Source organism: Callionymus lyra, chromosome 3 (assembly GCF_982586985.1).
Source record: "Callionymus lyra chromosome 3, fCalLyr1.hap1.1, whole genome shotgun sequence".
Lineage (NCBI taxonomy): Eukaryota > Metazoa > Chordata > Actinopteri > Syngnathiformes > Callionymidae > Callionymus > Callionymus lyra.
Window position 1 is genome coordinate 8664927 of NC_141820.1, and position 72089 is coordinate 8737015.

Consider the following 72089-nt stretch of genomic DNA (forward strand, 5'->3'; position numbering starts at 1 on the left):
CACTAGACCATCGGAACACTAGAACATCGGAACACTAGAACATCGGAACACTAGACCATCAGAACACTAGACCATCAGAACACTAGAACATCAGAACACTAGAACATCAGAACACTAGAACATCAGAACACTAGAATATCAGAACACTAGACCATCAGAACACTAGACCATCAGAACACTAGACCATCAGAACACTAGACCATCAGAACACTAGACCATCAGAACACTAGAACATCAGAACACTAGAACATCAGAACACTAGAACATCAGAACACTAGACCATCAGAACACTAGACCATCAGAACACTAGAACATCAGAACACTAGACCATCAGAACACTAGAACATCAGAACACTAGAACATCAGAACACTAGAACATCAGAACACTCGTCCAGACGTGGAGAGACAAGAGAATCATGTTATTAAACTCAATATTGAGACACAGATGGAGAAAATGTATTTGTGAAGACGTAAGAACAACAAATAAATACTGACCTTTATTGCGAGTTTTACGATGATGAAAGTTAGTACTTGAGTACTTTAGTCACTTCATGACTTGTATTTCTGTAAATCTGATCACAGTTTATGTTCATGACATACAGCTTTTTCACTATTTTTATTTTTGAAAACAAACATTTATTTCAACTATAATCAAACAATTTTCAACTATAATCAAACAATTTTTATCATGATGTGAAACGGAGAAACAGGCAGGAATGGAGTCTTGGTCGGGACAAGGTAAAGAGACAGGGTAGGAAGCAGGAATACTCAACGGCAGGATACAGGAACTGGAATACGGTGATGACAAGACAAAGGATGTGACAGAGAGTGGAGGCTTAAGAACACAGGGGAGCAATCAGCAGCAGCCGGGGGCGTAAGACCAGCACAGACACAGAAGGGAGCGGATTTCACAATAAAACCAGAAACACAAGGAGGAACATGTAGACTCTTGACAATTTTCAACTATAATCAAACAATTTTCAACTATAATCAAACAATTTTCATCTGTAATCAAACAATTTTCAACTATAATCAAACAATTTTCAACTATAATCAAATAATTTTCAACTATAATCAAACAATTTTCAACTATAATCAAACAATTTTTAACTATAATCAAACAATTTTAAACTATAATCAAACATTTTTTAACGTTAATCAAACAATTTTCCTTATACAAGTGATCAATATATAATTCATATCATGGACGCAGGTCATTCATAATAACATCGCAGGTCATTCATAATAGCATCGCCAGCTTCAAACATAAAACAGTAAATGTTCTTGCAAACGTTGTGATCCATGTGTTCACAGGTTCATGGTTTCAGGCACAAACATCTCGACTGTAATAATTCCATATGTGAGGTTCAATGATTGAAGCTCCACAGAGAGAGTATATATTGGATCCTGCTGTCACTCAAGGCTCCGCCTGCAGTTCTTCCTTCATTGAAACAGATGAAGCGACTGAACCATGTCGTTGATGTTTAGTCGTGTAAGCACTGTGTTATTGTTTTCTTACATTCGATACATTTTATTATGCCTTATACATTGATACATGTCTTTATAGTAAAGGCATGTATCAACACTTTGACCTCTATTATACATGTATTAATAATGAGTTATGATGAGGTCATAGCACAGTATTGATGCAGTTGTAAAGACTCAAAAGTACTGAGAAAAATTAGATACATTGACACAAGGGATACCACAAACACATTTGTTTTCAGGCCGTCGGGTCACATTGACCCAGAGACAACACAAGGGATACCACAAATACATTTGTTTTCAGATCTTCGGGTCCCGTTGACTCTGAGACAACACAAGGGATACCACAAATACATTTGTTTTCAGGCCTTCGGGTCACCTTGACCCTGAGATAACACAATGGATACCACAAACACATTTGTTTTCAGGCCTTCGGGTCACATTGACCCAGAGACAACACAAGGGATACCACAAATACATTTGTTTTCATGCCTTCGGGTCACCTTGACCCTGAGATAACACAATGGATACCACAAACACGTTTGTTTTCAGGCCTTCGGGTCACATTGACCTAGAGACAACACAAGGGATACCACAAACACATTTGTTTTCAGGCCTTCGGGTCACATTGACCCAGAGACAACACAAGGGATACCACAAACACATTTGTTTTCAGGCCTTCGGGTCACATTGACCCAGAGACAACACAAGGGATACCACAAATACATTTGTTTTCATGCCTTCGGGTCACCTTGACCCTGAGATAACACAATGGATACCACAAACATGTTTGTTTTCAGGCCTTCGGGTCACATTGACCTAGAGACAACACAAGGGATACCACAAACACATTTGTTTTCAGGCCTTTGGGTCACATTGACCCAGAGACAACACAAGGGATACCACAAATACATTTGTTTTCAGGCCTTCGGGTCACATTGACCCAAAGACAACAGAAGGGATACCACAAATACAATGGTTTTTCAGGCCTTCGGGTCACCTTGACCCTGAGATAACACAAGGGATACCACAAACACATTTGTTTTTAGGACCTTCGGGTCACATTGATCCTGAGATAACAAGGGATAAATAAAAACAAATTTAATATTTTCAAAAACGTTAATTAAATCTTATCGTGGCTTCAGTATCTGGTGACATTTTTATATTGAATTAAAAAGGCTAAGAATTAGAATTACGTTTATTTTTATATTTGAATTACTAGCATTAGAATATGAAACGTAATGTAAAAAAAAATACTTTTCAATTATTTGAATATTTTATCTTAATTAAAAAGGAAAATTCTATTTTTGAAAAGATATTGAATTCAATTATAGCGGAAAACATTGGATCGAGTGGCTCAGGGCTCGATTGGATTACTATGGTATTATAGCACTTTTTAACCAACTACTGTATATTGAGTTTAAAAGGTAGAGTAAAAATATAATAAAACGATTTTGGTTTATTTATGTTTAGTTAAGTCTGAATTAAAATGATTCGATTTAAAAAATATATATAGATTTAACATCCAATTATTCACAGGGTTTTTGTGTTGCATTTAAACTTCCGGCCACTAGATGTCAGCAGTCACCACGTCCTACGCAGCTCAAGGAACAGTGACATCCAGCGAGATCCGGGCGATGACTGAGTACGAGAGGATACAGTCGACTCCAGCAGCTTTTAAAGCTGATGTTTGGAGATGTATCAGCTTTCAGTTCTATCACAATAGAGAGAAACATTAGGATATTTTACCAGTGTATATAACTGCAGTTGTACATGTGTATTACCTCATTATAAACATGTATCACCGCACACGTGTGAAGATAAGATATATATATTTTTTTTTTTAAAGAAACAACACTTTTTTTGGATTTTACAACAAAAAAATGAGCAAATTCTTTCTCTAATCAAATGTGAAAGTGTTTGTAGTAAAGTACTTCTCAAAATCGTAACAACAAACTAAAACTAATATTAACAATGAAGTACATAATCACGAAAAACCTGGATCAAAATTTGTTTTAAAGACAAAATGAGTCTAAACATCAGCTTTAAAAGCTGCTGGACTCTGGTGTTTACTTTGTTTTTACCTCATTGCTGCCATTTCACCGTTTTTGTTCTTACTTTGACACGGAGGAAATGGCGAATGTTGCCAACTAGTGGCCGGAGGTATAATTGCAGCACACAAATAAATGAAATTTGTGAATATTTGAGTGTTAATTGTAAAATAAAACATCAAATGATTGTATTTTATACACACACTGTTGAACTATAAACCATAAAATAACTTTGAATTAAAATAAAATGTTACTTTAAAGGTTTATATATATATATATAAATTATTACAGCCCTAGTTATTAACTCATCTCTCGTCACTTCTTGAAAGCTTAATTTTCTGTTTCGCGTTTTAAAAAATTGGCTTTAATTACATGTATAATGGTATAAAGTTTGTGCAGGTAAGTTTTCTTAGGTTATTTAAGTGAATTGCAATTATTATTAAATACAATTTTAATTATAATTTTTACTCCCAACTAACTTCAAAAACTTACCATTACAAATTCAATTAAACGCAACTTTTCCAAACTCTAAATTGTTGCAGTATTGAAAATGAAATATATATTTAGACGGAGACATTAAATGCATCTATTCATTAAATCTATACGTTAAATGCATGTGTGTGGAATCTTTTATCAGTCGGATCTTGGTACAAAACAAACATTGCAAAAGTGACATTAAACACCAGATGCACATTCAAAGTATAAACAAACAAGAAGTGAGAGAAGTCAATGTTCCAGAGACAAATCAAACTAGAAATTACATTTAAAAATATCTGGAACGATTTTAATATCCAGGTTGACTTTGTTTCAAACTATTAAAATTGATGATGTGGTTTATATTTCATCTGCAACAGTCGACAAATATTCTCGTTTCACTTCGTTATATTGAGGATGAAAGTTTCTCCAGCATTCATCGATGAGGTTCATATCTATGCAAGTATTTCAACATTTCTGTTGAAACTTTGCAGTTTTTTACTGAAACTTTGCATTTTTTACTGAAACTTTACATTTTTTTAATGAAACTTTGCATTTTTTTTACTGAAACTTTGGATTTTTTATTGAAATGTTTCTTTTTAGACATTTCCTATTTTTTTAAATCATTTAATTCAATATATATTCATTAAAATCGTTGAAATGCTTTTTGTTGTATAGTTTAATTTAATAATTTATAAACTAAAAAAAAATAATTTTATTTTACTCTTGTGTGGTCTCTGGGTCAAGGTGACCCATAGGCCTGAAAACAAATGTGTTTGTGGTATCCCTTGTGTTGCCTCTGGGTGAAGATGAACGACCTCCCTGGTAACCATAAATACATATGCAGTGGTGGAGGTCATTTACCTTGACCCAGAGACAACACAAGGGATACCACAGACACTTTTGTTTGCAGGGTTTAATAGAAACAAAAAAAATGTTTTACATATTTTATATATTATACGAATTTTATTCCAATAATTCAAAAATAAAGTTTCTAAATTCAATATTTTTTAATTCACAGCCTTTTGAATTCAATATAAAATGTTGGTATAATAGCGCCACCTGGCCAGACTCATCCAATCGAGCACTGAGCCAATAAATCAATGAACATTTTTTATATTGAATTTAAAAGGATATGAATTAAAATGAATGAATTTAGAACATTTATTTAAAAAGGAAAATGCTGTCTTTCAAAATACATTGAATTAAATTATACAGAATAAAAATATTCAATGCCCTGGATTGAGAAACTCAGGGCTCGATTGGATTGGTCTGGTGAAATGACACTGTTTAACCCAATATTTCATATTGAATTGAAAAGGCTATGAACCAAAAAATATAGAATAAAAAAAATGTATTTTGAATATTTAGATTTAAAATGTCAAAATGTATGTGTACATTTTTTGATTATTTTATTTAAATGAAAAAAAAGAAGAATGCTATCTTTCAAAATATATTGAATTAAACTATACAGAAAAAGACATTTAATGTCCTGGATTTAGTAGCTCAGGGCTCGATTGGATTGGTCTGGAAAAATGACACTGTTTAACCAAAGATTTGATATTGAATTTAAAGGCGATGAACCAAAAAATATAGAATAAAGAACATTTATTTTTTAATAATTAACATTTTATTATCAAAATCTATGTGTAAAAAAATACATAATTAATTTGTAAAATAAGAAAATATTTTTACTCAATTTAAAAAAAATATTTCCACCTTTCAATAATCAAATCTCATCTGATTATTCAATGAAAAATTTCGATCAAATTCAACATTTAAAGTGTTAAATTCAAGCATTGATTGTTCTGATGGCACTGATATACTTTCATGTATTTCATATTTTCAATCAGGCATTTGCTCGGACTGCACATTCTAATATCAAACATTATTGGAGGCTGTGAACTGACGGGACGAATCCAGATACTTACGATCTTTGAATTCTCTCTTTGTCACGCGCTTTGTTTGTTTCTATTTCCCTGTCGTTAGACTCATGGCTGTGGAAGATGAGCTGAGAGTTGGTGCCGTTCCTGATATTAAGCCTCGAATCCTCACAGACCAGGTTTGTGCCTGAGTCTTTTTTTTATCGATCTATCTATTTGCTAAAACACCACAAAAACACATGTTCTAACATCACATCCAGAGTCAGAGCAGGGCTGCCATTCACCTATTACCCATAATTCAGTGCACATTTATGTCACGCAAACATTTCACCGTGTCCTTGCAGTGTCGTGAATTATATTATATTATATTATATTATATTATATTATATTATATTATCAGAATCAGAACATTTTATTGCCAATGTTGTAAACACAACATGTGATTTTTTTTTAAATGTCAGTACAGAAGAGTAAAATAACACACAAAATAAATAAAAGAAAAACCAAATCAAGTACCAGGGCGGCCTATTTAATTTAATTTTAATTTTAATTTTAATTTTTGTATTATTATTTTTATTTAATTGTATTTAATTTATATGTATTTCATTTAATTGTAATTTAATTTATTTTATTTTAATTTAATTTAATTTAATTTGATTTAATTTAATTTCATTTAATTTATTATTTTTCAATGTATTTAATTTATATGTATTTAATTCAATTGTATTAATTGTAATTGATAGATTGTATTACATTTTATTTTTCCTTATTTATTTTGTTTCTTATTTTATTATATTGTTGTTTTTTTTTATTCTATTATTATATATTTAAATTTAATTTTCACTTACAAAGTTGTATATTCTCATCTACTCATTTATTCCAATTTATTCTAAATTTAAGAATTTTTTTAACCTTTTCAATTAAATAAAACAATTGGTATATTTCAATATATACATATATATACAGTATATTTAGTATGTGAGCTATTCCACACTATAATTATTTAATAATTGACCAACATTTAAATCCTCGTGTAAGTAAAATAAAAACACTTATTTACATGACTAATATATGCATGAAATTTTTTATAATTGTCGTATCTTTTAAAAATCGTTCATAAAAGCTTGTGAGTCGTCGCCGTCAACGTCTCAATTTTTTTTATTTAAACCACAGTCTCTGGTCACATGACCAAAAACGCACGCGCCTCATTGGTCGACAGCAGCTCGTCACTCGCATGAATATAAGATGATTTCTCCGCTCGAGCTTCGCTTCAAACTTCCAATCGTTAACAAGCATTAAAGTAAGTTGTCGTCGACACAAACCAGAGATTTTCTGGCTAAAAAAAAAAGAATCTGACTCTGAGTCTAGAAGAGCTTTTCATCGGAGCTTGTCCACATCGCTGTGTCCACCATCGTAGCAGAACATCTGTCAACAAATTTGAACCTTCAACTCCAGCTTTTCCTCCAGCAAGTCTTGTCCGTTGCATCTTGTTGCTTCACGTGTGTTCGTGTCCATCACGTATGAACCATCGAAGATCTTCCACGTACCTCCATGTTCTCCTCAATGTCGGTTCCACGGTTGACGTTTACGTCTTCTCTGTGCCTTCAGTCTATCAACCAGGGCTATGGGGGCCTCCCAGGATCCTGACCAGAGTCCTTGATGGTGACTCGGGTGTAAGAAGACAGTTCCACCATCGAAAAAACTACCCGAAGAGAAGCTGGAGCAGAGCGACAGGAGGCTTCCTGTCACTTTAATCTCCTAAAAAACAAGTCTTTTTTCTTCTTTTTTTTTGTACAAACAGAGGTTGACAATCAACGGAGCGCGAGGACCAGCGTCACAGAGTCTCCATCACGGCAATATATGATCTTTATTTTCAACCTGAGCGTGTCCACGTGTAAAAAGAACTATAATCTGGATTCAAAGAAGCACAAAGATCGACTGATCCTCTGGAAAATGGGACGACGGCCACGATCGGTTCTGCTCGGCACTGACGACACAAACACCAAATATCTTTTCACTCGAGCGTCATCGTGACGTGGATTTTCATCATTTATCGTTTCAGGATGTTTTCTGCGGCAGTGCAGCGTTTACATGGAGCATAGAGTTTGAAACAAGAGCGAGTTTCATGTTTGTGTTTCATGTTTAGCTTTTATAAAAGGAATCAACGTCAAAGACATGTCCAGTGTATAAACATTTATAAAAGATATATATATTATACATATATAAACAAATGTTGAATAAAGAATATATTTTTGCTTTAGTCTAAACAATAATTTGGTTGATATATTAAATATGTTTGACTATAATCAAACCATTTTCAAATAATTTTCAACTAAAACCCGAACAATTTTCAACTATAATCCAACAATTTTCCATTATAATCAAACCATTTTCAACTTTAATCAAACAATTTTCAACTATAATCAAACAATTTTTTAAACTATAATCCAACAATTTTCAACTATAATCAAACAATTTTCAACTGTAATAAAAAAATTAAACCATAATCCAACAATTTTCAACTATAAACCAACAATTTTCAATGATAATCGAACAATTTTCATCTATAATCCAACAATTTTCATCTATAATCCAACAATTTTCAACTGTTATCAAACAATTTTCAACTATAATCCAACAATTTTTAATGATAATCGAACAATTTTCATCTATAATCCAACAATTTTCAACTGTTATCAAACCATTTTCAACTATAATCCAACAATTTTCAATGATAATCGAACAATTTTCATCTATAATCCAACAATTTTCATCTATAATCCAACCATTTTCAACTATAATCCAACAATTTTCAACTATAATCCAAAAATGTTCATCTATAATCAAACAATTTTCATCTATAATCAAACCATTTTCAACTTTAATCAAACAATTTTCAACTATAATCCAACAATTTTCAACTATAATCCAAAAATGTTCATCTATAATCAAACAATTTTCATCTATAATCAAACCATTTTCAACTTTAATCAAACAATTTTCAACTATAATCCAACAATTTTCAACTATAATCAAACAATTTTCAACGATAATCCAACCATTTTCAAAATTCCAAAACTTCGAAAATGTATATTTTTCTAGGAACATGACAGACGTCCATGTAAACGTTGCATCTGTTGAGGAAACGACATCAAGCGTTTGATAATCAATGTGACGAAGACGCAGCTACGATCACTCGGTCAAAGAAGCTCAAGAAATAACAAACAGCACTTACATAACGATGGACGTACAGGCCTCGCCATCCTTCGTGTCCAGGAACGAATCACAGCTCATAGTCACGACAAGACCACCATCGAAGGATTCCTGTCGGCCATCTTTAACCAAACTCACAAACGTCAACTCGACGACACACTCGCTTCGTCTCTGAGGCGCAAAAGCACAAAAAAAACACAAGAGACGCTGACAACACGACATCGTTTACTTTCGTGTCTCACTCTTTACATCGTCTCTTAAAGTGCAATAATGAAGACGACGGTGAAGATTGAAGACGTAGATTCGAGCGACGACACCAACGACGAGATTTTCTTACAGCACTTTGCGACGTGAAGCGAAAAAAGAGCGTTACGGGGGGAAAATGCTAGGAAACGACTCATCTGTTGTGTGTTTTTTTGTGGATGTGCATCGGGGTTTTTTTGCATGTGCTTTTTTTGGAAAAAAAAAAACGTGCGGATGAGTCGGCGCTCGAAGAAACCTTCGCTTATATCAGGACGAGTCTTTTCTAATTTTTTGTAAAAAAAAAAAAAGAGGGTTTATCGTAGGACCCGGAGCGGCTAGAGATCGGGAAACGACCCCGTAGACACGGAAACGACCCCGTAGACACGGAAAACGACCCCGTAGACACGGAAAACGACGCCGTAGACACGAAAAACGACGCCGTAGACACGAAAAACGACGCCGTAGACACGAAAAACGACCCCGTAGACACGAAAAACGACGCCGTAGACACGGAAATGTTGTGTCGTACACGACGGACTCGACTGCCTTACGGTCCGCGAGCAACACATTGTACACTTTGTATATTCACGTTTTTTTTTTTGTAGTCCGGTGACGAGTCGAAGAAAAAACAAAAAGACGTGTGGTGGTAACTTAGTATTTACAGATGTATGATCTTTAACCTCTTGCCTTCTAAAAAAAACACTTTCTTTCGGTATCAGTTCGAACGAAGCTCTATGTTTACCAGAAATGTATAGAATTCATGTATATTTATTCTTCTATGTATACGATGTATATCCAGGGTCGGCCGTCAGGCATGAATTGTGGTAAAAACTCATACTCGTATAATCTCTTGATGCTGCAACCCAGAGACCATATACAGAGAGAGTATGTCTATATATATATATCTATATATATATATACTTTATATCAGCAGTGGTGCTCTTAACAATACTGGACTGCAGTTTTTAAGGTTTCAAACGTTTCAGTTATCGGTTGAGATGAAGCACTGGCGACCTCTAGCGGCGGAAAACTCGTATATACTCGAAAGACTAAAGAGTTTCGACAACATTTTTTCTTTGCTCGTCGGCGTAGATCAGCACTTTCAAAGTGAGCCGAACAAGATTCGGAACTTCATTCCTCGTAAAAAAAAATGTCGGATTAAGTGTGTTTTTGGGGAATTAATAAGTATTTTAAACTGTTATTATACAGTTGGGGTAAAATAAATTTAGCGAAGTTTCGACACACTAGAGAAAAACCTGACATACCTTTTAAAAGCCTCAAATTGTGATAAAAAATAAATTTCGAACTTGATATTATTCCCCTAATATGTAGTTAAATATATGATTTGCGACATTTTTAAGCATTTGAAATGACAGCAATGAGCTCAGTGGCACAGTAGGTGGCACTAGCACTCGACAGTAAGGATGGGCGTCGTTACAAATTAAAACAATTTTTATTTTCCCTGTTTTAATTATTCATCCAACGTACGGAAATTTGACATGTATTCAAATAAAAACAACCTTTAAATAATACACACAAAGGTAAGTATAAATATTGCTTACATTTTGACAAAATAAAGTTAAAATAATCAAAAATAAATCAATTATTTTGGACAAAGTTCGCTTTTTTTCTTTTTCTTAAGGCAAATTCATCCGCATCACATTCCTCAGAAGGTTTGTGGATCCAGATGGTAATCTAGAACTGAGAATTTAATCACAAAGTCCTTGTAACTGTTCTTGCAAACTTCATCTAAAACCCATCACTCCATTAGAAAGTTACTTTTAACGCTGGCGTTAACGCCATCGATCCCATGACCTCCTTGGCAGGGGGAAGTCGACCCAAGTGCACAATCCTCATTTGTTCTTTAAAGTTAAAAATTGGAGAAACCACTTGAATCATCGTTTTAATTCACTCTCGGAACGATAGCGGAGTCATCGCGATGTTTGGAAATAGTCGTACTTTGGCTAATTCAAACGTATTGACTTCCGATGCTGAAAACGATTGTGTTTCCATTAAAATAACGACACAACTGTGCGTTTACCTTTTCAAGAAGCTGCTACCTACACACCGAGGGTGTGTGTGGTCATAATCTTTAAGCCTGTGTTTTCCGTTGAGAATATGATCCACTGTGATGTTGTTGAAGAATCTAGTGTTAGCAAACATGCTAGCGCAACGTGTTAGCATCGAGAAAGCAAAACGACGTCGAACTCTCAGAGGTCGGAGAAAGATGGGAAAAACAAAAAACGATAGTGACAACGTTAGTTATTTAGTTTTCATTTAGCAGCATCAGATGTTTAGCTTGACAAATAAACCCGGCGGTTCAGAAGGTGCATTTATTTTTATTTTTAATTCAAGTTTTATTTGCATGTTTGCTCAACTCTAGCTCAACATTTCCCTCCGACTGCTCCGTCTAAGTGTCGTCCCAACAGATTAGTACTTGATAGAAGTTTAAGATCCGTCTCAGGTGTCTCACGGAATTATTCTATAGCTGAAGATCAAATGTATGTTTACACTATATACCAGATGATTTATGAACCTTTGAATGAAGCTGAACAGGACCTAACGCTACATTTTGTTTTGACCACACCGTTGGTACAAGTGGATGTACAACAACCGAATGACTGAGTTCCTCTCGGCAGCTGTTTTCTCTGCGACGTTCATTTGGTGTCACTGACTTGAATCAGGCCTCCTGGATGTAAAACCATCATTTACTTGACGTTTGAAAGAAGCCATGTTCCATCGATAAGCCATACACTCCCGTCCCCCCCGTCCCCCCCGGTGTCGTCTGGTGGGTGTTTTCAACGTGGGTACTTTCATTTATGATATGGTGATACAGTGGGTACGGTTGCGCTTGTACTATATTATTATCTGTGTTGATATATTTAAGGATATTTAAGTTGTTTTGAGCAAAAGGAATGTATTCATTTGAAGGTGATTTTCTTTTCTTCCCTGAAGTGATTCCAATAAATGATTAAATACACGTTGATTGATTCTTTGTAAGTTACTGGAAATACTTTCTTTCATTTTCTACCACTTTTTCCCTTATCAAGGTCGCGGGGAGACTGGAGTCTATCCCAGTTTCTAGGGCGAGAGGGGGGGACACCCTGGACAGGACGCCACTCTGTCACAGGACACACAAAACAGACAATCATTCACACACACACCAATACCTGTGGACAATTTCCCACAAGTTCTCGATAAACCTCTGTAAGTTTTTGGACTGTGGGAGTAAACCGGAGTACTACCCGGAGTAAACCCATGCACAAAAGATCACAAGTTGGCTCGGCCTGGAAGCGAACCAGCAACCTTCTTGCTGTGAGGCGTTGATTTTAATTCCTTTTTAAAAAAAGCCTTGAGTTAGTCTCATGTTGTTTAACTTGTCTTGCAACACAGTAAAATACACAACATTGTTTTTGAATAACAAATTATTTATATGACTTCTGTGTAAAATAAATAGTGTTTTGTTCTATTTTCATTCTTTAATCCATTCTCTACAGGTACTTCTTTTTCTTTAAATTATTCTGTCAAAAAATAAAATAAAAACATGTATATCATATAAACATAAATGAAAACTTATGAACAAGAAGGATCGTCTCGCCTGCAGTTCATACAAAGATCTGCAGCCAGAATTCTGAGCCGCTCTAGTAGAAGAACTCACATTTCTCTGATCCTTAAAACTCTTCACTGGCTGCCAGTTTCTTTCAGGATCGTTTTAAAATTCTGGTTCTTACTTTCAGATCTATTCATGGTCAGACCTTCCATCAGTGATCTGATCCAGACTTACACCCCAGCTCGGGCTCTGAGGTCTGTGGATCAGAATCTACTGATGGTTCCTGAACTTCAGGACCAGAGGAGAGAAATCCTTCCAGACTATTGCTCCTAAGCTTTGGAACCATCTTCCTTAATTTAGCATTTGATCGTAAATGGGTAGAGAAAGTTCCTCCACTGACCTTTAAATGAAACTTAAATATATATACTTATAAAACGTTTTAATTTTGTCAATTGAAAATGTTTCTGGAGAGTATAACGTTTACCTTGAGAAGTCCCTCCTTGTACTCTTTTATAAACTTTTTCAAAACTGTCATTTTCTTCGTCCTCACACAGTATATACACTGTCAAAAACCTACATAATTTAAACAATATGAAATGTTTAATGATTACGCACCGAATATTTTACAGCTCCTCAGATCGCGCTGCCTCCCCGCCCTCATTTGTAACGTTGTTTTCCTCATTCTTTATATACAACGAACTGAAGATCCAGTTATTTTCTATTAACGTCCTACAACATAGCATGCAATTCAACTTTTTGAGCTACAGTTAGCATTCTTCTGTTAGTGCGGCAGCAGGTTCCGAAGGCGCGTAACGTTAAAGTGGAAATAAATCCAACTTTTAGAATATAAAAAAAGAATCACCTAAACACACACACAGTGTAGCTGTAACACTACCTTACGATATCGAAAGCGACTAGGACAAGGGTGGGCAAATCCGGTCCTCAAAAGGCCGGGGTCGGTGCAGGTATGACACGTCTTCTGTGCTGATACCAGCTTATTTTTTCTTTATTTCTTTTGCCAAACTTGCAGAACGTGCTGCCAACAGGTGGCGATAGCGTTCAAACAACTGGTTGCAACCATCGTTAAATAGTAGTAGAAGAAGAAGCTGTTGCGTCATTTCCTGTTAGTGTGTAGCAGCAGAGTTTGATTTGAGACATACTATCTGTGGAGAATTAGTTACTAGTTAGTACGTACACTATCCTGATGCATACTAACTTCTAGTATACTAAGAGAAGTATGTGATTTGAGACACTGCAACGGGTCTCTTTTGGATCCTCAACCAATGTCTTATAGGAACTACATCCTTCAGAATGGAATAAACTCTCCAAGTTACACTTTGGATAATCGGTTACCGTGAACCGAGCCGGTTTTATAAAGTAGATAGTTCCTGCAAGAAATTGGGTTTGCAAAGATGCAAAGAGACCCGGGCTGTGTCTCAAATCGCATACTTCTCTTAGTATACTAGAAGTTAGTATGCATCAGGATAGTGAACATACTAACTAGTACGCAAATTCTCAACAGATAGTATGTCTCAAATCAAACTCTGCTGCTACTAAGTAAACAGAAATGACGCGACAGCTTCTTCTTCTACTACTATTTAACGATGGTTGCAACCAGCTGTAGGAACACTAGCGACACCTGCTGGCAGCACGTTTTGCATGTTCGGAAAAAGAAATAAAGAAAAAATATGAGAATCTAAATATTCGCGAGATATTTAAGCGGGTATCAGCAGCGAAGACGTGTTTATCCTTCTACTGCTGCGGAAAATAAACCTGTTAGTATATGAATATATATATATATATATATATATATATATATATGACGTAACTTCCGTTTACAACGTCACTAAGATGGAGCCGTTTAGGGTAGATATTGTCCATCGATCCATACTCAGTTTTGTGGGCGTTTTAGTGACAATTTAGTGTGTATGGAGCACTACATTTCGCATACTAAGAATTGAGACGCACTTACGCACTAAAAATACTAACTTTGAGTACGCAAGTATGCGATTTCAGACAAAGCACCGGAGTGTAGCTCGTGTTAGTTATCGCTAGATAATACTCTGTGGCTTCAGAGTGAACCTGTCACGACAAGTGAACAAAAAAACAGCCAAAGTCAGGATTGGAGTTGTGTTTATTCAGCAAACAAAATAATCACAAGCACCGTTGTGTTTGTACGTACAGTAGGACTTAACCAGTGACCGTCATCAGGAGTCATTACAACATAAGGATTCAAACGAAGACGAAGGGAACCGGACGGTTATTTTTACATCGTCGAGATAACTGTCGGGAGCGTGAGCTGCGGTTCGTAGCGCTTGGTGTCGCTCTGCGTGGTCTGGCTGTACATGTTGTTGAGGGGAATGGGAACTTCGGCGGCTCGACGCGAGGAATGGAGGCCGCACGGCACCTTGGACATGACGGCCATGCTGAGCTTCAGGAAGATGTTGTTGAGGGCGACGCGGTACTCTTTACGGATCAGGCAGTAGATGACGGGGTTGAAGCAGCTGCTGCTGAACGCCAGGCAGTTGGCCAGCGGGAAGAAGTACGCCTGAGCCAAGTAGAAGGAGCTGCTGATGTCTAGAACGTCGAGCTGGATCAGAGCGCCCCAGAGGCTCAGGATGTTGTAGGGGAACCAGCAGGCGCAGAACGAGAGAACCACGACCGCTACTGACTTTGAAATGTCGACCTTTCTCTGAGCATTTCTGCCTTTTATTTTGTGGCGACAGAGGAAGCGCAGCAGCAGCAGGTAGGACACGATGATCACAGAGTAGGGCAGGAAGAAGGTCAGGAAGACTCGCAGAAGCTGGTTAATCCCGAGCCAGGAGGTTCCCTCGGGGAATCTGAACAGACAGGTGGTGTCGTTCTCTACGCCGACGACCATTATGTCGGCGAAGACGGCTCGAGGCGTGGCGGCTACGAGGGCCGTCACCCAGATGCAGGCGGTGACCACGGGGAAGGTGCAGGACTTGCTGCACAGCGTGCCGCCCGGTTTGAGGGCCGTCGCCACCAAGCAGTACCGGGTCAAGCTCATCGCCGTCAGGAAGAAGCAGCTGGCGTAAACGTTCAGTCCGGTGAGCAGCGAGACAGCCTTGCACATGACCAGACCAAAGGGCCAAGTGTCGTCCAGCAACGTGTCGACCGCCCAGAAGGGTAACGCCAACGATAACAGCAGGTGCGCTAAAGCCAGGTTGAAGACGAAAAAGTTAATGGTGCCGGTCGTGATGGTGCGGGTGGAATACAGCAGGAACATCACCAACACGTTCCCCAACACCCCCGCGGTCGCCACCACAAAGTACACCACCGAGATCAGAATCCGTGTCCAAGGAGGGACGTCGGTGGCGAGATCCTTCCAGTTGAAGATACTCCCCGTGTTGAAAAACGAGTGGTTGCAGCTACGGTCCAGGCTGCAGATGTTCAGGATGTTCCGAAAGAGCTCGAGTCTGTCGAAGTCGGGGTCGGACATTTTAACGATCCTTTTTTTTAATATTTATGAGAGTTTCCCCCGTCGGCTTGTTATGGTTCTGAAGCTGAAGGATGTCGTGCTCATCAATCCCTGGAAGGAGAGGAAATTATTATGACATTATGGTTGCTGAGGCTGGTGATCCGATTACTCCTGACAGATAAACACATTAGAGCGCGGTCTCACCCACAGAGGCGGGTAATCAACTAGCAACCCTGCAGATACATGAAAACAACAGCCGGGCCAGGAATGGACGGATACCCATGACGGTCTTGTCCTTTTGTTTAATGGTCTCAACCAGAGGGGTGTCAACCTCAACCACTCAAGGGGCCGAAAAATCCATTAAGTGTCTTAAGTCACGAACAAAACGTTTGTCCGTAACGTTACGTTTGAGTCGGATTGAGATTTTATTTTTTATTCTTGGTGGTTTAATATATTTGAATTATCTCGGTGTTTGTCCTTCTTTATCAAAAATTCTGCGAACAAATTCCTTCACTTTGACTTTGACCAGTATCTGTATTAAGTTGACACCAATTCACTGATTCGATATATCGCGATCCACTTGCATAGGTTTACGATTTAAGTAAGTAAGTAAGTCATTTTTATTTATATAGCGCTTTTCCAGACGAGGGTCACAAAGCGCTTAATCAATCAACACAATATTCAATAAAGTATATACTTTAAAGATCAAGATAAAACTGATAACACTACAGGAGTTCCAGAAAATCATGGAAAAGCCTGAACAAATAAAAACGTCTTAAGATGTTTCTTAAAGGAGTCAGTAGATCCATCAAGCGCAAAGAGAGAGGAAGGTGAATTTTAACTGACATTTCCTACTTATTCAAATCTCTTTTGGGTGGATCAATAGAATTGAAAGCTAAAACATATCCAAACATCAGCTTTAAAAGCAGCTGGAGTGGACTGTATCCTCTCGTCCTCAGTCACACTTGTGAATATTTGAATGTTAATAGTAAATTTCCCAAAAGGAATCTAATTATATTAATTTAAACCCACTTAATTGAATATAAATGAACCAAAATATATGATAAAAATAAAGTATACTTTGGAAGCCAAAATCTATATATTAAAAAATTGATGTAAGTTTTATTAAATTTAAATTGAATAAAGAATATCAATATATATTGGTGTTTTTTATGTTTTACTATCTCCTTGTTTGTCCTTCTTAATCAAAAAGTCTGCGAACAAATTCCTTCACTTTGACTTTGACCAGTATCTGTATTATGTTGACACCAATTCACTGATTCGATATATCGCGATCAACTTCCATAGGTTGACGATTTAAGGTGAATTTTAAGTGACATTTCATACTTATTCAAATCTCCTTTGGTTAGAATAATAGAATTGAAAGCTAAAACATGTCCAAACATCAGCTTTAAAAAGCAGCTGGAGTCGACTGTATCCTCTCGTCCTCAGTCATCACAGAATTTCATTCTTTCCGTAGCTGCCGGAGGATGTAATGACTGCTGCCATCTAGTGGCCGGAGGTTTAATTGCAAACACAAACATGATCAAACGTTGTGAATATTTGCATGTCAATAGTACATTTCCCAAAAGAAAATCTAATTATATTATTTTAATACTACTTAATTGAATATATATTAACCAAAATATACATGATAAAAATAAAGTATAATTTGGAGGCCAAAATCAATACATTAAAAAATTGATTCAAGTTTTATTAAATTGAAATTGAAAAGAATATCAATATATATTGGTGTTTTTATTATGTTTTTCTTACACACCTACTACACAGTACAAAAAACAAGATCAACTAAATGTACACAAGAACATGACAACACAGTGTTTGACATTGATGAACGACTTTGCTTAAAAATCCAATTTTCTTTTAATTAAAATCAAAGTAAAATGAAAAAAAACGAATCCCAAAGCTCGCTTTATAACTATATAACATTGTAACTTGAGGCGTCGTATAAAACAAGAGCTTCTTCCGAACATTACGTTCAACTATTCAGACGGTTCAGAAGATTTGGAAACTCACTTACCTGTGTGACGGAGGAGGCAGCGACTCTCCAGTGAAGTCCTCAGTCTTTATCACAGTCAAACCAGAGTCCTCGACGTCCCTCCCATGATGCTCCACCCCAGCATCCAGTCCACACACACACACACACACACACACACACACACACACACACACACACACACACACACACACACACCCCCACTAGGTCTGTACGGAAATAAACTTTTCCCGAATGATAAAAGAAAATAGTTTCACTGCCGTTAATTTGACAATGATTAAATGAGATTAAAAAAGAAGGAAATAATAATAATAATAATAATAATTGAAACATTAATATTATCCAAATTTCAATGAACTTCTTAAATTGCAGTTTTTACCAACAACACACGTTTTCAAGGACTTCCAAAATCAAATAAAAATAGCTTAAAGAACAAATAAATATGAATAAAATACAGTTAAAATAAGGTTAGTGTGGAGACGATCACACTGATGTGTTTATTTATTTTGTAGTGATATATATATATATATATATCCAGAGGAATCAATAAAGTCCATCCATTTATCCATCCATCCAACCATATATATATTCCAACATCATGTATATACATATTTATATATTTATATATTTATATATATACATATATATATATATACATATATATATATATATATATATATATATATATATATATATATATATATATATATATATATATGTATATATATATATCCAGAGGAATCAATAAAGTCCATCCATTTATCCATCCATCCAACCATATATATATTCCAACATCATGTATATACATATTTATATATATATATATAAATATATTTATATATATTTATATTTATATATATATATATTTATATATATATATATATATATATATATATATATATATATATTTATATATATATATATATATCTATCCAGAGGGATCAATAAAATCCATCCATCCATCCATCCATCCATCCATCCATCCATCCATCCATCCATCCATCCATCCATCCATCCATCCATCCATCCATCCATCCATCCATCCATCCATCCATCCATCCATCCATCCATCCATCCATCCACGAAGACATGAACGGTCTATATGTTTAATTGCAGGTACATCAGGTACATTTTAACCACGACAGACAGAATGTCAAATAGAAAAATCCAGAAAATCACATTAAAAAAAGATAAAAAATATGTTGAAATAAGTATTTGATCCTATAACAATCATAAAGAACTCTGGCTCCCACAGAATTCTCCAAACTGACTCCCACACATTAGTCCTTTCACAGTCATCTCCACTTGTTACCTGTATTATAAAAGACACCTGTCCACAGAATCAATCAATCCGACACCAACCTCTCCATCATGAACAGACCAAAGAGCTGTCCAGGGATATCAGGGACAAGAGTTTAGTCCGGGATAGGCTACAAGACCATAGACGAGAACCCGGGTGAGAAGGTGACAACTGTTGTCCATTATTCCAAAATGGAGGAACCGCCAACCTCCCTCGGCCTGGAGCTCCACGCAAGATCTCACCTGGTGGTATCAATGATCATGAGGAAGACGAGGGATCAGCCTGGAACAACACAGGAGCAGCTGGTTCATGATCTCAAGGCAGCTGGGACCACAGTCACCAGGAACACCATCGGTAACACACCTCACCGTGATCAAATCCAGCAGCGGTCCCACAAGGTCCTCCTGCTCACCAACATGTACAGGACCATCTGGAGTTTGAACATCTGAATGAGATAAGATTGGGAGAAGGTGAGGAGGTCAGATGAGACCAGAATCGTGCTCTTTCATATCAACTCGACCTGCCGTGTTGGAGGAAGAGGAAATCTGACTGTGACCCCAAGAACACCGAATTCACTGTCAAGCACGGAGCTGGAAACATCATGTCTTAGGAGCGTTTGAAGGAACTTCACCGCATCGAGGGAGAGATGGATGGGACGTTGTACTGTGGAATTCTGGGTGACAACCTCCTTCTCTAAGCCAGGACACTTCAAATTGTGGATGGGTCTTCCAGCATGACCATGAGACCCCGACAAACAGGAGTGGCCGAGCCAGTCTCCGGACCTTAATCCCATAGAAAATCTGTGGCGGGAGATGAAGCTCCGAGTGGCAAAGCCACAGCTTCGGAACCTTGAGGATTTGGATCTTCAAAGAGGAGTGGTCCAACATTCCCCCTGAGATGGTTGCAAACCTGATCATCAACTACAACAAACATCTGAACTTGCCAACAAGGGTTTGCCTTGTCAACTCAATGTTTTTGTTTTGTTTTGTGTTTTTTTAGTGAGGTTTATATAAAGATAAATTAGATATTATGTCCAAAAATTGGCAGCATCTTTTTTAAACATTTTATTATTCTCTTGTTTAGACTATTGTAAAAGTTTATTTTGGTGTCTAAACAAGAAGGATGTGTCTCGCCTGCAGTTCATACAAAACTCTGCAGCAAGAATTCTGAGCTGCTCTAGTAGAAGAACTCACATTTCTCCGATCCTTAAAACTCTTCACTGGCTGCCAGTTTCTTTCAGGATCAACTTTAAAATTCTGGTTCTTACTTTCAGATCTATTCATGGTCAGACCTTCCATCAGGGATCTGATCCAGACTTACACCCCAGCTCGGGCTCTGAGGTCTGTGGATCAGAATCTACTGATGGTTCCTGAACACGCTTCAGGACCAGAGGAGAGAAATCCTTCCAGACTGTTGCTCCTAAGCTTAGAACCATCTCTGTGTTTGATGATCTACTGACTCCTTCAAGAAACATCTGTGTTTGATGATCTACTGACTCCTTCAAGAAACATCTGTGTTTGATGATCTACTGACTCCTTCAAGAAACATCTGTGTTTGATGATCCACTGACTCCTTCAAGAAACATCTGTGTTTGATGATCTACTGTCTCCTTCAAGAAACATCTGTGTTTGATGATCTACTGACTCCTTCAAGAAACATCTGTGTTTGATGATCTACTGACTCCTTCAAGAAACATCTGTGTTTGATGATCTACTGACTCCTTCAAGAAACATCTGTGTTTGATGATCCACTGACTCCTTCAAGAAACATCTGTGTTTGATGATCTACTGTCTCCTTCAAGAAACATCTGTGTTTGATGATCCACTGACTCCTTCAAGAAACATCTGTGTTTGATGATCTACTGACTCCTTCAAGAAACATCTGTGTTTGATGATCTACTGACTCCTTCAAGAAACATTTGTGTTTGATGATCTACTGACTCCTTCAAGAAACATCTGTGTTTGATGATCTACTGACTCCTTCAAGAAACATCTGTGTTTGATGATCTACTGACTCCTTCAAGAAACATCTGTGTTTGATGATCTACTGACTCCTTCAAGAAACATCTCTGTGTTTGATGATCTACTGACTCCTTCAAGAAACATCTGTGTTTGATGATCTACTGACTCCTTCAAGAAACATCTGTGTTTGATGATCTACTGACTCCTTCAAGAAACATCTGTGTTTGATGATCTACTGACTCCTTCAAGAAACATCTGTGTTTGATGATCTACTGACTCCTTCTAGAAACATCTGTGTTTGATGATCTACTGACTCCTTCAAGAAACATCTGTGTTTGATGATCTACTGACTCCTTCAAGAAACATCTGTGTTTGATGATCTACTGACTCCTTCAAGAAACATGTGTGTTTGATGATCTACTGACTCCTTCAGGAAACATGTGTGTTTGATGATCTACTGACTCCTTCAAGAAACATGTGTGTTTGATGATCTACTGACTCCTTCAAGAAACATGTGTGTTTGATGATCTACTGACTCCTTTAAGAAACATGTGTGTTTGATGATCTACTGACTCCTTCAAGAAACATCTGTGTTTGATGATCTACTGACTCGCGCTTCAGAAATAACCATTACTTACTTCCTTGTCCATTTTATAAACTTACACCATTTGTTATTTAGTAAAATGTTTGGACTATAACTCATATCACACTCCTACACAACACAACATTGCCTTTTTATCATCATTTTTACTTTTATCTTCAATCTTTTTACATTTTATTTAGTGCTTTATTTAGAAATTGTTAATTTCCTAATCATTTTTAACTCTTTATCATATTATTAAAACACTTATCTATGAAGGTAATGAAGAATAAAAGTTCACCGTGTCACTCAACACATGCATCAGTAGAAAAATAGTTTGAAATAAAGGCATCTTTGCTTCTATTTATACATGTGTGTCGTCAGATTACATGGAGCAGAGATGAGTCTTCGTTACGAGCCGTTGATAGTGGAAAGAACATCAGTGTAAATGAGCAAATGAGATTAGGTGGGAACGAGCGGAAGAGTGTGGACGTTGATTAATAAATCCTAGAAAAGGTTCCAGGATAAGCCGAACTGGATCGTGCAGCTGGATTTAGACGTTTCACACGTCATGGAATTGACCCGAAAGAGATCGAACAAACTTAAAATACTGCTGAGGAATCACTTATAAGGTTCATTATTGTTTAATGGTATTAGCTCTACAGAAAGTACTGGTTTTAGGTTAAATTTCTTCGAAAGATTTTTGATTGTATACGTGAGTACGTTTCCTACTTATTAGGTAGAATAAAGTTCTACCTAGGTGCTGACCACTGCCGACCATAAGGTGTTCCCAAAAGAGCTGAAGTTTTGACAAACAAAAGCGTTTCTGAGACGAATTGATGTTTTATTGTCCGGTGGGACTACTGTACCAACATTTTTATACTGAATTAAAAAGACTAAAAAGTTTTTTAAAAATATATATAATTTTCACAAGATTTATTTCTGATTTTTTTTTGGAATAAGAATATTGAACTCTATGGAAAAAAAAGAGAATATATTATATTTTTAAGGTAACATTATCTTAAACAACATTTCAATACATAAATTATTGAATTAAATTATTTAAAAAATATTCTATGCTTAAAAAAACGTTGTTTTAATAATAATAATAATAATAACAACATATTTAATGTTAAGAAACATTTCAAACAAACAGAACTCAATGTTTTAAAACACAACTAATACTCTTTTAATACACAAAAAAGTGTATTTAGATCCATTGAATCATCATAATAATGCCCCGGGAAGACTCCTGGACCACGTGACAAGGAGAGAGAGATGTTTTCATCTTTTGTCGCCTCCGTGTGTCCAAAAGAGAAATAACTGTTTAACTGTACCTAGAAAAAACTTTATTTTTTAATCTACTTCTTAAATGATCCTAATCCGTGTTGAACTCTAACACACACACACACACACACACACACACACACACACACACACACACACACACACATACAGTCTGTTTACGAATAAATGAGTCAACAAACAACAAAGTCTATAAACAACATTTTCATCTGTTGCAGCGATGATTCCAAGAGGATTTTTTCAAAATTCAATTTCACTCAGAGAGAGAGAGAGAGAGAGAGAGAGAGAGAGAGAGAGAGAGAGAGAGAGAGAGAGAGAGAGAGAGAGAGAGAGAGAGAGAGAGAGACGTGTGTCAGTCATGACACACACATATGCAGTTCTGTCCTCTGGCTCAGCTCCTTTTCTTTCATGTCAAATTTTCACGATCATTTTATTTTAGATTCTTCATAAAGCACGACAAAAAAAACATGTAATATTGTACTTAGATCAAGACGCTCGCAAATCTAAAAATTAAAAAGAATATTCAATGTTGAAAAATGTATTTTTTTTAATTATTTGGAATTGGAATATGTGAAGATAAATACATTCATTTTGTAAAAGAAATAATGTAATTATTTTTGAAAAACACCTTATATCTTTTATAGCTTTCAATATAGACATAACTGAATCAAATTATTTAAAAAAAAATAAAAAAACGTTTTATCAAAATGTCAACAATTAATCATTTGAAATATTCAATTCAACCATTCAATTTTCTGATGACACTTCTATAACCCCCACAATAAATAGAAATTAATCCTAACATTGATTAATATTAGTTGTTGTTTTTATACTTATTTGATTGATGATACAGATGAGTAAAAAAAAGCACGTCGAATGTGTAGATTAAAAATTCAAATTTAATAGCAAAACCAAAGATTTAGTTAAGTTAAATCACACAATTCGATTTTTATGGGATCCACATTTAAAACAACTGAAGAATACATTTTACTGTCTTAATCGTCTCTGTTATATATCATTTGTTTAAGATTTTAATTGAATAAACTGATTTATTTGTTTTTATTTTAATCATTCTATTTTATACTCTATCCAAAACACAACAAAGATTCATTTGTTGTGTTTACAATCCTGAAAATACTTTTAATCAATCATGTATTACGTTTTTAAATGTTCATTGTGGCGAAATAGTTTTAATATATTTTAATTTGATACACCTGTTTTTCAAAGTTGTCGCACTAGTTGACAAAGAAAAACGACATAACAAACACATTATATTAATATATAAAGTACAAATGATCAAAGGTTATTTGTTTTGTTTAGAAATAAAAAAAAAACAATAATACATGTAAAAAGAATAATAGAATTCATAAAATAATAATAAATAATCATCATAGAATAATAATAAGATAAACAACTTAACATTTTGATAAATATTTCGACAACACGATATATATTTGTGCATTGACTTTGTTCTTTTGTTTATATTATGTCTATTAGTTGATTAGTTGGTTATTTATTTTCTATTTATTTTCTTGAATGTCTTAATTAATGTCTGTTTAAGTATTTAACTGTTTAGTCTTTAATTGTTTTAAGTGTTTAATGTCTTTAATGTTTTGCATCGTGGGTCAGAAAGGACCACAATTTAATGTATGCTGTATATAAGTAAGTAAGTAAGTAAGTAATTTGTATTTATATAGCGCTTTTCCAGACCAGGGTCACAAAGCGCTTAAACAATCAAAACAATATTCAATAAAGTATATATTGCATATTTGACAACAAAACGACTTGAAAGGAGCAAACAGGTGCAGAAGTGTGGGCCGGAAGTTATAAACGAATCTTTAATTATTATTATTGTTATTATTTTTAATAGCATTAGTTTTAACTGCTGTCTTTTAAATCGATTAAATAAAAAATATGTATCATTTATTGGTAATTAATTGTCGGTTCGAATTTTAAAAAAAACGTTGATTATTTAAAAGGTAGACACGAACACATCCGTGACCTTAAATAGTCATTTCCGTTCACCAATCGATTTATTTATTTTTAAAACGTAAAAGAAAACACCACTTTCTGACGTCACTCTTCTAACGTCCTGCTCAAGGACATTTAAAGTGACTTTAATCTTCTTCTTCTTCTTCTTCTTCCGAATCAGGCCGTGAACGCATCTGCGCGTCGCCGCTGCTTAATCACCTCGGCGGCGCGCGGCCACGAGAGAGACCCACTCGGGCGGCTCGTACGCGTTAATAACGTCGGACGCGCGCGCACACACACTCTCTCACACACACACACACTCACACACTCACACATGCGTCCGGGACCCGCCGCCGCCGCTGCAGGGGAGCACAGGTCAGGTGCAGCCGAGATTCAAGCGTCTCTGACCCGCCATTGTTTCCATCACTGAAGGTGAGTCCGCAACTTTTTTTTTTCTTCTTCTTCTTCTTTTATTCCTGTCGCTCCGAAGGGAAGTTTTTGGGAACTTTTCCCCTCCTCGTCCTGTCGCGTCGTCCTCGTTTCTAAGACGTGTCGCGGGAACACAGCGTCGAGGGAACATCGTCACGCAAACTTGAGGACAGACAACAAGGCTGCCATTGTACGGATCAACGATGGATTAACGATTCTTTTCTCCTCCGCGTTTGGCCTCCAGCTTTATTTCTTCTTCTGTCCTCCAGAAGAAGGTACGACATCCTGCGGGAACCTCTGGCGAAGAACCGAGGAGAGTCCGGGGAGACGTGTTGAGTTTTGCGGGAACTATGTTGGGATGTTTCCTCTGGAGGAGGATTAGCTAATGTTCTGATGCTACAGTGTTGAGTTCAGCTCTGACTCCATTATCACACCGTTGATCTGTAGTCACAGCTGTGTGTTCCCTGGTTATCATGGTGGGAACTAAACAAAAGTATTCATTAATAATAGTATTCGTTCTTGTGCTGTGATATAAGTGGCTGGTCTTCATGGATCTCCTGTCCACTAAATATTTCCATTTTATTTGGAGGCGATAAGTCACGTTTACTAGAAGAGATTGATGAAAAATATGAGGAAATATTAATTAATAATAGTTGTTATTATTGTGTTGTGATATAAGTTGTTGATCTTGGTGTATCTCGTGTCCACTTAATATTTTTCATTTTATTTGTAGTCATTCAAGTAGCATTTCCTAGAAGCTATTGATGAAAAAATAAGGAAAATATGAGAAAATTATTCATTAATATTACTAATAAAAGTTTGCACTGTGATATAAGTTGGTGATCCTGGTGGATCTCGTGTCCCCTGATAGTTTAACGATCATTTTGAGTCAATGTGTCACATTTCCTAAAAGTTATTAATTCAAAATAAGGAAGATATGAGAAAAGTATTCATTATTAATACTAATAACTGTTGCACTGTGATATAAGTCGGTGATCTTAACGTATCTCGTGTTCACTATATATTTACATTTTATTTGGAGGCGATAAGTCACGTTTCCTAAAAGCAATTGATGAAAAAAAAAGAGAAAATATTAATTAATAATTGTTATTATCATTGTGTTGTGATATAAGTTGATGATCTTGGTGTATTTTGTTTCCACTAAATATTTCCATTTTATCTGGAGTCATTCAAGTAGCATTTCCTAGAAGCTATTGATGAAAAATAAGGAAAATATGATCAAATTAGTCATTAATAATACTAATAAACTGTGATATAAGTCAGTGGTCTTCATGGATCTCGTGTCCACTAAATATTTCCATTTTATTTGGAGGCGATAAGTCACGTTTACTAGAAGCAATTGACGAAAAATATGAGAAAATATTAATTAATATTAGTTGTTATTATTGTGTAGTGATATAAGTTGGTGATATTCCTTGGTGAGATTTCCTAGAAGCTGTTGATGTAAAATAAGGAAAATATGAGAAAAATATTAATTAATAATACTAATAACTGTTGCACTTTGATATAAGTCAGTGATATTAATGTATCCCGTGTCCCCTGATAGTTTAAAGTTCATTTTGAGTCAATGTGTCACATTTCCTAGAGGTTATTGACGGAAAATATGAGAAAATATTCATTAATAATAGTTATTATTATTGTGTTGTGATATAAGTTCATGATCTTGATGTATCTCATGTCCACTTAATATTTTTCATTTTATCGGGAGTCATTTAAGTAGCATTTCCTAGAAGCTATTGAGGAAAAAATAAGGAAAATATGAGAAAATGATTCATTATTAATACTAATAACTGTTACACTGTGATATAAGTCGGTGATCTTAACGTATCTCGTGTCCACGTTCATTTTGAGTCAATAGGTCACATTTCCTCGAAGTTATTGATGAAAAATATGAGAAAATGATTCATTAATAATAGTATTCGTTCTTGTGTTGTAATATAAGTGGCTGGTCTTCATGGATCTTGTGTCCCCTAAATATTAACATTTTATTTGGAGGCGATAAGTCACGTTTCCTAGAAGCAATTGACGAAAAATATGAGAAAATATTAATGAATAATAGTTATTATTATTGTGTTGTGATCTTGATGTATCTCGTGTCCACTTAATATTTTTATCTGTAGTCATTCAAGTAGCATTTCCTAGAAGCTATAAGGAAAATATGAAAAAATTATTAATTAATAATACAAATTGCATTTTGCACTGTGATATAAGTCAGTGATCTTAACGTATCGCGTGTCCCCTGTGGGTTTAACGATCATTTTGAGTCAATAGGTCACTTTTCCTAGAGGTTATTGATGAAAAATATGATAAAAAAAATAATTAATAGTAGTTGTTATTACTGTATTGTTGATCTTGATGGATCTCGTGTCCACTAAATATTTTTCATTTTATCTGGAGTCATTCAAGTCACATTTCCTAGAAGCTATTGATGAAAAATAAGGAAAATATAACCAAATTATTCATTAATAATACTAATGAACTGTGCACTGTGATATAAGTCAGTGGTCTTAATGTATCTCGTGTCCCCTGATAGTTTAATTCATTTTGAGTCAATAAGTCACATTTCCTAGAAGTTATCAACAGAAAATATGAGAAAATATTAATTAAAAATAGTTATTATTATTGTGTTGTGATATAAATTGGTGATCTTGGTTTATCTCGTGTTCTCTGATAGTTTAATGTTATTTTGAGTCAACCTTTCCTGTGATATAAGTCGTTGATCTTAACGTATATCGTGTACACTAAATATTTCCATTTTATTTGGAGGTGATAAGTCACGTTTCCTAGAAGTTATTAATAAGAAATATGGGAAAAATATTATTATTGTGTTGTAATATAAGTTGATAATCTTGATGTGTTTTGTTTCCACTTACTATTTCCATTTTGTTTGGAGTCATTCAAGTCACATTTCCTAGAAGCTATTGATTAAAAATAAGGAAAATATGACAAAAATATTCATTAATAATACTAATAAATATTGCACTGTGATATAAGTCGGTGATCTTAACGTATCCCGTGTCCACAAATTATTTCCATTTTATTCAGAGTCAATAGGTCACATTTCCTAGAAGTTATTGATGGAAAACATGAGAAAATGATTCATTAATATTAATTAAATCTTGTACTGGAATATAAGTCGGTGATCTTGGTGTATCTCGTGTCCACTGATAGTTTAACGTTCATTTTGAGTCAATCTGTCACATTTCCTGGAAGCTATTGATGAAAAAATTATTATTTTATTTCAAAATGATTAATTAATAATAGTTATCATTCTTGTGCTGTCATATAAGTGATCTTCATGTATGTCCACTGAGAATTAAAGTTGATTTGGGATAAATAGTCAAATTTCCTGGAAGTGATTGACGCAAAAAAGGTAAAATATTAGAAAATGTATTTATTCGTAATGTTAATAAACTTCACGTGTCTTGTGTACCCCGCAAATTGTATCTGGAGTCAATAGTTCACATGTCCTACACTGTACTCATGACCTACTTAAGGGGGGTTTAGCGAGGAACAATAGTTGTATCTTGATCTTTTTAGTTTATATTTTTGAGTATTGTTTTGATTGATTAAGCACTTTGTGACCCTGGTTTACAAAAGCGCTCTATAAATATAAATTACTTACTTAATGTATAGTCGTCAATACTCTAGATAAGGGGCCACAAACATGGAGCCCACAGGCCGATACATTGGATTTGAATTGACCCGGTTTTAATGTGTGATTTCTTGTTCCCTATCTCAGTGAAATCATTGAAATGTGTTGTAAACTAGCTTAAGTACCCGGTGTTTGTACGTAAGATACAAAACTGGAAACATATTTTTAATGAAAAATGCAAAGGTCATCCATTCTTAAAAGTATTTTACTGTAAGTAAGTATTTATCATTCGTAAAGCGCCAGGTCTCTTTAACCTGCTTGCAACTTTGCTAACGTAATTTTTCAACCGATCGCAACAGGTTCCGAAAAATTACGCTGAAGCTACACAAGTTGAAAAAACGCCAAATCGTCAGAAGACTGTAGCTTGATTAACATTTTGAGCCACAGAACGCTAATTAAGTTCAATTCTTCCTTGTAATTGGATGAATTTTTACGAATTGTGAGTCAATTGTAATAATAATAGGGGGTTAATGAACAACCGTGCACATCTCTCTGGGACCCCTGTAACAGCGTCCTTCATAGCTATAGATGACCGATACACGTATAAAACATCGGACATTAATCTTTGTTCTTTTCTGAAAGGAGCATCAAACCTGTAAAATAACTGTTCGTCGGTCAGTGCTATCATGAACGTTGTCGACTCCTGCTCTGGTCACTCAATATCATCAATTTCAAGTTGATGACAAAAGTTGTTATTTACGATTTTCACTCTGTGTTGTCGGAACCATTTTTGTATTCATTTGTATTCATTTTTAGATTTGTTGGAGTGGAAAAATAGCTGTACATGATAAAATGACGACAAGTTAGCTTTTGAATGAAATGTATTTTACAAATAATTATCGTTGCAACCATTTAGAAGTTAGTTCCATTTTTATGTTGGTTCCATTACTCTTGGAAGAGTTGTACAGAAATCACAAATTTGCCCAATAATGTTGGAAGAATAATATCATATATACTTTAACCATTTTGGCTCTAAAAATGGAACAAGCTATAGAAAGATGTAGCAAGAGATAACGTTGTTGAAGCTGTATTGTTCTATTGATAGTTAAGTACAACTTAACAACAGGAACATAATAAACAACATCTGATCCAGAAATACAGATATTTATTTTTTTAAATACCGTCTTTAAAATCTTAAATGTGTGTCAGCATTTAGCAACTAACACATGTTTTTTTTTCCATTTGACTGAACCAATGACGTTTGTATTTTATATAGAAAAACACGAAAACTAAGAAACAAAACATTACATTGGGTTTGTAGATTTTGAATTGGCCTTTTACGCTTTCACCATCAGGTGTAAATATTTGATTTATTTTCATAGGTATATTTGTGACTTCCTTCAAATTTCGCGGTCGACAAATAGCGCTAACTAGCTAAGAGCTAACTACTCTGGCTAGTCTGGTATTTCTTAAACCTTCAGTTCTTTCTAACAGATAATGGGTAGTTATGTTCCTGCAGGTTAAGTTAATAAAGATGTGATTTGAAAGTTGCTGTATAGTTAATATGATTCCTGGTCGTCTTAAAATATGTTTCTAAAGACTTGTTGTTGCCCTTCAGAGCAGGAACCAACACCAACCATAGTGAATACAGACATGTATTTCTTTTCACCAACATGTATAATTCACAATTGCACTGTTGAATTTCTGTAGTAATTCATTCCTGATATATTTTAATTCTAGGAATTAATTTTAATTTAATTTACCTTACAGTATAATCCATACATTTATTGAGCACATGTGTCAAACCCTTGCTCTTGTTGACGTGGTCGCCTATAAAGATGAATGTGTTTTAAAGTAATAGAGTTCAAGGGCTTCTTTCAACAAGGTATTAATGGGTATTTTTATGTAATTCAGAAATATGATCTATGAGTTCAGGGGCAGGAGGAGATGATGTTATCATCTCCATGTTATCTTTGACTCCTTTAAAGATATTAATATTATTTAAGTTTTATCTCCTTTAATCCATGCTCTTTATATTTTCACTTTATTGTCTCTTTGCACTTTGTTCTTGCTGTAGCTTTAATGAAACTAGTGTACATTCTATCGTCTGCTATTTACTGGAAACCTAATTACCAAAGGAGATCCCCCGAGGGATTAATAAAGTCTATCTATCTATATATCTAACCACCAAGAATATAAATACACAAGTAAACATACATACAGACAGTTTAGTAAACATAGATTTGTTCAGCCAGTGTCTTCGACTGTGAAAAGGTTTTGGCCCCTAGTGTGATTGAGTTTGACTCCCCCTGGAGTATAGATACCTCTTTAACACATATTAGGTTTAAAAAACTGTACTTAACATTGTATTTATACGACCCTGGAGAGGCCATTAAAGACTCAAATATAAAGTTTAACTCAACCAGTTGCCTCAGGGTCACTTAAATGTTTGTTATACGATTACAGGACTTTAATAAGTAACGACTATTTGCTTTATTTACCTGTTAATAACCACAGGAAGTCCACCCACAACGGTAGTAGTACACTGTACCCTCGACCCTTATACTATCAACAAGAATCCTAAGCTTGTCCACTAACAATACTATCAGAAAGCTTTGATTAAATATGAACTATTCAAAAGTACTCTCGGGCTCCAGATCAAAATGTGCCGGTGACAAATAAATGTGTTGAGTGGTCCAGTCCAGATGGGCTTCGCCTCCCCGGGCTTACAAAAAGCTGCTTCTTCATAATCATGGGTGTAAACAATGGAGGACGTAAGTAGTTGTGTAGGAAGTAGCATCGTTTTCTAGCCTCTATAGACGCACTCAAGGCTTTCATAGTGAAGTTTAACTAAAAACATTTTGAATGTTTAAAGGTCTTATTCGCTGGCCTCCCCGGTCCAGACACTTGCACGTCACGTACAACATGTGCCCCCCCGCTTCCCCCCAGTAACCAACCCCCTTCATGTGGCCATCCAACATGTGGGGAGGTAATCCCAGCTATTAGGGTAATCTCCTCAGCGTTGCGATCAATAGGGGAGGTTGTGCGACCAGACAAGAGGAGCAGGGGGACCAAATTTGTGCCGAAGAAAAATGATTTAATCACAGAGATTGGGTCAGGAGACCAGGGGCTGGACTCGTCGACGAACTGTGGGGGGGCGGCGGGGGGCGGGGGGGATGGGTAGCAGATCCAGCAGACAGGAAGATGTGTGAGGTCAGACCATCGCCCAATTTTGAGAAGCACCCTGTCGTGTCGCCGGGCACGTTGTTTAAACACTGCTGTAAATACACAAACAAGGACACAACAATTCTTCCGACCACTTAATGCATTATGAAGTGTGACCCTCAATCATTTTTTTAAAGCTCTTTAAACCCTGTTCTTACTGGGAGACCCCCCCCCTCGGGGGGATTAGTGCACCCACGAAAAAAAAGTCTTTGAGTTGCTGCAGGTACAACAACAACAACATCCACAATGAGGCAAATAAAACTGTAAAAAATATAGACACATATAAATAGGTAAATATAGGTTAATAAAAGAAAAATGTTTTATTTCTTTAAACCAAATTCTGCGTTTATTTGTTTTTTATAAAACCTGTTTTTGTTTACAATATGGTAATGTAAATTAAAATCTAGCAAATGTTTAAGATTAGAACTTGATAGACGTGAATCCAAATATGCCACGAGTCGAAACGGCCTTTCTTTGCTAATGATGTCGTAGCGAGAGATGATGTTTACTGTAAGTGTTTGTTGATAGTAAACGGTATACTTTAGAAACAGCTAAATGATAAACAAAGTATTACCCGGAAATACAAATCGTTTATTTAACTATAGTGTCTTTTCAATCTTATTTCGTATCAGTAAATAGCAATTAGCATAGCATAGCATTCATAGCCTGTTTTTTTTTCTCATTTGACTGACCCAATGACAGACACTGTGGCCCCCTGGGCCTGACTTCAAATATATCTATTATATATAGAAAAACACTTGTGGCGCAAACTAAGAAACAAAATATTAAATTGGCCTCTCACTTTTTTATAACCTTTGTTTCTTGCGTTTGTACTTAATCTTTTTTGTTTTCATATGTACATATTTTACACCTATTGTAAATTCTGAAATATATATTTGACTCTCCTTTTACTTACTTAATCATTTTATTGATGGTGGATTTCCAATTGTTTCAAGTTTTATGCTACAAGACTTAAGGAAAATGTATTATCGTTTGGATTTACTTCCATGAAGTTGGGGTTAAAGATACATTTTCTATTATGTATAAAAACGGAAATCATTAGCATTTGCTAGCAGTTCATAGTATCTACATTCAATCTGAAATGAATCAAAGATGAATATTTTAAAAATACAAACACACAATTTGGATTTATCATTCATTACCAAGTATCATGTTTTCTCCATACATGGAAATGTTGTTATTGACTAATGAGAAAAATACTCCCCACATGTGTCATCAGGTCATTGGAACTCGAGTGCCTTTGATTCAGTGTTCAAATATAGAAAGACAATAAAATAATATAAAGGCAGTTCCATAGTTAATACCTCCTTGACATGTCTTTATAGTATAAACCAGTGATGTTTATACAAAAGCACCATTTTTATCAAATTATGTTGAATAAAATCCAACAATTCAGACATATATTCAGTCTGTTTTAAAGGCTAACTTTCTAGTGGATGGATTTTTGCCAAATAAATACTGTATCATTGGTTAATTCACGTGTGATAATGATATTAATGATCTGTTGTTTTATCGGCGAACACACTCTTATTTGACATAGTTGTTCAAAGTGTTTATATAGTTATATTTGTTATCGTTGTTCAAGCTGTTAAGACGTTTTTATTTGTTCAGGCTTTTCCTTGATTTTCCGGAACTCCTGTGTTGTTCTCAGTTTTATCTTGACCTTTAAAGTATATACTTTAGTGAATATTGTTTTTATTGTTTAAGCGCTTTGTGACCCTGGTCTGGAAAAGCGCTATACAAATACAAATTACTTACTTACTTACTTACTATAGAAGAAGTTTTATTTTAATTTATTCATAGAAATGATGACTGAATATTGTGTTGAGTTTTAGGGCCAACTTTTAAAAAAGCTCCGAGTTAAATGAAACAACACTGTCTAAACGAGCAGAAATCCTTCATTCATAAATTGTTGTGTGAAGAATGAACTCAAATATTTCACTCAGAGCTGCGGAGTAAAGGTCCAGATGGAAGACGGGAAGGATGAATAAGGTGTGCACAGATCCCTTCTGTTGAGCCCGTCGAGACAGCGAGAGGAGAGCTTGGATGGGTTGCCGGGAGTCGGGTTACTATAGCACCATTCTACTCCCAAGAAGCGCCGGTGTAAAAGATGCAATAACCCTATGGGAAACCTAATCCAAACCCTGCTGCCAGCTGTCATTCTCTCGCTCCGGGGCCAAATCGCTAAGCAGGTCTCACCTTACCCTTGTTCAATCGTTGCCTTAATCGTGGCAGGAAGTAGTATATTTCACACGTGCTCCCTTCTCCTGCGTAACTCTAGAGTTTTGACCGCATGGATGAAGAAGTTGTTGTTTTTTTTTTAATCCAAAATGTGTGTGTATCGTGTGATCATCAGTTTGGCCGTTTAAGATTTTAATTAAACTTCGGAAATGTTGACAACTCTTACTTTAAACACATTCAAAATATTAGTTTGAAAACTCTAGAGGTTGCCTGAAAAAAATGTTATTGCTAAATCGAGTTAGTAGTAATACACCACTCAAGAAAAGTTGAATTAAATACCGGAAGTACACGTGTGACCCTCAGATATCTGACGACTGTCGACAAGACTTTTGTAAGAAGATGTAATAATCAGTTGCTCATTCAAGGGGCAGGGTCAAAGAGACCCAGACTTTCCTCTTCCCAGAATCCTCTTGTAACTTGTCAGGGAGAAACACAAGAGGTTTTCAGAGGTCAGGGCCAGAGACGTTGTGTCCCAGGTCTGCCCCGAGATCTCCTCTCTGTGGACATGCCTGGATGACCTCTGATCGTTCAGCCATGACCCAACTTACATTTTCTTTTTTAAGCGTTCGTTTTGATAGTAGTGGAGCAAAATGTGTTACAGAGGTCAATTAAACAACAGAAACATAGCGTCATCATTTATAATAATAAAAAAAAAACTTTACAATATTTATTAAACCTGCTTTCAAGACACAATACAGTAAAAAAAACATTCATAATGTGTGTACAGAGCAGGACTACTGTTCATTGTGTTGTAAATAGCTAAAATATATGTTGAAACATGACCCGGATCTAAGTACGAAAGCTCTGTTCCGAAACATATCAACACAGAATCACTACACAATTTATAGTCAACATTTGTGGTAGTTATTGACTGTTTACTAGCCCTGTAATTCCGATACAGAGGTATATATAGCGATAGTGGTTCATATTTTAATAAAATGTATACACAATTAAAATGTTCCAATTAGAAAATTGCAATTAGCATGCTTATATTCAAGAGTTTGTTCATTTTTTTTTTCATTTTTTCATTTAAACCGCTAGATGGCAGCTACAGGAACAATGAAATCCTGGTGATGACTGAGGACGAGAGGATACAGTTGACTCCAGCAGGTTTTCAAGTTCAAGTTCTTTTATTGTCAACTATACATACATATAATAAATAAATACAAATGAAATAAATAATCAACAATACTTAAATAATTAACTAATAAACAGAATATCATCAAAATTAACAAAGTTAAGGCACAACGATACTACAAGTATATCCTTGTTCTTACAGTATCATAATATATCATTGCTACTACATTCACCAACTATATATAACATGACCTGCTGTTATGACTCACACCACATGGTGGAAGATGACAAATTGGTTTTAACACCATCCTCTGCCACACCTACCTACCCTTAAATGTATGACATTCACTTGTTATGTCACAAAGACAAATCTCCCCCCATTTTGAAGCCTTAAAGCCAACCTTACACTTTGAGGATTCAAAGTCCGTCACACGCCGTCACACGTGGCCTTCTCTGAGTTTTGGAATCTGATGCCTCAAATGTAAGCGAGAATAATGCAACACTTTGTTTCGTTCTGCCATCATTTCTACCTCGGAATCTTCTATATTGATAGTTTGTCGTGTTTAAATAATGTATTTACTGTTTTTTTTATGAGTTTTACTCAATTAGCTGTTAAGCTAGTTTGCTAGCTCACATGTAGCCAGGGTTAAACTCAAGATTGCACATCTTTTTATTCATTTTCTACCATGGATTCCCTTGTCGTGGTCTCAGGCGTACTGGAGGCTATCCCAGCTCCCTAGGGGAGAGGCGGAGGGACACCCGGAACAGGTTGCAAAGACACACAATCATTCACACACACACACACACTCTCACCTCGACAATATAGCTTGCTAAGAGACGTGACACGTATGGTTGTGGTCGTCGGCAGTGATGGGTGTGTGTCGGACCCTCAGATCAAACCGATGACGGCAGGAGGCGAACGATTGAGGGACATAAAGAGAGAGTCGGTGCGAGTCTGAGCTGACCTTGCCATGATAATCTAATCCCTGTCGAGAGCGCTTTTTTTAGAGAGCAAGTTAATGCCGGCAGATTATACTCCAGTGTCTCCCACACCAGCCAATCCAACACCAACCGCAGAACGCCAACACAAGTTTCCCCGAGACCACCTCCCACAGTAGTAGTAGTACCGTGTTCCCATATCTATGTGTGCAAAAGAGAATCAACTCCTCGGATCGCCGGCAGCAGATGCTCAACATCTGATGTCGGATTTCTTTTTGGGCTGCGGCGGGATTATTTTTAGATGTGGCGATAAAAAAGCTCCGCAGGTAAATCTGTCTTCGCTCTCTTGCTCGTGGCACAAAAGAGACGTCCACGATAAAAGGCCACTCATGGAGCGGCTCATCTAATTCTATGAAGAGTAATCCCTGGACGTGTTGTGTAACCCGGCGAGGAGATGGACGAGGAGGGGGATGGGGAGGAACGTAGGGGAAGTTTGTCTCTGAATGTTGAGCTTCTGCTGGTTCTAATCTGGAAGGTGCATCAAGCGGCTTGTTTCCTGCCTGCTCCCCCCCCCCCAAACTTTAGGGATGATGCTAATGCTAACACGTCTGAGTTGGATCAGAGTTTCCAAAACCACACCAAGCAGTTTTCTTTCCAGTGAGTGATGAGTCGACACGTTATCAGTTCGGTCAGTCATACTATCCTTGTCAAATCTGCCTTTGGGATTTTATTGTGTTCATGTAATTGCATTTAGAACTGTATTGACACTACGCACAAGAGATGTATATTGGTAAGAATCTGACGATACATATCACATCGTGATACTGTAGTAACAAGGATATATTTGTAGTATTGTCGAGTACTTGACTCTGGTGTTGTAGTATTTACAGACCACATGACTCTTGACGAAGTCGTAACTGCTTTCATTTGTTTTGAAAAGCTTTAAAAGCTTCTGGAGTCCACTGTATCCTCTCGTCCTCAGTGACTGCCCGGATCTCACAGGATTTACTTTACAGAAGACTGCTTCAGTCTAGATGATGGAAGTTTTTATTGCAACACAAAAATTAACAAACATTTTTAATATTTGTTTGTAACAGAAGGAGAAAAACATTATTTAATTTTAGACACACTTTATTCCAAATATTAACAATAAAATAACTTGTAAAGTTGTGTAAAAATAAGATAATAATAATTCGTTTTGAAGCCAAACATGTTGAGTATTGATACAGTACTGTGAAAAAAATATTGACATATATATATTGATGTATTGATTTGGCATTTATAAAGATATGTTTATGTTTCAGAGTTAAAAGTGATTTAATAATATATTTTGTAAATTGATCGTATGCACTTTACTTTTATCCACGATTTCCTGCCTGAACGACCTTATTCACGTCGATGTATTGACGCTAATAAAATACAAACGTCTCCTATTTTCGCGTGGCAAAAATTGAGGCCTTCCCTTTTCGTGTGAGACAAATTTTCATTTGTGTTTTTTTTGGTGCAAACTCAGTGAGGTTGACACTGAGGAATGTGATGCACTCCATGCATTCCACAGGATCAATAATGTACAATTTATATTGATGAGTGCCAAAGTATATTTATTGTGTTATTTGCTTGTTGATATATTTTGTACCTATTTAAAAAATATTTGAACAGATTATTATTTACTTTTATATACATCATTTACTTTTTTATATATTTTATATTCTAGTACTTTTCTAATTATTATAATTAACCATGATCGTTTGGGCCATAAAAGAATGTTGCTGTGTTTTTTTTTCATCCTGAAGGAATCACCCTTGAACTTAAAAATAGCTAAATCTGATTAAAATGCACTAAAATGAAACTGCCCACAGCGACAATAATACCAGGACACACAAAATGCCACAAGAAGGTTTTCACAGATTTTATTTCTGGGTAACAGATGGTGTCAGTGAAAGAGTCAAAATAACCTCTTTATCAAAGAACATATTTCATTCGTGGTCTTCCGAAAAATTATCTCATATTAGAGTAAAACACCAAACAAAGCAGAAAAGATTTTGAATGTTGGTGATTTCGATCTGCAGCTAAATTATAAAAACAACTTTATTTAATCACTTTAATTCTAGACATCAAGGCTAATTAAAATGGATGAAATCTATGTTAAGTGAAAAGCAAACTGTTGTTAGAAACAGTGAAATATAAAAGAAAACATTAGACGGTTCCTCGTGTGCGTACGAGATGTGTTTCATGCCTGAGTTGTGTTTGCGGTTGATGAAAACGGACAGGATTATTGGACACAAAACAGTGGATGCGAGGTGAAGCTTAGCGAGCGACCGTGGCTCTGAAAACCAGCATAAGGACAGTCACATGCTATCTCCAGTCAGGGGTCTGCTGGCACTGGCTCGTCGCTGGTCGCCGAGAATACTTGGACCACTTCAACACAGTCATGGGGCTCACACACACACACACACACACACACACACACACACACACACACACTCTGCTGCTGCAGTCGTGTTTGTAGTGTTTCATAACAGAATCACTTTCTTACAATAGATGCTCTTTTCAGGGCATAATTACACGTGTTGTAACTTCTGTTAAGATTAGATCAGGATTTCCAGAACAGCTGTTGCAAACATTTTTTATTTAATTTAATTTAATGTGTTGCTATTGCAAAGTGATATGAAAACATAGCAATGTTGTTTTGGTAATATTCAGTCCTTGACTTGACTTTAAGGTACACCAGTTAAAATCCTTTAATTTTCTCAAAAATCAACAGTTGTATTTACTATTACTATTTCATAGTAAATACAGTTGTACTTACTGACCTCAAGGTGTCATTTATATGTGCTCAGAAATCTGTCAAAATGTTTTAGTAGGTAGTTATCCTCTGAGGCTCTGTAGTATTACTCCTTGAGGCTCTGTAGTATTACTCTTTGAGGTTCTATAGTATTACTTTGTGAGGCTCCGTCATATTACTCTGCCAGGATCTGTAGTATTACTCCTTGAGGCTCTGTAGTATTACTCCGTGAGGCTCTGTAGTATTACTCTGTGATGCTCCATAGTATTACTCTTTGAGGCTCTATAGTATTACTCTGTGAGGCTCCGTCATATTACTCTGCCAAGATCTGTAGTATTACACTGTGATGCTTCGTAGTATTGCAATGAGAGGCTCTGTAGTATTACTCCTTGAGGCTCTGTAGTATTACTCTTTGAGGTTCTATAGTATTACTTTGTGAGGCTCCGTCATATTACTCTGCCAGGATCTGTAGTATTACTCCTTGAGGCTCTGTAGTATTACTCCGTGAGGCTCTGTAGTATTACTCTGTGATGCTTCATAGTATTACTCTTTGAGGCTCTATAGTATTACTCTGTGAGGCTCCGTCATATTACTCTGCCAAGATCTGTAGTATTACACTGTGATGCTTCGTAGTATTGCAATGAGAGGCTCTGTAGTATTACTCCTTGAGGCTCTGTAGTATTACTCTTTGAGGTTCTATAGTATTACTCTGTGAGGCTCCGTCATATTACTCTGCCAGGATCTGTAGTATTACTCCGTGAGGCTCTGTAGTATTACTCTGTGATGCTCCATAGTATACCTCCTTGAGGCTCTATAGTATTGCTCTGTGAGGCTCCGTCATATTACTCTGCCAGGATCTGTAGTATTACTCCGTGAGGCTCTGTAGTATTACTCTGTGATGCTCCATAGTATACCTCCTTGAGGCTCTATAGTATTGCTCTGTGAGGCTCCGTCATATTACTCTGCCGGGATCTTTAGTATTACACTGTGATGCTTCGTAGTATTGAAATGAGAGGCTCTGTAGTTTTACTCCTTGAGGCTATATAGTATAACTCCAGGATGCTCCATTGTAATACTCTACTATGCTCATTAGTAGTACTCTTTAGGCTTCGTAGTATTACTCCTTGAGGCTCTGTAGTATTTCTCTGTGAGGCTCCGCAGTTTGCATCTGCGAGGCTTTGTAATATTACTCAGTGACGCTTCGTAGTAATACTTTGCAAGACACCATAGTATTTCTCCCTGAGATATACTATTACATAGTATTACTTCAGCAGGTAGTATAATTCTTCAAGGCTGTGTATTATTTCTCATCGTGAGGCTGATAACAGTGCCCTAGGGAGTAATATCTAGTAGTAATATGTATTAAATATGTATTAAGTTCTATAATAATTTGTTATGCATCATTGTTGCTTAATCACTGCACAAATATATTTTCTCTCAATTCAAGTCGTGCTTATAATCCGGTTCACCTGATGGTCAGAAAATATACGATAGTTTGCATGTAAACATAAAGCAGATGAAACAAGATAATATCTAAGAGGAGTGTTTTTCTAGGAGGAAATATTGAGGATCTTGTTGAAGATTGATTCAACTTTTTGAGTGTCATGTGACTCAAAGGAACTTTGATAACTAGCTACAAACATCTGGACATGAACCGTTGTTTGTTTGGTGTGTAGCACAAAAGTTACTACACAATAGAAGCACAACATTCTTTAACTACTGCGTCCAGCAACTGGTTTGTGTTTTCTTTTTTTTTAAAAACAACCAAATGGTGTTTCTCTGAACCTACGCAGTGTCATCCTAGTCGTTCTTCCTGTCGGAGACAAACTACAGGTTCGCTCGCAGACTCACAAACTCCCGTGAGAACACACACACATCTCAGCGCTCCGGCCATAGGGAGTTTGTGCTGAGCTGGTCGGGACGTCAGGATGAATCAATGCGAGGACAGCTGACTGGACATGCCTATTCATCTGCCAAAGAAAAGAGAGAAAAGAGGGAGCGAGGGATTCTAAAAGATATGAGCTAAGCCCCCCCCCCCCGAACCCCCTCGAGCGTTTGCTTGTGTGCATTACTTCACAATTCACTTCCAAACGGGCCTGTTTCCTGCGAGCGATGAAATGCTACATTGGAAGACGTGTGTTGTTGTAAAAACAAGTTAATCCCATCGCAGTCAAGCGACGATCCATTTGTGCGACGATTATCATGCAGATGTACGAGTGTTTGGACAAAGACATAAGCTCGGTACTGTAGAGGCGGCTCGCTCCGGCACCGGGCGGCCCGTTTGCTCCCATCTGTTGCCCTCGGCTCTGACTTTATCCCCATTGTGTTAACTCATTACATTCGCCTTAACCTTAACCTCTTAATTGCCACCCTCCTAGTTTCTCTCGCTCGCCCCCCACCCCCCTCTCTCTCTCTCTCTCGGAGACAGTGTGGCCGGAGACTAATCTGACAGCGTCTGACTAGCAAACACCTGCCACGTCCGAGGGAGATAAAAAAAATTTAAAAAAAAGATCCTTAAACTCCTCCTCTCCATGATATCGTGGAGGCCATTCCGGCGCTGGTGGCTCCGCACTCTGGCGCGCCGGCAGACAGATGCGTCGTGGACGTAGATGCAGATAATTCATCGGACAGGCCTCGCCGCCCCGCCATTCACTCGCGCCGCAACTGCGTGTTACTTAGATCTTCTTCCCATTCGGCGGCGACAATACGAGCCGGAGAAGGTTTTGTCATTCTGCCTCCTTGCCCACGTCGACGCACTGATGTGTATTTGGAGGCCTCTCCGCTTTAACAATAACCCCCTCGACCCCCCAAAGAGGGGCGGAGGGCCAGACATGAGGCGATGTGACAGTTCTGGTGCGGCCAACACAATGGCAGGTTTTTTTTTTTTTCCTCCTCAGTGGCCGACGAGTACTTTCTTTAGCGAGACCCATTTGCCCCGGGAACTTCTGAGCCGCATCCTCCCCGACCCATTAGCGGACGCCGTCCTCGCCGCCGCTCGTGCGGCGCTCAGACCTCGGTGGTTTCGGTTCCGTCTTTGCAAACTTTTTTATGTCGAATTATTTTTTTTTTTCGCTGTGACTTTTAGCGACAAAGTTTGTTCATAATGGATTATCGATCGGGGATTAGAGTGGACTGCCCTTCAGGGCGCATCCCAGTTCACCAGGAATGAATACATCTCTTCACGCTTCACCTCCCACACTCTATTTAGACATGGAAGACCGAGGACACAATCGCACGAGCACGTTTGAGACACAAAACCCACGCTCTGGTGCATACACACAGTCGCCACTGCTGACAAACAAAGATTCTGTTTTTTTTTGGGGGGGTTGAGGGGGTAGTTGTTCCTCAGTGATGGACACAAATGGGGAAAAGGTTTTACTTTTCAGAAAAGTGTAAATGTACTTTTGCGGTAACTTTATGTGTTTCCCAAACCTTCCCAAATCTTCAATACTTTTCTGAAACAGTATAAGTTAGTAACATTTGAGATGTTGTAAGATATACAGCAGATGAACACATCGTAGACACTTAGAAACATCTAATGAGTCAAAAGTCTGTTCACAACAGTGTTTAAATAAAGTTGATTAACTAAGAAAACAATCTAGATTTGAACATTTGTTGTTCCTAAGGGTGTAGTGTGTATAAAAGAATACATACTACACTATGTATTCTTTCTGTAGGCTGGTAATCTGTGAGAGATTAAGGATAGTTGTTGTTGAAGTACACAATACTGGAGGGATGTGATCGTGTTTGTTTACTTCAAGGCAGTTTTTTTTAACCTACTTACTGACTGTTAAATTATATTGTTGAATTGAGTTGCGTCTGCTAGTGCAGGGATCACCAAACTTAATATGAAGAATCACTTCACACCTTTATCTTATGTCCATTTACCCCGATTGCAAAACACAGCAAATGCTTCAAAAAATCTCTATAAAAACAAACTTTTGGGCGATCCATGATATTTTTCAGTTTGTCTGTGAAACAATAATTCATGTATTCTTCTCCTAATATTTTCTAATTCTAGACGTTTGTAAGTGAGTAAGTCATTTTTATTTATATAGCTATATATACATACATATAACATATATGTTTGTGAGATTTTATCTTTTTTAGCAACAGGGTCTTCCATGACAGGGCTATTGGTCCGTTTCCTGTCATGACCCTTGACCATTGCTAACTAGCTACAAGATACTTGGTAACTGTAGCCAGCTACACACAGGATGTGACATCATCAGAATTGAGGTAGTTGGCCATGTTGTAAGTAAGTTATTTTTATTAATATAGCGCTTTTCCAGACCAGGGTCACAAAGCGCTTAAACAATCAAAACAATACTCACTAAAATATATACTTTAAAGGTCAAGATAACACTAAGAACAACACAGGAGTTCCAGAAAATCAAGGAAAAGCATGAACAAATAAAAGTGTCTTCAGATGTTTCTTGAAGGAGTCAGTAGATCATCAAACACAGAGATGGTTCCAAAGCTTAGGAGCAACAGTCTGGACGGATTTCTCTCCTCTGGTCCTGAACCGTGTTCAGGAACCATCAGTAGATTCTGATCCACAGACATCAGAGCCCGAGCTGGGGTGTAAGTCTGGATCAGATCACTGATGGAAGGAGGAGCCTGACCCTGAAATGTTCTGGAAATGGTTAACATTAAGTTAGATTCTTCCCTTAGCTCCAATTTTCGAAGGCCCCCCAAAGCACCCTGTGGTGGCCCGGTTTAAAAACAACTGGGAAGAACTTTTCTTCTCAGGGAAGAACCAAAAAGTTGCCGGTTTATTTCTGACTTATTTAAGATTAATTTGTCATTTACTTCCTCACCAAGAACCAGATTTTCTACCATCTTTGTGAACTATGTTGAATCCGTGAAATTAACCCATTAGTTCATTTTCTAATGAGGTCTTGGAAAATCCACTGGACTTTCAAAACATGGTTTTCTGTGACTGTGTATTGTCAATAAAGTTGTAAATGACCTTATATTTAAAAGAATCAAATTCAAACTGAAACTGACTGGCGAATTCGAACAGAATCATGTGTAAAACTGATGACGTGTGAGTCTCATCACTGTCTGGACACACACTTTGGTGTGAGTCCGTGTAAGACAACATGTTGATCGTGGTTCTGTTCTTCATTCCAGGCGTCCTGTCAAAGAGGTCAAGGGTCGCAGTGAAGCTACAAGTAGCAGGATGCTAACGATGCTAAAGTGACTGAGAAGTCGATCCCTTTAAGACTCCATCCAAGAAAAGTCTCGAATCTTCACCCAACTCGACCAGAAGTCGTGGGAACGCCATGGAAACGGAGGAGAGAGAAGAAACGCTCGTGGGCGGCGTCGACGTGAAGGAGGACGCGGGCGAAGACGCCACCTCCGGACACACCTGCGGCGTCTGCGGACGGACGTTCCCTCTGCTCAGCTCCTTGTCTCAGCACATGCGGAGACACACCCGCGAGAAGCCGTACAAGTGTCCGTACTGTGACCACCGGACTGCACAGAAGGGCCGCTTGAAGGCCCACGTCCGGAGCCACAAGCTAGGACTGCTGAGCCAGAACCACGGCGAGAAGGAAGCTAAAGAGGAAGCGGCGGCGAAAGCGACCCCGGAGGTGGACGCCGGCGCCGACAGGCATCAGGCCGTCAACGGGAAAGTGAAGAAGAAAGCGAGTAAGAGCGAAGGTCAGAGCAAAGAGGCGCCCCCGGCGGCGCCGCTCGACCCCGACGCCGACGCCGGACATCTGACCTGCATCATCTGCAGCCAGGTCTTCCCTCAGGAACTCCTTCTCAAGGCCCACATGAAGAAGCACCGCGGCGCCAAGGACCACGGGTGTCGCGTCTGCGGACGCCGGTTCCGGCAGGCGTGGTTCCTGCAGAGCCACATGCGCATCCACCGGATGAAGGGCCAGCTGCGGGACGCCAAGGGGAGCGAGCTGCCCGTCACCGTCAACGGCGTCCTGCAGGACCCGGCGTCGTTGGTCAACCACGAGTGCCTCTACGAGCTGTGCGTCATCTGCGGGAACTTCTTCCGGGACCGCAAGTCCCTGGAAGCGCACGAGAACCTGCACGGCTCGGACCCCAAGCCCGTGACCCCACGTGACAACCAAGAGGCTCGTGTCACCCAGAGACAGTTTCTAGAAGGTCTGAATCTCAGGAGCGCCACGCCTAAGACCGCACACAAGGACCGGAGGCCGGGTCAGCGGATCGTGGAGCTGGATCCCATCTGCAGCTACCAGGCGTGGCAGCTGGCCACCAGGGGGCGACTCATGGAGGCCTCGGAAAAATGCCTGGGGTGGGAGGAGAGACTGGCGGACGCCGACGTGGCGTACGACACGGAGAAGGGCGAGTACATCCCGCTGAAGCGCGAGCGGAAGAGGAAGCAGATCGAGATAAGGACCACCAGCGTGAAGAAGAAGAAGGTGGACTCCGGTCCCGCCGCCAACGCTCAGGCCAAAGTCTCGGAGAAGAAGAGTTCGCAGAAGGACCGGATCGTCCTGAACGGACTCGGCCAAGCGTTCTACGAGGCGCTGCAGAGCAAGAAGGTCAGAGAGGTCATCAACCCACCCAAGAAGTCCAGCAAGATCCAGGTCAAAGAAGGTGAGAACGTTCATGTGGACCAGGGCCTTCAAACTCAATCACACGTTGAGGACATAGTTATTGTCGTTCATTTTTCTGTGACAGGAAGTTTTCAAGTCTAGCAAATACTTGTCCCTTATCTTATCTTAAACACTGACATCTTTATATGTCGTTATATCAACATGAACGTTCAAATACTTTTGATTCGTCAGATCAAGACTGGATCAAGAGTCTGGTTCTGCTCAAGGTTTCTGCCTCCTATAATGAAGTTTTCCTCTTGCCACTGTTACACTGTGATTCACTTATTGTTGAGTTTCTTTTCTCCAGTACAGTGTTAAAGTACAGTTTAAGTGTCTTGAGATAACTGGTCTCACTGGAGACGCTCGAGTGAAACCCGAGGACAGGTTGACGGGTTCAGGCGTAGCTGCGTCGTGAGCGAACAGATCAGACGCTAGTAGATCCACAGACTTCCTGGTATCACGTGACACCGAGAGAGTCAGTGACGTCACGTTTGTCGTGTTGAGTGAAGACACTTTTCATCGTGACCTACATATAGTTCAAAATGTTGTAGCTACTACAAATACTATCATTATTATTGATCTATTGTTGGCTTTCAAATCATGTTTTTTTTTACCATAGAACTTTGATGATTTACAGATTATTACATTTGTATAAAATAAAATAATTAGATATTTTTATTTACAGTCAACACAGCAAATATTAACTGCGTTTGTTCATTTTTGTGGCGCAATGAAACTTCCGGTCGCTAGATGGCAGCATTCATAACATCCTCCGCAGTTAAAAGAACAATGCAATCCTGTGTGATGACTGAGGACGAGAGGATACAGTAACTCCGGCAGCTTTTTAAATCTGATGTTTTGACGTACTTTGGTTTGAAAAACAAATGAAAGCAGTTACGACTTCGCCAACAGTCATGTGGTCTGTAAATACTACAACACCAGAGTCAAGTACTGGACAATACTACACATATATACTTGTTACTATAGTATCACGATATATCGTATTGCTGACCCTGTATCGTGTGACGTATCGTATGAACAGATTTTTGCTATTATGTCCTTTGAATCTTAAGGAACAATACAATTCTGCAAGGTCCTGGTGATGACTGAGGACGAGAGGATACAGTGAGTCCAGCAGCTTTTAAAGCTGATGTTTGGACATATTTTGGTTTGAAAACAAATGAAAGCAGTTACGACTTCGTCAAGAGTCATGTGGTCTGTAAATACTACAACACCAGAGTCAAGAAATGGACAATACTACACATATATACTTGTTACTACAGTACCAATATATATTGTATCGTCGACCCACACGATACACATCTTATAACAGATTTTTGCAAATACACACCATTAGCAATCGGATGGACCTTTAAACCAATCAGCTGGTTCTTCACAAACATGGTTTTCCGTGAGTGTGTCGTGTCAATAAAGTTGTAAATGTACTTCTATTAACCCTCTTGTTATCCAAGGGTCAAAGTGCAAGTACACATGCATTGGTGGAGGTTGTTCAGACAACACAAGGATACCACAAACACATTTGTTTTAGAGCTAGAGTTTACAGACTTAAATGTCAAACAGAAATTAGAGAATAATCATGTGACTGAACTGATGACATCATCACGCTCTAAACATCTTTTGTTTGGTGCTTTAAAAGTCAAAGGTCATGTGACTGGCAGCTCTGTGTGTCAATCAAGTGATGGGTGATGAGTGACAGGTATGAAGGTTGATTTATTACTTAATAATGTAAACTTCTGTCACAGAATATCGCAAATGTTTCGTACATTTGTTCGATTGAATCAACTTTTTTTATTATTGTTTTATTATTTTATTATCATCAACGTCCAACTGATCCCTTTCTTCTGCTGGTCGCCATAGAAACGCACTTCTTCTGCGAACACTGCGACTTCACGTCCAACGACGCCGGCCTGCTCCGGTCGCACCTGCTGGTCCAGCACCAGGACCTGCTGGCGCCGTACAACCTGCACAACCTCAGCCTGGACGCGCCGCCGCCGCCGGGCCACAAGTCCTCCAAGTACGTGGACTACCTCAGGACGAGGAGCGTGCTGCTGAGCCAGCCCTTCTGGAGCCCCTACTCGTGCCCCCCCGGGCAGAGTCCGGCCGAGGTCCGGGTCAAGGCGGAGAGGTCCGAGGACAACAGGGACGCCGGTTCGAATCCCGAGCGTCTTCTCAACTTGTCCGGGAAGACGGACGCGTCTCGGGGCGACGGGAACAAATCGGAGGGTTTGGTGAGACACCAGTGTCCCTACTGCTCGCACACGTCCCACTACCCAGAAGTCCTGTGGGTCCATCAGCGGGTGTCGCACAGGGTGGACGGCGGCAGCAACCTGGCGCCCCGGTGGGCCCCGTGCGCCAGCTTCAAGAAGGTCAAACCGGGCGCCCTCAAGTGGAGACGCACGGGACCTCCGCCCTTCCTCGAGGGCAAAGACTGTCCCACGTTACCGGCGCCGAAATCCCAGCGGACGCAGCCCCCGGGTTCAAAGCCCGCGGGTTCGAAGACCCCCGGTCCGAAGCCCCCGCAGAGACCCGCCGCCAAGACTCCGTCGGCCCCGCCCAAGTCCAGACCGCCGTCGCGGTCCTCGGATCAGACCAAAGCCGAACGCCCGTCGCAGAAGAAGCCCGTGGAGACCCCGCCCACGGCGCCCAGCACCTCCTCCGGCGCCGCCAGCGCCTCCTCGCGGACCCCCGCCAGCAAGGGCCAAAGAGCCGCCGTGGAGTTTCCACAAGAGGGTCTGGGTTTCATGTTGGCCCGGAGCCACGGCGCGGCGGCGGCGGCGAGCGCCGAGCGACCTCAGCCCCGCAGGCACTCGTGCGACTCCTCCACAGGCCCCAAGGGCCCCGAGCTGTGGGCGGCCATGAGCGCCTGGGGCCACAAAGCGTACGTGGAGCCCATGCTCTTCGCTCAGGGAAAGATAGAGGCGACGGGAGAAATGCCAGTGGACATTGATATTCTGAGTCTTTTCAAGAACTACAGTCCGCACGAGCTGGCGGCGCTGTACCAGCAGTGGGGCTTCATGGACCCCCGGCTGGACCCCCACGGTAAGAGGAGCCTTTGAAGCCTTTCATGTGTGAATGTCAGGGTCTTGAAATGTGTTTGAATGTGTTTTATCTCCCGCAGCAATGATGCAGCTCAACGGCCATTTTGGAAGTTCCTCGGCAGACGCATCCAAACAAGTACGTCTGAGATTCAGTGATTGAAACAATAACTTTTAAAATAAGTTTCAACGTTTGAAATGATGAACAGTTTAATGCCACGAGGTGTTGAAGTATTACTCCATGGAGTTCATAGTATAACTACGAGGCTTTGTGGTATTACTCTGCTCTGTTGTGTAGTATTAATCCTTAGTGCTTAGTAGTATTGATCTATGAGTCTTAGTAGTATCACTATGTGAGGCTCTGTAGTATTACACTGTGACTTTTATCTATCTATATATTGTGAGGCCTTGTAGTATTTATCCTTCAGGCTTCATAGTATTACTCTGCAAGGAACTGTATTATTACTCCGTAAGGCTTCATAGTATTGCTCCATGAGGCTCTGTAGTATTACTCTGGGGTGCTTTGTAGTATTACTTTGTCAGGCTTCGTAGTATTACTCTAAGGTGCTTCGTAGTTTAACTCTGCAAGTTATTGTAGTATTACTCTGCGAAGTGTTGTAGTATTACTCAGTGAGGCTTCCTAGTTTTACTCTAAGATGCTTCGTAGTATTACTCCGGGAAGTGCTGTAGTATAACTCCACGAGGCTTTGTAGTATTACTCTAAGATGCTTCATAGTATTACTCTGCGAGGCATCATAGTAATACTACATGGTGTAGTAATACACTGTGAGGATTCGTGGTCAGAAAAATAGTAAATATAGTGAAGATGGATCAGATTTGTAAAATAAAATAAAACCTAAATTACACAAAAATGACCCAAACTTACGAGTTTGTTGATGTTGACCTTGGAGACCTGGTTCAAACCACGTGAACTGATGAAGATCCTCTGACTCGTGATCTTCTCAGCAGGTCAACAGTCGCTCCACGTCGTCCTCAGGGTCTCTTCACAAAGCCACGTGAAGGACGCACACACACCTGTGTGTGAGTCCAAACACACAACCAGCGCTCACGACGACAACACGACAATCAAAAACTGCTGCTCTACGAACGAATCTGCACTTCCTGGTCGACACTTCCTGCCAACCTTGAATCAACCGTTGTTTTCTTCTTGGTTTTCTTCTCGTTCTCAGACGTGACACCGTTACACACTCGAGCAGACGATCGACTTCTTACACACTCGAGCAGACGATCGACTTCTTACACACTCGAGCAGACGATCGACTTCTTACACACACGAGCGGACGATCGACTTCTTACACACACGAGCGGACGATCGACTTCTTACACACACGAGCGGACGATCGACTTCTTACACACTCGAGCAGACGATCGACTTCTTACACACACGAGCGGACGATCGACTTCTTGAACACAACAAGAACACGCTGAAGGTGTAACGAAGTCACGGGTTATATTTGTGTTTAACTGTAGATGTTAATGAACATGTGGGTGCAGTTCTTTCAAATCGCCACTAGAGGGCGCAGCTGGACTAGATTTGAAAAAAGCATCACATAAACGATCGATACGTTTTCAATTTGATCAATACTTGTTGTTCGACGACTTGAGTGTGTACTTGTGTCGCGTGTCTATGACGTAAATCACATCCAATCAAATGTTTACAAAATGGACGATGATTTCGTCGCGGCGTTGACTTCGGTGCCAACATCGTCCAAACACTCAAAAGCTGCAGGTTTTTTTGTTTTTTTTCTTCTTCTTTCATTTTTTTGTCGCCACTACTCGTGTTTTGAGTGAAACGTAGCTTTAGATCCTCATAGATCGATCTATGCATCTAGAGAAGAAAAGCCATGAACAGCGTTTTCTCTTTTGTTCTTTTGATAAGTTGTTATTTAACTGTTTCTCCTCGTACTTGATATTTGTAGCAACGATGTAAACTCTGAGCAGGAAACTCTGTCCGATCTTTTGCATCTATATTTGTATTTTTCTCGTTTGATTTCATTGTACAAAGTTACAAATAAACCAACAATAACTTGAGCAAAAGTCTCTGTTTCTTCGGACTTTACTGTTTACCCGAAAATAAAGGTTCTGACCCTTAAAGGGGACGATACACCCTCGTGTGGCTAGTGGTGGTACTGCACCTGATGGACAGACTCATGCCTTTAGTGTAAAAAAACAAGAACAACTTGTTCTTCTGGGTGATGTTGAAAACATGTTGGTCTCGCAGATGAAAAGAAAAAAGGAGGGAAGGTGGAGAAAAAAGGGTATTTTCTCGACTAAGGGTCAGTTTGTAAATAAAGGTTTGAAATTACGTTTGATTTTGTTTTTTTCTTTGTTTAAGGCGAAGTTTAGGGTCAGAGTTTGGGTTAAAATTATAAAAAAAACATTTAATTTTATGTAATCATAAATAAACAAATTGAATGAATAAACATTCAAAAAATAAAGCAATAACGCAATACAAATTGAAATACAATACAAAGTTTTTATTTTTATAGATGTAAATAAATTAATCAAATGATTTTAAAGAATAATAACAAAGTGTTGTTTTTAAAGACAATACTTAAAAGAATAAATGACTCTAAATAATCATTATAAATCTTATTGTCTTTAATTTAATGTAATTAACTAATTTATTTTAGTAGCTTTTTACATTTGTTTTAATAATTATCTCATTCATTTTTATTTTAAATACAATTAATACAATCTTCATTAGTTATTACATTGATTTAAAAATTAAAAATAACTTATTTTTTTATGTCTTTTTCAATACGTTTTTTATTAAAGTATCTATAACACACTTTAAATATTAATTCATTTATATTTAAATTTGTCATTAATATTATATTTATACATTTATATCCTAAACTTTAACAAATTATAGTCTAACAATTATTTATTTATATTGTATTTATAATTTCTTCACATTTCTATAGAGTTTTTTTATTTTTATTTTTTTAATTATTATTAGCCCTTGTGTTATCTCTGGGTCAAGATGACCCGAAGGGCCTTTAAAACAGATGTGTTTGTGGTATTTTTGGGGTCGAAAAACCACTTGCATATGTATTAATGGAAGCCAGGGAGGTCGTTGACCTTTGCCCAGAGAAAAAACAAGGGATACCACAAACACATTTGTTTCCGGTCCTTCGGGTCACCTTGACCCAGAGACAACACAAGGGTTAAAATCCAAATGAATGAACAAACAAATACAATTGATTTTAGAAAATACAAAAAAGTTTTAAAATATGTTTTATTATTTTTATTACATTTTCTTTGGTTCTGGTCGGAGTAAGTTTTAGATTTAAAATAATAAAATATTGAACTAAAATAAAAAATAAAGAAACAAACCATGAATTATTTCTTATATATTTTCAAAATAATAAATATAAAAAATGCACGTTTTTTTGTGTTTTGTTCGGGTTTAGTTTGAGGAAAATAAATATAGTAATAAGAAGTAAAATAACAACAAAAAAAAAGAAGAGAATAAACGTGAATCAAAGTATTAGTGAAAACCAGATCAAAGGTTACGACGGAAGAGAAAACGTTACTCGACACGATGACATCATAACAACTTCCGTCCGATGTTGTAAAACTTCGGGTTTAACTCGAACGAGTCAAACAACGATTACGTCACGTTGGTGTTTCCTCATTTCACCACTTCTTCACTTTCTTCTCTTCGTTTGTTCTTCCCTCGAAATAAAACCTTTTATATTCTTGTCTTCTTCAGATCAATCGTTTGATTTATTGATTATTGTTTAACGTTGTCATCACTCGTTTCTCTGGTTTGTGCGACATTACGACTAGTTTTTCTAAAACAATACTTTTCTGTCTCTGCGTCACATCCTCGTCCACGGAGGCGTTTGTTCTCCTTTTCTTCTTCGCACAACTACAGAAAAATACACATTATTAGTCATAATACGTTTTCAAGTACTTCTGTTAGAAAGTATGTAAATATATATATATTAACACATAATACATATGTTATAGTTCTTCTTGTGCTCGATCCCGTAAATACATTTACGTCAATATTTTTAAGACCTGATGTTGTTTTGTATTTTTTATTTTCCAATTATTTACACGCAATAACAGAACAACACTGGCCTCTGCTGGTGAAACAAAATATCGCAGGCAAAACTTCGAGTCAAATTCAGCGGGAAAATAAATCCCTATAATTAAATATATTCAAGTTATTCGATCAATTAAAATTCATAACCGATTAATTTCAGAAGTTTTTCATTCTTCTTGAAAAGATCAATAATTCCCGGAGAAATTTACGACACGTCGCGCGACGACGACGGAACACGTGACGACACGTGACACGTTTGATTGGTCGACCGCGTCACCGATTAATGTTTTTAAATTTAAAATATTTTTTTAATTAATTGTTTTTAATGGTTTTATAGAACATGTTTCTTTTTAAATAAATCACAAAAATTCCAAGAGAAAATAATACTCATAGAAAACTTTTAATAAAAACGAAAATTCTTCAACTTCATAAAGAATAAAAGGCGATGTTTTGAAAAAACAACAAGAAACACGAACAGAAAAAGTGATAAAAATGTAACAAAATGAAAGACAATAATAAGTGAACGAACACATGGATAGAAGTCGAACGATGATGAAATGAGTTGAGACTCCATCAGAAAGTTCTGATCCGGTCCAGTGAAGAAACTCAGGAAGTTACAGAACAACTGTCCTGGTGAGACGTTTATGTTTGGATCAAAAACCTTCTCAGTGAACATCTGTGACTCGTCATTACAGTGTAATAATGAAAATGAAAGAAGATTCTTTCCTTCATTACTTAAACCTCCAGATGCGTGAAATAATGGAATCAAAGGAAAACTTCTGCAGAAAATATCATTTTTTTATAAACTTGATTCACTTTCGTTCTTTCGCAAAAAGATTCAGATGAACATCAAACAAACTTTCACGTTATATTAAGACAGTGAACGTATGAAATAAAACAATAACATAATAATAATAAACCCAATAATAAACATTAGAAAACTTAAGTATGAATTAAACATTATATTACGTTACGTTGTTTGTTTTTTTGTCTCTGGGTCAAGGTGACCCGAAGAACCGACAACAAATGTGTTTGTGGTATTCCTTGTGTTGCCTCTGTGTCAAGGTGACACGAAGAACCGACAAAAATGTGTTTGTGGTATTCCTTGTGTTGCCTCTGTGTCAAGGTGACCCGAAGAACCGACAACAAATGTGTTTGTGGTATCCTTTGTGTTGTCTCTGGGTAAAGGTGACCCGAAGAACCAACAAGAAATGTGTTTGTGGTATCCCTTGTACTGCCTCTGGGTCAAGGTGACCCGAAGAACTGACAAGAAACGTGTTTGTGGTATCCCTTGTGTTGTCTCTGGGACAAGGTGACCCGAAGAACCGACAACAAATTAGTTTGTGGTATCCCTTGTGTTGTCTCTGGGACAAGGTGACCCGAAGAACCGACAACAAATTAGTTTGTGGTATCCCTTGTGTTGCCTCTGGGACAAGGTGACCCGAAGAACCGACAACAAATTAGTTTGTGGTATCCCTTGTGTTGTCTCTGGGTCAAGGTGACCGGAAGGATCGTCAAAGTTCAAAGGAGAAATTGACCTGAAACTTAAAAACTTAAAAACTTGAGTAACGTGTACTTCATACAGTGACGAACAAGAAATATTTTTTACAATTCTAAACGTGTCATTTATCATAATAATGTGTATTTACGCAACAGGAAGTAAAAGTCTGATTATTTTCATTCTTTGAGGCTCAATGTATCTTAATTATCAGTTTTTTTAATAATCTGTTCTTGAAAACATGTTCAGTGTTAATAAAAACTCATTTTCAGTTTGTTGTTACACTTCGAGTGTAAAGACGTCAGAGTCGGTTTCTGTTCCTGTCGACTAGAACTAGAAGAAACGTAAACAGTTCATGATTTGAATGTCGCAGGATTTTCCACAGTCGTTACAAACGTTTGGAAGAAATTCTTAAAAAGGTTCAAAATAAAAACACTTCCTGTTTACGCAGCTTTAGATCAAAACATAACTAGAGGAAGAATTTTTTTAGTTTCTACAGAAACTACTGTGAATAAATAAATATTTATACACTTTCAATTAAGGAACTTAATGAGTGAATGCAGGGATTCACAGCAAATCACAGTTTGTTCAAAACAAATGACAACAAAAAAGTTCATTAAGTTTAAAGAAAAACAAGAACATGAAGATTAACTCTGTTGGTTTCTGCTGTTGGTGTGTGTGTGTGTGTTTATGTATGTGTGTATGCATGTGTGTATGCATGTGTGTGCGCATGTGTGTAGGTGTGTGTGTATGAGTGTATGTATGTGTGTATGCATTTGTGTATGTATATGTGTGCGCATGTGTGTAGGTGTGTGTGTATGAGTGTATGTATGTGTGTATGCATTTGTGTATGTATATGTGTGCGCATGTGTGTATGTGTGTATGCATGTGTGTATGCATGTGTGTATGCATGTGTGTAGGTGTGTGTGTATGAGTGTATGTATGTGTGTATGCATTTATGTATGTATATGTGCGTGCATGTGTGTAGGTGTGTGTATGAGTGTATGTATGTGTGTATGCATTTATGTATGTATATGTGCGTGCATGTGTGTAGGTGTGTGTATGAGTGTATGTATGTGTGTATGCATTTGTGTATGTATATGTGTGCGCATGTGTGTAGGTGTGTGTGTATGAGTGTATGTATGTGTGTATGTATATACTGTATGTGTGTATGTGTGTTTATGTATGTGTGTACGTATATGTGCGTGCATGTGTGTAGGTGTGTGTGTATGAGTGTATGTATGTATCTGTGTGTATGTGTGTGTGTATGCATTTGTGTATGTATATGTGTGCGCATGTGTGTAGGTGTGTGTGTATGAGTGTATGTATGTTTGTATGTATATACTGTATGTGTGTATGTGTGTTTATGTATGTGTGTACGTATATGTGCGTGCATGTGTGTAGGTGTGTGTGTATGAGTGTATGTATGTATCTGTGTGTATGTGTGTGTGTATGCATTTGTGTATGTATATGTGTGCGCATGTGTGTAGGTGTGTGTGTATGAGTGTATGTATGTGTGTATGTATATACTGTATGTGTGTATGTGTGTTTATGTATGTGTGTATGTATATGTGCGTGCATGTGTGTAGGTGTGTGTGTATGAGTGTATGTATGTATGTGTGTATGTATATGTGCGTGCATGTGTGTAGGTGTGTGTGTATGAGTGTATGTATGTGTGTATGTATATACTGTATGTGTGTATGTGTGTTTATGTATGTGTGTACGTATATGTGCGTGCATGTGTGTAGGTGTGTGTGTATGAGTGTATGTATGTATCTGTGTGTATGTGTGTGTGTATGCATTTGTGTATGTATATGTGTGCGCATGTGTGTAGGTGTGTGTGTATGAGTGTATGTATGTGTGTATGTATATACTGTATGTGTGTATGTGTGTTTATGTATGTGTGTACGTATATGTGCGTGCATGTGTGTAGGTGTGTGTGTATGAGTGTATGTATGTATCTGTGTGTATGTGTGTGTGTATGCATTTGTGTATGTATATGTGTGCGCATGTGTGTAGGTGTGTGTGTATGAGTGTATGTATGTGTGTATGTATATACTGTATGTGTGTATGTGTGTTTATGTATGTGTGTATGTATATGTGCGTGCATGTGTGTAGGTGTGTGTGTACGAGTGTATGTATGTATCTGTGTGTATGTGTGTGTGTATGCATTTGTGTATGTATATGTGTGCGCATGTGTGTAGGTGTGTGTGTATGAGTGTCTGTATGTGTGTATGTATATACTGTATGTGTGTATGTGTGTTTATGTATGTGTGTACGTATATGTGCGTGCATGTGTGTAGGTGTGTGTGTATGAGTGTATGTATGTATCTGTGTGTATGTGTGTGTGTATGCATTTGTGTATGTATATGTGTGCGCATGTGTGTAGGTGTGTGTGTATGAGTGTATGTATGTGTGTATGTATATACTGTATGTGTGTATGTGTGTTTATGTATGTGTGTATGTATATGTGCGTGCATGTGTGTAGGTGTGTGTGTATGAGTGTATGTATGTATCTGTGTGTATGTGTGTTTATGTATGTGTGTATGCATTTGTGTATGTATATGTGTGCGCTTGTGTGTAGGTGTGTGTGTATGAGTGTATGTATGTGTGTATGTATATACTGTATGTATGTGTGTTTATGTATGTGTGTATGTATATGTGTGTATGTGTGTTTATATATGCGTTTATGAATATGTGTGTGTGTTTCTGTATTAATGCATGTATGTATGTGTGTGTTTGTTTATGTATAGGTGTGTGTGTGTGTGTATATGTTTCTGTATGTATAGGTTGTGTGAGTTTGTGTTTGTATGTATGTGTGTATGTGTTTGTGTGTGTGTGTGTGTAAGTAATTTAAAATTTATAGAGCGTGTGCATATGTATGTATATGTGTGTATATTTTTGTGTATTTATAGGTGTGTGTATATGTTTGTGTATGTATAGGTGTGTGTATGTATAGGTGTGTGTGTTTATGTGTATTTATGCGTGTAGGTGTGTTTGTGTATGTATGCGTGTATGTATATGCGTGTATGTATATGTGTGTATGTATGTGTGTGTATGTACATGTGTAAGTGTGTGTGTATATGCTTGTGTATGTATGTGTGTGTTTTGGTAGGGGTGCGTAGGTGTGCGTATATTTGTATGTATGGATGTGTGTGTATGTATACGTGTGTGTATGTATGTGTTTGTGGTATCCCTTGTGTTGTCTCTGGGTCAAGGTGACCCGAAGGCCGGCAAACAAATGTGTTTGTGGTATCCCTTGTGATTTCTCTGGGTCAAGGTGACCCGAAGGCCTGCTAACAAATGTGTTTGTGGTATCCCTTGTGATGCCTCTGGGTCAAGGTGACCCGAAGGCCTGCAAACAAATGTGTTTGTGGTATCCCTTGTGCTGCTTCTTTGTTTCCACTGCTGTGAGGTTTTAAGAAAAACGTATCAAGTTTGTACATCTGTGTTTGCACTTCATTCCTGATTATTATATATATATATATATATATATATATATATATTGACTGCACTACAACTATACTTAAGTGTATATTAAAGATGTAAAGAAAGACTAAAAAATAGTATGTGTGTCATTTTTGATTTAGTCGTCATTTATTGTTAGTGTTATTATAATTTATCCTTTATTATCATTATATTGTAATGTTACTAATATTGTTACACATTCAGAGCTGTGTGTTTAATCTTGTGTTTTCATGTTTCATTGTTTCCCGTTTCTGCTGCGACAACTTTATAAATCATAATATTAATATTAATAACAGGAGAATCATATTTCATGTTAAAAATACTTCTTCACATTCTTGTGTAAAATGTTGTATTAAATCTCTTTTTTTTCACACTCAAATATTTGAGAATTTCTGTAGCAGTTTATATATATATATTAGATTAGATATAACTTTATTGAAATTGTATATATATATATTTACACGTTTTTCCCTACTACTTATTCAAGATTTAATAATAACGATAGTCTTTACTCAGCATGAAAATGCACGACAACGGGATCAAAATAGTGTCATTTTTTATGTAGTTGGCATTTATTATTAATAATTATTATGACGATGATTCTATTATGTTATCATACTATTATTATTGTTATATCCTTGCGTTTTATGTTCAGTGGAAAATGTATTTATGCAAAGTCACGTCAAAAACTCAATTTTGATCCAAGTTCTCGTGTAAAACGTTGAATTAAATCTGTGTTTTACTCGTTTTCGTTTCCTCACTCAAATAGTTGTTATTGTTAGGTCAGTGTGTCATGACACTCAGAAAAATAGAAGAAAAAACCCAGTTCATTCATAAAAAAAGAACTTGATTGCGACATGTTTCTCGAAGGATTCTAGTAGCACGACTTCGGGAAAACCCGCAGGAACGACGAGGGTATAAAACTGAACCCGGATCAGCCTAAAAGTACAAGTTTCCAGCACCATGCAGCTCAAACCCAGTGAGTGAGACGTTCCAGGCGTCTTCCTCTTTTTTCTGTCTTGAGTCATGTCTTCACTCTTCTCTTCCTCTCAGACGCTCTCTCGCTCCTGGTCCTGGCGGCGGCGCTCCTGAGCGTCCGGGCGTCTCCGGTCCTGATGGCGGCCGGCGACACGTCCGGCGAGGACGAGGAGGAGAGCGTGACCTCCCAGAGGCTCAGCAACGCTCCGCAATGGGATCTGCTGCTCGGCGCCATCAAGCCCGAGAAGGAGGTGAGCGGCAAGTTTTTTTTTTTTTGTGGAGTTTTTTTCGTGAGAGAAAGAACAAGGATCAAAGCTCACTTCGTTACGTCCTCGTTTCAGTTTGAGGTTGAATTCCAGGGCATGAAGAACGAGTCTCTTGAGCAGTACAAGATTCCATCGCTGCCAAGATCGTGTCCCAGCTCCAACTTCAGCAAGGTGAGTGAAAACCATCACTAAATTAGGATCCATATAATTTATCATCTACAGTCAATATTCAAAAGCAATGGATCGATTTCTACCATAGTTAATTTATGATTTAGTTTTCAATGACTGAGGACGAGAGGATACAGTGACTCCAGCAGCTTTTTTAAAGCTGATGTTTGGACATAATTTTGGTTCGATAACAAATGAAGGCAGTTACGACTTCGTCAAGAGTCATGTGGCCTGTATATTGTGGCGATGGCTGAGGACGAGAGGATACAGTGACTCCAGCAGCTTTTAAAGCTGATGTTTGGACATATTTTAGTTTGAAAAACCAACCAAAGCAGTGACGACTTCGTCAAGAGTCATGTGGTCTGTAAATACTACAACACCAGAGTCAAGTACTCGACAATACTACACTTATATCCTTGTTACTACAGTATCATGATATATCGTATCGTTGACCCTGTATCGTGATACGTATTGTATTGGCAAAACACACCGGCAATACACGGGCAATGATACGATATACTGTGATGGTGTTTGAACAAGGATATATTGAGTTTATTTTAAATACTTTAGTTGCAGGAAAACTGTCACAGTATAGTTAGAATACAATAGATAATTCAAACCGAGGGATGAAGCGAAATCAAGTTAATATTTGAATCTGAATTGATAAGTTAAAAAAATTAAAATCGATACACTGCTGTTTAATACCGATAACGTACCAAAAAAAGTAATATCGGGATCTTTAAATGACTTGAGATTTTCTTAAAGCACTTGACTAGTGAAGATGCTCTCGCTCAGTCACGTGGAGCTCCATCGATACACGAGCAGGAACAGGTGAAGTGACAGTTCAACCATCTTCTGCAGGAGGCCTGTCTCCAGCGGCTGGTGCACGGACTCTCCACGTACTCCTTCCTGCTCAAGCACGTGGAGAAGGAGTACCCGGAGAACTCCATCCTCCCCAGAGCGGACTACTACATCGGGGTGCTGATCAACCTCATGAAGAGCAAGGTGAGGTGGTTTTTATGTTGCAGGAGTTCAGAGCATGTCTGAGGATTTGAAAAAAAACTTGAGTTGTGGTGCGTAGAAGTGAGGAAGAGAGTGAAGGCAGGGCGGACAGAATGTTGAATTATAGAGAATGAATGGAGGTGAATCAGTGTCTTCAGATAATTGAATTAATGTGATTTTTAAATTCATTAAAATGTTCTTTTTAGGTATTTAATTATTATTTTTTTTAATAATAATTGTAATGACATAATAAGTACATTGAAAGGTTGAATTTGTTGTTTTAATTGTTAAAGCAATCATTTTTATATTAAATTAAAAAATATATTGTTTCTTTATGAACAATGTAATAAAATAATTTTGAATCTTTACAAAACTGTTTTACAAATATATCTGTATATTATAATTTAAATAATAATTAAAAAATACATCTAAATTTAATATTTTTTTCATTCATAGCCTTTTAAATTCAATTAAAAAACTATATCTATATGTAAAGATTTAAAAGTAATATTTTTATTCAATTATTTAAAAAGAATAATCAATACAGTTCAACACCACAATAAACAAATTATTAAATTTAATTTTTCAACCCAAAAGAATAATAATAATAAAATTGGAAATAGAAAAAATTGTCATTTGAAATGTTCAATATTGTGATGAAATCTAATAGACTTTCTTTTATTGTCGTCGCACAGAAAACAGTGAAACTGGCAACAAAGTTTCGTTGCTTGGCAACCGTTAAAAAACACAACAGAGTGAATGTATAAATAAAAAGTAGTTAAAAAGTTAAAATTAGTGCAATATAGTATAAACAGAATAAATAAATAACATTATAAACATTGCATATAATAATTAATTTATATAAAGTAAAAATACAAATAAGTTATCAATAGTGCTAATATGTTATAAATAGAATAAATAATATTTTAAATATTTCATAGCTAAAGTCATATTTTCATTATCAACAGTCTGATGGTCGTTTCTAAATCTAATGTTTGAATCATAAACAGAGGATCTAGATGAGTCACAGTTGAGGATGAGATTTACAGTAAAGGAGGAAATAAAGAAGGAAGGAGTGAGCGCGAGGATGACAAAATTAAAGAGTTCTCTCTCTCTCTCTCCACCAGATGAAGAGCCCGGAGTCGGTCGTCACGGTGACCAGCGTCCAGGAGCAGCAGCTGCAGAAGGAGCTGGACAACCCCAGCGAGTTCCACAGGAAGGTGACGTCCTACAGTCTGGTCAAAGAACTGCGCTCCTACCTGGTGGACGCCAAGAGAGCGCTGGCCAAGAGAGAGCGCCTCAGACCTGGACGGAGGACCACGCCCTCCTCTTGATCCTCCAATCAATATTTATTTATTATTTGCACTATTTAAATCTATTATTTAACTATTATTTAACTATTTATTTTCGCCGTCTAATGAGATATATTTAAACGTCTGATTATTATCGTCTGTGCTTTTAAACATTGTTGATTGTTTGAGTGAATAAAAGTATTTGCAACAGAGAAACATTCGCATTGATTCGTGCACGATAAACACGAGTTTATGCTTCACAATCACATCAACAAGGACAAATACTAGGGTTGTGTACTGCCAAGAATCTGGCGACACGATACGCATCATGGTACACGCGTGACGATACCATATATTGTGATACTGTAGTAACAACAATATAGGGTTACTTCGAAAGAAAAAATACTTTTTCTGGATTTTACAACAAATAAATGAGCAAATACTTACTCTAATCAAATTTGAAAGTGTTTGTAGGAAAGTACTTCTCAAAATATGAACAAAATGTAAACTTGTAATATCCAGTATCTGAATAGTGTTTAATTATTTGAATTCTTTTTACAGACCACATGACTCTTGACGAAGTCGTAACTACTGTCATTTGTTTTGAAACCTATATATGTCCAAACATCAGCTTTAAAAGCTGCTGGACTCACTGTATCCTCTCGTCCTCAGTCATCACCGGGATCGCATTCATTTAGCTGTGAAGGACGTAATAAATGCTGCCATCTAGCGGCTGGAAAGTTAATCTCAACACAAAAATAAACAAATACTGTCATCCATGGAAGTGAAATTTTGAATTTCATTGACGAAACATTTGTTCTTTTATTTAAAATAATTTAATATAAGAACTTCTATAGTGTAGATGTAATTAATTAATTTTGAATAATTGAATTAAAAACAAATTTTACAAATATAGTATGATATTCTAATCAAAGCAATTCAAAAATAAAGCTTCAATTCAATGACTTTTAATTTGTAGCATTTTAAATTCAATATAAAAATGTTGGTAATGGTGTCACCGCAACAGTTGCTTTAGAATCCATCATGATGGTTTGAAACACCAGAGCTTCTACGTCATCACGTGATCACCTGCGCCTCGTATGATTGGCTGAAAGATCGATCAAGTAGAACTATTACATGAACATTTTTATATTAAATTTTAAAGGCTATGAATTAAAAATTATGGGACTTAGAACATTTTATTTTGGATTTATTGGAGTCAATATATTAAACTCCATGTGTAAAAATATTTAATTTCAACAATATTCGAGTTTTTCATTCAATTATTATTAAAAAAAAAAAAGAAGTGTATATTGAAAGGTTGAATTAAAGTATTCAAAGTAATTAAATGTTGAAGAAAATAACATTTTATTTTCCGTACTCTCCGTAAACCTTCAAAGAGTCGAGATCAAATCTATAGATGAACCTGAAGCGAGTCGAGGCGAACATTTGACAGTTTAATTTACAACCAACATAAATCCAACGTGAAGAAAGTCGTCCGAGGCGACGCTCCTCAAAACGTGCAGCAAAAGTTCATCCATGTCTCGATGTGTTTAACTAGAGGAAAAGGAAGTATTTCTGACGGGCGGGTCACATGGTCCGGAGGACAGGAAGTGATGCGGAGTCTGGACGTCATGGTTTAGTTCCACAGCAAACTGGAGGAACATGAAGAGAAAATAACAACATCTATTTCCACTCGACATCCAGTTCCAATAGAATCCAATAACACAAGTAGAAACTATTAAGTATATTGTGGGTTTAACTTGGAAATACATCCCAGGTTCTGAGTATATTTAGCGACTTCTGTACTGCACACAAACGAAGGTCTTACCTTTGCAGGTACAACGATGAGTTCACTGCCACGTGATTTTGAGAAGTTCAGAAATGAGCAGCTTTTTTAAAAAATGAACTTGTTCCTTTGGATTCTTGGCACATTTTTGTATTTCAGGCTAATTAAAATCTTCATATAAATGCAAATGTTTCATCAATCGTCTCATTTACAAGACGATTTCATGAAATGTTTTTGTGGACAAAACTTTTAAATTTTTTATAGCTAAACACAAATAAGAAACATAAACAACAGTGAAATAAAATATTTATGTTTCCTTTCATGAGTGACATTTGTGTCGGGAAAGTATTAAAAAGCAGGAAATTGCATCAAAGTATTTCCCGAAAATGTATAGGAAGCGAAATTTAAAACCGTATTAGTGCGGTAAGATCATGTCGAAGTAAACCTTTGCACAAACTTTATGGTATATTTGGAGTAAAAGTAAAAAGCAAATTCAGTTTTAAAAAAAAAGTTTAGTGACATACATTTGCTACCATTCATTACCACAAGTTATTAAAAAAAAACTTGCAAAATATTGCTCCTGAAAAAACACACGATGGAAAATACCAAAAACTATTTATAAGGTAAGGTAAGGTAAAACTTTATTGATTATGGTGTCAGATAAGAGAGGATTTGTTTTTGACATGACGTGAACTTGATGACCTTTTGTTTTAAAGTGTTTAATCAGGACATTTATCAAATAATTTCTATTTTTATCTTTATGAAGAACTGCGTTATTCGTCCAGACGACTCCACGACATATTCCGATGTTTTGTAGACGTTAAAATCAACGTCGATAAATTAAGACGGTCAATATTTGTCTTCTACAAGTCGTCGTTTAACAATTACAAAGTATAACTAGTAGTAGTAGTAAATAGTGTTGTATAACTTCACCTCTGTGTCGGTTATAAAGGCAAACTGACTTTTTCTGCTTCTTCATTTTAACCGATTTCTGTTTTATTTATGATGGTATTTCACTGCGAGACAAGCATGGAGTCGGCGTCGTTCCTCACCTGAGTAACGTGGGCTCTGGCATTCCTGGATCTGATCCTCGTTTAAAACCTGGAAAGAGACGCATTTCAATAAAACTATATTTAGATTGATTTCATTACAGGCAAGAAAAAAAACCTTGTTTTCAACAAACTCAAGTCAAGCAAAAAAGATTAGTTTGCAACTTTCTCATGTTGCTTCACTAAAGTTTGTTACACAACGACCGGAGGACGCTTTCCTTGGAAGGGGAACCTGCTGATTCAAATGGGGGCAAACCTTTCCCTAGAAAGAACATCTCTGAACCATTTCCTTCTTTCTGACCCTGACGGAGCACTTCGACGTCCACACCCACTGACTGTACTTGCAGTATCTGCACATGACTTCATAACTGTCGCTGGAAGCTCACAAACGCTGACTGTGAAATAATGTTGCATGAAATTGTTGAACCATGTGTGACCCAATAGTAAATTCACATTAAAACAACTTATGCTCAGTTTGGAATCTACAATTTATTTACACAGGAATTTGCTCTACAATTTTTTTTAATATATAATTAAATAAGATATATATCACCTTAGTATTATTATTATTATTTTTATTATAAAAAAATGCTGTATGTATTGGCTATTGGAAAAAAACAATTTCCCAAAGGAGACCTCCTAAAGTTTTACCTTACCTTACCTTATATCAACAACTATATATCAATATATCACGGTTTTGTTCTTACTTTGGCAAATACATCATCTGCATCATAAGGAGTTTATAAGGAACACACTAGGGCTGCACGATATTGCAAATAAGTCCGATATTCCATATGGCTGTCTTGAATTGCGATATTGACATTAATACGATATTTTTTTCTTTCACCTTAAAATGTAGCTGCGTGCACGAGTACTGTAAGGGAATATGCGACATTTCTATTTGAGCGACATCAGAGAGGAGCCGCCGGCGCGTCGTGATATGACCAAATCAATAATAAATCCACCTCCTTGTAAACGCACACAAAACACTTTATAAATGACGCTAACAACTTAGCTCGTTAGCATACGACGAAGATGGACAGGTTTGTTCGGAAGTTCACGATCTTATAAGAAAACAACTGAGACGAGATGAAAAGTTCTTACAATATGTTGCTTTAACAAAGGAGGTTGAAAGAGACGAGTGACTGGATCACTAGTGTTTGACTAGATCACAAGTTAGTATTACTTCCGTGTATATAATGAGCCAAGACACGTCGCCATAGCAATCAAGCCTTACAAGCTGCGCCGCACAGCTCACAGACAGACGGAGACGGAGACGTTAATAACAACGAGACATAGAAGTACAAATTGACAACTTTACAGAATGTGACACTGATTGGTCGAAGTGTGTATTTAAGTAATGCTTGATTTATACAATAAAATCTTATAAAAAAAAGTATTGCACAATATTTTGATATTTTTACACACATCGCACGTCAATATTTTTCGATACATCATGCAGCCCTAGAACACACAAATATTTCCATTTCCAAAATGCTACATACGAGAAATCAAATATCAGGAATGTAGAGAGTTTGAGCGAGAAACGTAAAATGTGCCAAAACAAATGCCAGTTAAGACATTTTTAAGGGACAATGGAAAAAATAAATGCAAGGTTAAAAGATTATGATCATCAATTGTCCCAATGTTTTCCTTATTAGCGCGGTGTATTGGCAAGAAGCTGGCGATACGATATGTATCACGATACGTGTTGTGATACTGTAGTCACAACAATATATTGTTTCTTTGAAAGAAAAAACACTTTCTGGCTTTTACAACAAGGAAATGAACAAATACTTTCTCTTATGAAATGTTGAAGTGTTTGTAGTAAAGTGCTTTTTAAAATATTTACAATAAATATAAACTTATATTAACAATTAAGTGCATTAACAAACAACCTGGAGCAACATGTAATTTCCAGTATTTGTTTGTGTTTAATTACTTAACTTTAAACTTTGTTTTAAAGACAAAATGAGTCCAAACATCAGCTTTAAAAGCTTCTGGACGCTGGTGTTTACTTTCTTTTCACTCATTGCTTCCATTTCACCGGTTTTGTTCTTACTTTGACACGGAGGAAATGACGAACGTTGCCAACTAGTGGCCGGAGGTTTACAAATGAAAAACGCTCTGAATATTTGAGAGTTAATTGTAAAATACAACATTCAATGATTGTATTCATTTTCTACACACACTATTGAAATAGTAACTGTAAAATAACTTGTTATTTCAAAGTTTAAAATATAAATATGTAAATATTGATACAGTGCTATTGAATATCTACAATAAAAACATGTAAATAAAGCCTACAATAATCCGTTTTGTGACAGTTTTAGTCTCAGCGAGGCCTGTAGAAAAATAGTTGTCAACATTTAGCACCTGTGAGTCCTGAGCAAACAATGGACTTCCAGTTACCACTTTATGGGATTTTCTTTTGTTTATTTCATAACATATTGATGTCATTGTAACATAAAATAAACAAAATAATAAATAAAATAAAAGATAAGTTCGACATGTTGCCCCATTATCTTAAATAAACAATGAAAATCACCTTTTACAGAAACTAATTGAATACAATATCATAAAATAATAATAAATATATGGAATCAATGATTGGTATAATATAAATAAACACTTAGATATAAAATTATAGAATAAATATATACAAAACAATATATTTTAAAGTAGAAATTGATAAATAAAAATATTATTAATTAAATATAGATAATAAAATAATTATGTAGAAATTGATTGACAAATAAATAAATAAAAAATATACCCGAATAACAACCAATTTAAAAACATCGTTTAATATTTTCAGCATAAATAAAAATATATGAAAAGTACTATTCATTCATTCTTCATTTTAGATGTAATACTGCCATCTCCTGGACAAATAATTCACATATAGTCTTAATCACAACTGTACGTTTCAAATTATCACATTATTACTGTAAAAAATATACATATTATATATCATATAAAAGCTAAGAAAGTTAGTTGGTAAAGCAAGATAGAACGTTAAGACTTCATACTATATTTGTTATCATTATACACTTAAGTATATAAATGTAAGACATAATATGAAAGGCGCTATATAAATAGAGATTATTATTATTATTATTATTATTATATACAATTGTTTACATTGAGGACTAATGGTGACTATACATGTTGAGAAAACTCGTAAACAAAGAAAACCATTATAGTAAAAATTGTAAAAATAAAAATAAATCTGACATATTAAATTCAGATTTAACACTTAATAACGCACGACCTTCACGAACCCTCCACCGCACGTGAAACGTACACAGTTAGCATCATGCTAAGCTAACGCGAGTTCGTCCACGTCCACGGCCCGCGACTCACCGAGGTACAGCACCGTCGGGATGAAGCCCCATCGAATGAGGAACTGGCCGCAGCTGAAGAGCTGCTGCACTCGTTGTTTGCTCTCTTTGCTGAGTTTGGCCATGTTTTCTCTTCTGACAGCGAGCGGATAACGTCTTCTGTCGGCGTCCCTGGAGAAACAGGAAGCGGAAACACGTCATCGGGACCGTCGCCGCACTGACAATCCCAAGCAGCGCCCTCTGGTGGACAATTAGATTGTAACTAGTACATGTTGTTGGAGGTAAAAGAATAAAGGGATGAAATAAAAGAAGCTTCAGTGTGATGGGGAAAATACAAATAAAATAAATATATATATATTTCATTTATTTTGTCACAAGAAAAAAAAGGTCATGATATCATAAAATAAAGATAAATAATCAAAACGTTTTATTTCGCAATATTAAATAATAGCACGTAGTTTAAAAAAATTAAAATAAAAATACGGTCATAGAGCTGCACAGGTTATAAATGGTGATTAAATGTGTACAAATACATCGTTTCCATTGTCTTTATATGCATTCAAAACATGATTCTACCTCTTAACTACTAGAAGTCAAATTAAAAATGATTTAATTTGAAAATGTTTACGAAAATATTGTTGTGTTGGGTTTGAAAATCTCTACATCACTGATCCTTGTGTACATTGTTCACGTTTTCTCCCTCGTACTGAGAAACACTTCCAGACAAGAGCATCGTCTGATGTCTTATTTGTGTTGCATTGATGGAGAAAGCTCACACAAGTCGAGGATTTACTTATTATTTATTGTATTATATCTACATATTGAAGTATACACCGTTGCAATAATCAATGTGTACACGTTTTTTGATACATTATATTCAGGTTTTAAGTGTAAGTTTTCTTTTGCATGGAATGTACATATTGTATATTTGATATACAGACTTTGATAATCTTAGACATTTTAATGTAACCACTGACTCCTAACGCTGTGAAAAGTAAGTGACACTATATATAAATGCATTAATACATTTTTTTAATTCTATATACACGACTCTCTGAAGTTCATCACTTTTCTTTCAGATAATACTTTTGATCAGAACAGGTTATTGTGCGTTACTGTGTCGATTTTGCCTTCATATCAGACTTTAGTTTTTTTTTTACAACAGCTATTAAATGGTTTACAGTTAAATAAAGTATGTTTAAAACTAAATAATTCAATTTTTAAATGTACAATTAACAATTAAATATTCACACAATTAGTTCTTTGTTTTTGCAATTACACTTCCGACCGCTAGATGGCAGCAGTCGTTACATCCTCCGCAGCTAAAGAAGATTAAAATCCTGGTGATGACTGAGGACGAGAGGATACAGTGACTCCAGCAGCTTTTAAAGCTGATGTTTGGACATATTTTTGGTTTGAAAACAAATGAAAGCAGTTACGACTTCGTCAAGAGTCATGTGGTCTGTGAATACTACAACACCAGAGTCAAGTACTGGACAATACTACAAATATATCCTTGTTACTACAGTATCACTCTATACTGTTCATTATAATATATTGTATTGTTGCCCCTGTATCGTGATACCTTCTGTATCACTAGTTTCTTCACAGTACACACTGCTTATTGTTAGCATAACGTTAATTTTTTTTCTAGTTTGTCAATAGCGTCATTTACTCGACAATAATACAAATATATCCTCGCTACTACAGTATCACTCTATACTGTACATTATAATATATTGAAATGTTGCCCCTGTATCATGATACATTCTTTATCGCTAGTTTCTTCACAATACACACTGCTAATTGTTAGCATAGCGTTACATTTCTTCCTAGAACTTGTCACCAGAGTCATATACTCGACAATACTACACGTATATACTTGTTACTACAGTATCACGATATATACTATCTTCTTGCTATTACACTTACCTGCCGGTCTCACACGAGACTGATTTCAGGTCCAGAAAACACACAAGTCCAAGTGTTGAAATATAGAAACATTTATTCCCATGAGTCGCAGTGACTAATACATGATCAGACGTAAAGGCAGATGAAAAAAAGAACAACTTTAGTACAACCGTGTGATGCTCGACGAGAGAAAAATAATTTACAATCTGTAAACCCACGTACGAAAATACAATTGTTACTGCTCGAAAACACACAATGTGGACAGAAAACACTTTAATGTTGTGTGTCGTCTTGGATTTTTTTTTTTTTATTCCTTTAAGCGGTACACAAATGTACCCGGTTATATTAAAACAACGAGAAGAGACAAGATACACGTCACCCAGTACCAGGAAACAGCGGGGTACTTTAAAAAAAAAAAGAAAGAAAGACACGTCGTTGATCGGAACAATATCTCCGACACATGAGATTCTGCAACAGATTTGGTAAAGCTGCTCGATCTTGAGTTGTGGGAGTCTGTACAAAACATGTTTTTTTACAAAGAAAAACCACAGTTAAAACTCTTGTTCGTCGTAGGAAAATACCTTCATAGACTCAGTTCAAGTGCAAAATTTAAAATTTATACACATTATTACTCGGGTCATTTTTTTTTTTCTTTCTTTCTTCTAAATTATTTTTGCCACAGCGGTTGAGGAAAAGAAAGAAGAGGACTATTGCTTCTCTACCAAGATAATACTGTGCAATCGTTCAAAATAAAAAGACCCGGTTCTATTATTTGAAGAGAGGAGCAGAAGGAGCCGACACCGCTCTGGAAGTCCGGATCCAGCAGGTTTTAAAAATACACGTGGAGGTGAAGACAGCGAGAGGAGCTACAATGTCACATTCCGAGGCGGTGAAGAAAACGACGGGTCGGTCGTTTTCGCAAAAACAATTCGATGGTAAGGAGTGTGTGAAGGTGCAAATACGTCGAATAAAGTTGTTGATGATCCAAACAGAACCACTAGAAAGTAAACACGTGGAGCGGCGCTCAAATCAATTTTTTTGTAAAACAAGATTTTGGTTGTAAACGACGCCATCATCCGCTCGTGCTCGTCCTTCACTCCTCGTGTGACATTGCAGCGACAGTATCGAGATAAAACGGTTGGAGAGTTGGCATGGCTTGGAGTTCCAGGATCACAGGATCATCGAAAAGGGGGTTAAAGGTCAGAGCCCAGATGCACGCTGATGCTGGGCGAGCGCTGCGCGTGGTTGGGCGCCGGCGTACTCAAGTACCCGGCGGCGTCGTCCTGCATGCTGCACGAGTAGCGGGCGGGCTCGGGGGGCACGTGGTTGTTGACGACGGCGTTCCCGCTCACCACCTGCTCGAAGGAGCGCGAGAAGACGGCGCTGGCGGTGCGCGTGAGGCTGGTCAGGGCGCCGGCCTTGGGCACCGACTGGCTGGAGGTCAGCGTCAGCCTCTTGACGGCGGCCTCGGCGCTCTCGCTGGCCGCCCGCACCAGGCCGAAGGTCTCCTTGTCCTTGCTGGTCCGGCCGCCCAGGCGGCACTTCTTCATGGCCTTGGCGCCGAGGTTCAGCGTGGTGACGCTGTTGCTGATGGTGATGGTGGGCGTGGTCATGTCCGGCCCCCCCACCCCCCCCGCCGGGCTGGGCCACGTGCCCTCGTCCAGCTCGGAGATGTCCATCAGCTCGTCCGGGGAACCCAGATCCACGGCGTCTGGAGGCGAAGAGGACGAAGAACCCGTTAGAGACGACGAATGAGAAAAAGACAAAAAACTCGTCTGTCGTCCAGCAAAACATTTGTTAA

At 37.3% G+C, this 72089-nt stretch overlaps 6 protein-coding genes across 10 annotated transcripts in view; 3 read left to right on the plus strand and 3 right to left on the minus strand.

The window, feature by feature from the left end:
- LOC148083209 (ras/Rap GTPase-activating protein SynGAP-like) overlaps positions 1-12329 on the plus strand; it is a 65276-nt gene extending 52947 nt beyond the window's left edge. For both annotated transcript variants that reach the window (XM_087786339.1, XM_087786340.1), the window contains exons 19-20: positions 6000-6072; positions 7502-12329. In XM_087786339.1, coding sequence (XP_087642465.1) covers positions 6000-6072; positions 7502-7540 — 112 coding nt within the window. In that variant the 3' untranslated portion in view covers positions 7541-12329. The remainder of the gene's footprint in view (positions 1-5999; positions 6073-7501) is intronic.
- A 2836-nt stretch (positions 12330-15165) lies between these two features.
- Positions 15166-16362, minus strand: LOC148083210 (relaxin-3 receptor 1-like). The gene has a single exon (XM_087786355.1). The coding sequence runs from the start codon at positions 16360-16362 to the stop codon at positions 15166-15168; it is 1197 nt and encodes a 398-aa protein (XP_087642481.1).
- A 9324-nt stretch (positions 16363-25686) lies between these two features.
- Positions 25687-51497, plus strand: LOC148083211 (zinc finger protein 516-like). Of its 3 annotated transcripts, none has more exons than XM_087786342.1 (5): positions 25687-25907; positions 44945-46390; positions 48268-49449; positions 49529-49584; positions 50412-51497. In XM_087786342.1, exons 2-5 carry the CDS (start codon positions 45097-45099, stop codon positions 50463-50465), a joined length of 2586 nt encoding a protein of 861 aa, XP_087642468.1. In that variant the 5' UTR covers positions 25687-25907; positions 44945-45096; the 3' UTR covers positions 50466-51497. The 3 variants fall into 3 exon arrangements, with proteins under 3 accessions (XP_087642468.1, XP_087642470.1, XP_087642469.1); XM_087786344.1 differs by having other exon boundaries at positions 50415-51497; XM_087786343.1 differs by lacking the exon at positions 25687-25907 and adding an exon at positions 36500-36565.
- A 7955-nt stretch (positions 51498-59452) lies between these two features.
- il6 (interleukin 6 (interferon, beta 2)) lies at positions 59453-62237 on the plus strand. The gene is made up of 5 exons (XM_087785935.1): positions 59453-59468; positions 59543-59718; positions 59809-59904; positions 60763-60906; positions 62031-62237. Exons 1-5 carry the CDS (start codon positions 59453-59455, stop codon positions 62235-62237), a joined length of 639 nt encoding a protein of 212 aa, XP_087642061.1.
- Positions 62238-63639: 1402 nt separating this feature from the next.
- Positions 63640-68552, minus strand: tomm7 (translocase of outer mitochondrial membrane 7 homolog (yeast)). The gene is made up of 3 exons (XM_087786365.1): positions 68400-68552; positions 65037-65085; positions 63640-63850 (listed from the first exon to the last, which is right to left on the minus strand). The coding sequence occupies exons 1-3, from the start codon at positions 68500-68502 to the stop codon at positions 63835-63837; spliced, it is 168 nt and encodes a 55-aa protein (XP_087642491.1). The 5' UTR covers positions 68503-68552; the 3' UTR covers positions 63640-63834.
- A 2229-nt stretch (positions 68553-70781) lies between these two features.
- Positions 70782-72089, minus strand: part of hycc1 (hyccin PI4KA lipid kinase complex subunit 1) — a 30806-nt gene continuing 29498 nt past the window's right edge. The window contains exon 11 of one of the 2 annotated variants that reach the window (XM_087786353.1): positions 70782-71999. In XM_087786353.1, coding sequence (XP_087642479.1) covers positions 71482-71999 — 518 coding nt within the window. In that variant the 3' untranslated portion in view covers positions 70782-71481. The remainder of the gene's footprint in view (positions 72000-72089) is intronic. The other variant, XM_087786354.1, reaches the window with a different exon arrangement.

What these genes read in the sequence shown, in the direction of transcription:
- LOC148083210 (XM_087786355.1), bottom strand. Translation starts at nt 16,362, where the DNA reads ATGTCCGACCCCGACTTCGACAGACTCGAGCTCTTTCGGAACATCCTG.
- il6 (XM_087785935.1), top strand. An exon ending in CCATCAAGCCCGAGAAGGAG is followed by an intron (nt 59,719 to 59,808) that starts GTGAGCGGCAAG and finishes TCCTCGTTTCAG; the next exon opens with TTTGAGGTTGAATTCCAGGG. An exon ending in CCAGCTCCAACTTCAGCAAG is followed by an intron (nt 59,905 to 60,762) that starts GTGAGTGAAAAC and finishes CATCTTCTGCAG; the next exon opens with GAGGCCTGTCTCCAGCGGCT.
- LOC148083211 (XM_087786342.1), top strand. Translation starts at nt 45,097, where the DNA reads ATGGAAACGGAGGAGAGAGAAGAAACGCTCGTGGGCGGCGTCGACGTG. An exon ending in CAAGATCCAGGTCAAAGAAG is followed by an intron (nt 46,391 to 48,267) that starts GTGAGAACGTTC and finishes TGGTCGCCATAG; the next exon opens with AAACGCACTTCTTCTGCGAA. An exon ending in CGGCAGACGCATCCAAACAA is followed by an intron (nt 49,585 to 50,411) that starts GTACGTCTGAGA and finishes TGATCTTCTCAG; the next exon opens with CAGGTCAACAGTCGCTCCAC.
- tomm7 (XM_087786365.1), bottom strand. Translation starts at nt 68,502, where the DNA reads ATGGCCAAACTCAGCAAAGAGAGCAAACAACGAGTGCAGCAGCTCTTC. An exon ending in CCCGACGGTGCTGTACCTCG is followed by an intron (nt 65,086 to 68,399) that starts GTGAGTCGCGGG and finishes GTCTCTTTCCAG; the next exon opens with GTTTTAAACGAGGATCAGAT.